At 33.8% G+C, this 68,214-nt stretch overlaps 1 protein-coding gene across 2 annotated transcripts; it reads left to right on the top strand.

The window, feature by feature from the left end:
* Positions 1-11,498: 11,498 nt before the first annotated feature.
* LOC107871034 lies at positions 11,499-16,904 on the top strand. 2 transcript variants are annotated; one of them, XM_016717826.2, is made up of 7 exons: positions 11,499-11,953; positions 13,400-13,485; positions 13,955-14,098; positions 14,198-14,306; positions 15,460-15,583; positions 15,770-16,091; positions 16,624-16,904. In XM_016717826.2, the coding sequence occupies exons 1-7, from the start codon at positions 11,827-11,829 to the stop codon at positions 16,726-16,728; spliced, it is 1,017 nt and encodes a 338-aa protein (XP_016573312.2). In that variant the 5' UTR covers positions 11,499-11,826; the 3' UTR covers positions 16,729-16,904. The 2 variants fall into 2 exon arrangements, with proteins under 2 accessions (XP_016573312.2, XP_016573313.1); XM_016717827.2 differs by lacking the exon at positions 16,624-16,904 and adding an exon at positions 16,350-16,432 and having other exon boundaries at positions 11,515-11,953.
* The last annotated feature ends 51,310 nt before the right edge of the window (positions 16,905-68,214 follow it).

Raw genomic sequence — 68,214 nt, forward strand, 5'->3', positions numbered from 1 at the left:
GGGGCAAGTTTTTTGTCTGATGATAGTTGAATTTTTCACAATGTAAAAGATTGTCCATCTGTTGTAAAATATATTCTATCTGTTCTGACAAATAATTTATCTATTGCAATAGGTTGGTCCTATGTTGCATTATGCTGATATAGTCTTAGCTATTGAAATAGTGGGAAGACATATTTGATAATTTCCAACTGATGACCTACATGTTGTAACATATGTCAAAATTTGTTTGATATTTTTCGACAATTACGCTTGAATATCCATGTGCTCAATGACACCAAACTAGTAGCAAATAAAAATACACTACCATGAAAATTTTAGCAATTAGGTTTGAATATCTATGTGCCCAATACCACCAAACCAGTAGCAATAACGCCAACAATGTAGTATCTTCTTGCTCATTTTGTTTCTCTTTAAAAGCCTTGACTTTTTTCAATAAACCCTAGATTACACAATTTTCTTGAGAAGGGTGTCGTTCTTCATACAAATCAAAGTAATCACATCCACCCAACTTCTACTAAAACAAGACCACAATTACAAAATAATTACAAGTCAATAAGTAATCAACTAATTAATTAAAAAAATATTACATTTGAAATCTTACAAGTAAAAAACCTACGATCTGGATTTTGTTGAGTCCAAGAAGTCTTCAATAGAGCTTCATGACCACACTTACAATATCAAAAATTTGTCACAAAAAATAGTGGAAGATAAGCTCGACATTGTCAAGTTCAGTTGGAAAAAATAAAAAAAATACCCAGAAAAAATACAAATAATCGAGATGAATTTGGATAGAGAAAAAAAGATGAAGAAGAAAAAGAAGATTTAGGAATTTAGGGTTAAATTTTAGGAAGAATAATAATATATAATACAATGGGAGAAAAATAACCGTTAGGGACCAAATCAGCAAAAATGGGGGTTCAACGAGCCTTGGCTGCATAAATTACACGCAAGTAGCCAACAGGGGAAAAAGTGACAAACTGACACATTTGATGCCTATTTTATTTTACGTGTTTAAAATGAACATTGTCTACTTGATGCCTATTTTATTTTAGGTGTTTAAACTGAACACTGTCGATGGGTTCTGCCTTTTTTATTTCAATAATCACTTTCACTTTTTTACATGTAGTGGAAATTTTTTATGTCTAATGAAAGTTGAATTTTTATAATGCGACAGATTGTCCATCTGTTGTAACAGATATTCTACCTGTTCTGACATATAGTTTATCTGTTGCAATAGGTTGGTCATCTGTTGCATTATGTCGATGTTTCTATCTAAGTCTATCTATTACAATAGTGGAAATACCTGTTTGATAATTTCTAACATATTACCTACCTGTTGTAATATATGTCTATATCCATTTGATATTTTCCAACAGATGTGTCATTTATTGCGAAAGATACATTATCTGTTGCAATATTTGAATTTAGTATTCCATTTCAATTAATAAGTTCAAATCTAAGGAAAAAATAAAATTCATAGAAAAAATAAAATAAATCGAAGCCTTCAGAAATTAGCTGAAATAAATCAACAAATAAATGAAAAGTAAAAAAATTATTATGGGTACAAATCTCAACAAATACATTAATAATTTAAGTATTGATGCCACGAATTCCTAAGGATGAGTGAGGTTATTACTTTGAAAGACTCAAGCTATAAAGATCTACTCAATATGGACAAGATGTTCTTCATCCGGTGCTATGGAATTTGGCTTTGGTCATCGTGGATCTTTATTGTCGCTTACTTACGGTTTTTGTGCTTTTTGTTCTCCGTATTTTCATAAAAGAAGTAGCATATTGTCAATGTTGTTCAGCAGTAGCTTCTACATACACCTGGAAATCCAAAATTGGTCAATGCTAATCACGGAAATACAACAAAATGGAAAAGGATAACTCATCTGTTCTAGCAAATCAAATAGGTCTTCCTCCTATTTTAAATTATCCCAAACAGATTATATTTCTGTTTCAATAGATGACTTAACTGTTGGGACAAATTTCTGCATGAGGAAGACCTATATGATAATTTTCAACGGATGAACCATCTATTGCAACATATGACTTATTTGTTGCAACAGATAGGTCATCTGTAGGGATAAATAAAAAAGGTACGAAGAGCTATTTGATTTTCTAAAGCAGATGAGACATATGTTGCAACAAATACTATCTTATGCAACAAGTTCAACAACTGTTGCAACAGATGTATATATCTATTTGATAATTTTCAGTAGATGTGTCATCTGTTGAAATAGATATGGGTCTATTTGTTAGTTGGAACAAACATATATATATATATATATTCACCTTCTTCAGCTCGTGCTTCTCTTCTTTGGCCATTGTACATTGTTCAGTGCAACACATGGAAAGAGAAGTTGCAGTTTCATTTTTTGGGATGCTTGATAGTTCCTTGGAAATTACTTTCCTTCTTCTCTTAGCCTTAATCTCTAATGGAGTGGATGGATATAAAATCATCTTTGATGGAATGACACCCCTCTTAGATGTTAATTCCTTTACAGAAGTAGTTAATGCATTAATAACATTAATCACTACATCATATTTTGCCTTGCAGTCTTGACATTTGCATGCAGAACATTCACTGGTGTAACGCCCTAAATCTGGTACCCGAAACTCTAAACGGTGCTCATGACCCCAAAGGACCACAAGCTAACCCATGACTGATATTTATACCTGTATACTGCATGATATACTGAATAAATGTGTAAACATGAACTAAAAGGCCATAAGGTTCAAAACTATAACATAATATCTGATAAAGGACAATATCTGGTGGGGTATAAAGTACCTAAAATAATTAAAATAATCTGTCTGAAACATGATGGTCTGAAAAGCCTACAACTGACTGAACTGTCTGAATAAGCAGTTGATGGGATAGGTCCCTAACTAACTCTAGCTAATAAATTAATTAATGAGATAATAAAGAAATAATCATGTCCTCAATGGAGAAATACTCATTGCTAACTGACTGCTTATATCTAGAATCTACTGATGCTCTGGAGCTCGTGCTTCAGAACCTATGGTATAAAATACCATAGCGCAAATGCTTCAGAACTTTAAATGTACTGGTATGCATGTGAGGTAGGCTAAATGCATGGGGTTTATATGCATGAACAATACTGGCTAACTGACTAATATAAACGTGAGAATACATGCATGAACACATAGTAACTATATCTGAGATCGTGCTAACATGAGTTTATATATAACTAACATGACTGATAACTGAGTTCTAATGACTGATATAACTGATAATATGAGTGACTGTATCTGACAGTCCTGAATTTGATGGAACTAGCTAAGTTCCATACTATTTTGACTTGGATATATATGATAGTCCTAAATTCTATAACTGAAATTGTGGGAAGTAGTTATCTAACTGACATGCCCCTAATATGCCATTATGGCTGAGTTGGGGTCCAAATTGTAATCTCAATTAGAAGGGTATCAATAGTGAGCCACTGGTAAGGACAATCGGTGAGTAACCCTCATATAACAGGTAACTCTAGTGAGAATGGTGGGAACCCCTATATAACAGGTTAAGTCATCTCATCTACCCTCATAAAGCAGGCTATGATGTCTCAACCTATGCTGGCTACGTAGTTTTGGAATACAAGGATTTCTTCTAAGAATCACACCCTCATATAACAGGTAAGTTCCCATCCTTGGGTTCACTCGGTGCTAACTCCTACTCCCATCTGAATAGACACTGAACATGAATTATTGAACTGAACTGGACTGAATTAACTGAATTCCACTGACTGACGGAATAGTACTGAGATTACTGAATTACTGATATTTCTTGAGTCACGTGACAAACTGAGTTCTATAGATCATGGCTTGACTGAGTATATCATGAAACATATCACTGACTCTAGGTACACAACTATATTTTTTGGGTACAAGTACCCCTAGGACTCGATGAAAGGAAACTGACAAGGCATGACATTATTGAATACATGACCAACATTAACAATTCTTAATACAATAGTTGGAGATATTTCATGGGCATTTAAGTATCATAGCTTGGTACATGAATAAGATAGCATGTATACATAGCATACTTTCATAAGGCTAACTCATGAGCAATCCCACAAGTAATTTCAATACATAAGAATAACATGGAAGTCATTTTGAACATAAGGTTAAAGCATACATTATCATTTGGGTCACAATTTAGCTATAGTGCATAATTTCTATCCCTTTAGGCATTTTATCAAACACCTTACATGCACAACTTAAGGCATAGGTGAAATTATCAAATTTCACAAATCATAAACCACCCAATTTCATGGATTTTAACTTATATGATAACGTAGTTTTCGTAATTTCACATAAGGATCCCAACATGGGAATCAAACAACGACCATTACATAACTTGAGCAACCCACAACATAATAATCATGATTCATAATTAAAAATAGGGTTCTTTAGCTTTATGGATGAAAGGAATCCATAAATCAACACAACGCATACCTTAGTTCTTGGTTTAGCAAAGATTGATGGAGAGACTTTCTTGAAATTGAATCCCCAATTGAAACCCTAACTTGTTCTTGAGAGAAAATTGAGAGAAACTAGTTTATTTTGGGTTCCAAATAGATGAATCTCATGTTAAAGGGCTTAAATAGGGGAGGGAAATTGACCCCATTAATCCTGGATGTGTCTTTTAATTTGGTGAAAATTTTCTGAACTGGACCCCTGGCGCGACGCGGTGTTATCGCGTCGTGTCACTGGAATTTGACAGTTGGGAAAAGGGGAATGGCACGACGTGGAGCCATCGTGTTGCCACTTCATTTGCGACCTAAAAGTTTGGCACGATGTGACACTATCTCGGACCCCTACTGGAATTTGACAAATGCCATTTTATCTTATGGCGCGGCGTGCCACTGACTAATATGGCGCTATTTTACGACGGGAACTTGAAATAGTCATAACTTCTTACCAGGTTATTGGATTTAGGTGAATCTTATATCGATGGAAAGCTTATTGAATTTTCGATATAAAAAAGGTAAAAATGTTAAAAATTCCCCATGGAATAAATATCATTCAATTTAGAAGATAATACTAGACATTCTTGGAACGAAATTAGTTAGAAAACTTTAGGGTATTATAATATCTCCCCCTTGGGAACATTCGTCCTCGAATGAGACTAACTGAGATGGGAGAAATGATAAGCTGAAGTACATACTGACCATGAACAACTGAAGCATGACTGACATGTCTGATATTTATACTGAGCATGCATATCTGATACATCATTTCATGACTTAACTGACTCATGAACGCATGACTGAGATTTTTGATAATTGAGTTTCTCACTAAGAGAATGCATGTCTAATGCATAAACACATGACTAATATGATGCCTGAACATGTGACTGGATATGCAATGGTACTTAGTACTAAGTTTTAAGATTGGAATCCTAAACATGAGTCTGATATCAAGTTGTAACTGAAATCTGGACATGAAAACTGAAAAGCTTAAGGAGAACTGTTACCCTGATCTTGATCTGAGTTAGTGGGGAAAAGGTGAGGATACTTGGTTCGTATATCTACTTCTGCTTCCCAAGTATCTCCCTCAATGGACTGATTCCGCCAAAGAACTTTGATTAGAGGGACTTCTTTGTTCCTTAGTCTACGAGTTTGATAGTCTAGAATTTTGACCAGAATCTCCTCATAAGAGAGGTTATTCTAAACATCTATGCTCTGAATAGGGACTACAACTGCTGGCTCACCTATGCATTTCTTGAGCAAAGAGACATGGAAGACTGGATGAACTGAGGCTAGATCTTAAGGCAATTCGAGCTCATAAGTTACCTTGCCGAAGCGACTGAGAATTTTGAAGGGACCAATATATCAGGACTGAGCTTTCCCTTCTTGCAGGACCTCTTCACTCCTTTCATGGGAGATATCTTTAGATAGACATAGTCACCAATCTCAAACTTGAGATCCTTTCTATACACATCTACATCATTCTTCTGTCGGCTCTGAGCAGCCCAGAGTCTTTCTCTGATCAACTGGACTTTTTCTAAAGTATCGAATACTAAGTCAGGCCCTATGAATGAGGCCTCACTAACTTCGAACCAACCAAATAGAGATCTTCATATCCTACCATAGAGAGCTTCAAACGGAGCCATCTTAATACTGGAATGATAGCTGTTGTTGTATGCAAACTCAATCAAACGCAAGTGGTCATCCCAACTACCCTTGAAATCAATTGCACACGCTCATAGCATATCTTCTAGAGTCTAAATGGTCCTTTTTGCTTGACCATCTGTCTGAGGATAAAAGGTTGTACTGAGATGAACTTGGGTACCAAGACCCTATTAGAACGCTTTCCAAAAATAAGAGGTGAACTGGGTACCTCTGTCTCAGACAATAGATAATGGAAAATCATGCAATCTGACCAACTTTCTGATGTAGAGTTTGACATAATTCTCGGCTGAATAAGAGGCATGGACTGGAAGGAAATGAGCTGATTTGGTCATCCTATATACAATGACCCAAACTGAATCATGCCGATGACGAGTTCAAGGCAAACCCATCACAAAGTCCATGTTCACTTCTTCCCACTTCCAAGTAGGAATACTAAACTCCTGCATGGACCCACTAGGCTACTGATGCTCTATCTTAACTTGCTGACATGTAGAGTACTTAGCCATAAACTCTACAACATTTCTCTTCATCCCACTCTACCAATAGATTGCCCGCAAGTCGTGGTATATCTTTGTGGCCCCTGGATGAATAGATTAGCGTGCACTATGCGCTTTTACAAGAATTCGCTGCCTCAAGTCATCTACACATGGAACACACAGGCAACCCTGACAACGCAATACATCATCTCCCCCTTGGGAGAAAACCTCTACTTTCTGATCCTTGACTGACTATTTCAACTTGACTAAACTGGGATCTCTATCTTGCTTTTATTTTACCTCGGAAACTAGAGATAATTCTGAACTACTTTGAACCCATATGTCACCCTCCTCTGTATTGACTAAGCGAATATCTAGTCTGACAAGCTGATGGACTTCATGAGCTAACTTTTGCTTACTGTCCTCAACATAAGCAATGCTACCCATAGAAAATCTACTAAGAGCATCACAACTATATTGGCCTTGCCCGGATGATAAAGAACACGTATGTCATAATCTTTCAAGAACTCTAACCACCTTCTCTGACGAAGATTGAGATCTTTCTGACAAAAGACATACTGAAGGCTCTTATGATCTGTGAACACATCTACATGAACACCATATAGATAATGCCTCTAAATATTCTAGGCAAAGACTACGACTGCTAACTCAAGATCATGAGTAGGATAATTCTTCTCATGGGGTTTAAGTTGTCTGGAGTCGTAGGCTATGACCTTACCATAATGTATGAGGACACAACCTAAACCTACTCTGGATGTATCACAATACACTACGAAACCGCCTGAACCATCTAGAAGAGCCAAAACTAGAGCTGAGGTGAGTCAAGTTTTCAAATTCTGAAAACTCTTCTCACAAGGATCTGACCACTTAAACTTAACTTTCTTCTGAGTCAATCTGGATATAGGGGATGAAATAGAAGAAAATCCCTCAACAAACCATCTATAATAGCTAGCCAAACCCAAGAAACTCCTGATATCTGATGCAGAGACGAGCCTGGGTCAGTTTTTTACTGTTTTGGTCTTTTGAGGATCTACTCTAATGCTATCACCGGAAATGATATGACCAAGGAATGATACTGACCTTAGCCAAAATTTACATTTACTAAATTTGGCGAACAACTAATGATCTCTGAGGGTCTGAAGTACGATTTTGAGATAATCTATATGATCATGCTCACAGCGAGAATAGGCCAAAATATCATCTATAAAGACTATAACAAACATGTCCAAGTAATGCTTGAACACACGGTTCATCAAGTTCATGAAAGCTATTGGGGCATTGGTAAGACGAAAGGACATGACATGGAATTCAAAATAACCATAACGAATACGGAAAGCTATTTTTGGAATGTCACATTCTCTGACTCTGAGCTGATGATAGCCTAATCTGAGGTCTATCTTAGAGAAATAGCTGACACCCTGAAGTTGGTCAAATAAATCATCAATTCTGGGAAGTAGATACTTGTTCTTGACCGTAACTTTATTGAGCTGAGGGTAATCAATGCACATTCTTAGAGAATCGTCTTTTTTGCACATGAATAAGACCGGTGCACCCCACGGGGACACACTAGGTCTGATGAACCCCTTATCTAAGAGATCCTTTAACTGTTCTTTCAATTCTTTGAGCTTTGTTGGTGCCATTCTGTATAGTAGAATAGATATAGGCTGAGTATCTGGAAGAAGATCAATGACCAAAGTCTATTTCCCTTTTGGGAGAAATTCCTGGAAGATCTTCAAAAAAGACATCTGAATATTCATTCACGACTGGGATTGAATCAAGGTTGGGAGTTTCAGAACTAGTGTCCTTAACTCGAACAAAATGATAGACACATCACTTAGATATTATTTTTCATGTCCGAAGGTAGGAAACAAGCTGACCTCTAAAGCGGATACACTACCCTTCCACTATAGGACGGGTTCATTTAGAAACTACAACTGGACTATTATATGTTTGCAGTCAACTGTGGCATAACAGGAATAAATCCAATCCATGTTGAGAATGACATCAAAATCAATCATCTCTAATTCGACTAAGTCTGCTGAGGTAACTTTCTGAAATATCATAATCGAGCAGTTCCTGTATACTCACCGAGCTATGATGGTTTTACCTACTGGGGTAGATACTGAAAAGGGCTCTGCTAGAATTTTAGGACTAACTCCAAAATCAACTGCTATATAGGGAGTAACAAAAGACAAGAAAGCTCCTGGATCTAGCAAAGCGTAAACATGCAAGTGAAAGATCTATAATGTACCAGTAACCATATCAGGAGAATTTTCCTAATCTTGCCGAGACTGGAGAGCATAAAGTCGATTTGGGCGTTATCTACTAGTAGCACTGGAAGTGGCACCCTGCTGATTTGGACAACCAAACTGAGCTGAGAAATAGTTCAGCTAACCCTGAGGACCTGGCTGAGAACAGTCTCTGACTTTGTGGCCTAACTTGTCATACCTAAAATAAATACCACTACCCACTCTGCAAATACCCTGATGGTGCTTTCCACAAGTCTGGCAAAGAAGATAGGTGCACACACTACTAACACTGCCCTGAGACTTAGAGCTTGGTGCTCTATCTTTATTACTATCCCTGAACTTAGGAGCTGGAGCACTAGGTAAAATTAAAAATTCTAAAAATACATGGTAAGAGAGAAATACATGAAAAATTAATATTAAATTTTTTTTCCTTAAATAGATAAAAAAGGAGTCTTTCCTTGTGTACATAAAAAAGGAGTTCTAAAATATATAATAAAAATAAAAATCATGATTTTAAAGAAAAATCTATACGCTTAAAGAAAGACCTTGCTCCTTGTTAGAATAGGTAGCTTTACTCCACCTGATTTGGTCATAAATATCATATAAAACTAAACTTTAAGAAATATGTATGGAAAGGTTAGATTGAAGTTGTACTATATCGATATAGCTTCGTTTTGGTATACCTAATTTCTATTCTATTTCTGTTTTTTTAATTTAATACAGATAGTAGATGAATGTTTGGTCGAGGTTTAAGGAATTTTTATATAAAAATTAGGTTTAACCATATTGTTCTGATAATTCAACTATTATATTATTTTGTTGTATCTTGTAATTAATTGATATTATAGCAGGATGCAACGTTTTATCACTAGGAGTGTTATTTAAGGAAAATTTTATTCCCTTTTTTGGCTAGCCATTCACAAAAGACTTTGTCAGTAATTATTGAAAGAAATCGCATGTAAACTTTTCAAAGAGAAAAGCCCAAATGTTTTTCCGTCGCTTGGACCAGACATTATTTTTAGTTGTAATTCTTCTGCTGAAAATCAGAAAGAAAATTGTGACAGAAAGACGTGGAATTAGATGGTGGTCATAGGCCGCTGAGAAGAGAATATGATGCCGGGTCGGATTGATTTTGCGGTGTGAAAAAGAACCTTTATTGGTTTTAAATGATTTTGTTTTTCTTTTATTTTAGTAAATATATGAATCTCAGGCATCGGTTGATCTTGTTGGTAATTTATTTTCTTTTTATCACTATTACTACTGCTTCAGTTAAGGATATGCTTCTAATGGACAGACGAATTTCATTGTTGTCCATCATCATACACTTTTGAGGAAAGAGTTAGATTTATTGTTTAGTGATGGACATGAATTTATTTATTGTCTTTATTCTTTTGGTTAACTTGCATCTTAATTGCTTTAAGTATTTAGTCTCATATATATTGAATATATGTGACAATCATGTAACAAATGCATCACTTTTTATAATTTAACGATTAATCAAAGATATATATACACAAGTCTTATTAATAATTGAGACATTAGTTTTGTATCAAGTATTTTGGGACATTTATTTTATATCAAGCATGAATCAACGCATTAATTATATATCAAGTATTTTGAAATAAACATGCAATGCATTTTCATGTTCATTATCATATAAAGTGTGAAGGATTATAAAAATATTGTTTGAACTTTTTGTCTTTGTGAAGGACCTTAGAAATATTATTTGAACCTTTTGTCTTTTACTAAAAGTCTTTGTTTTAAATAAAATTATTTTTTCACTATTTTATTAATATTTAACAATTAAAATTAATTAAATATTTATAGTAAAACCTTTTCTTATTAGAAGTCATATGAATTAATGACAATTAATATATTTTTTATTAGTTTAAGAATTAAATCTAGAAATAAATATGAAAACGTTAGAATAAGAAAAATATAAAAATATCAAATTTTTAAAAGTTTTAAATAAGTAATCAAAGATTTTCTAAAGATTTAACTTTAAAAATAAGGAAAGATTTTAAATATAGAAAAAATAAAAAAAATAACTGTAATACAAATATGATTTAAATCGATGCGTTTCTCTTAGTTTCTAGCAATAAATAAAAGAGGTACTGCTTGACAAACGCAAAAGTGATGATTTATTAACCACTTGAAACTTTTGGTGGTAAAATATATATATGCTTAGAATAAAATATATGTTATATTTACATTATTATATTAACGTATGAAGGATTTTTGAAAAGTGATTTGAATTTTTTGCACTTCACTAAAAACTTTTTGCAATAAATAAAATCATCTAATTTTAAATAATCAAAGGTTATACGGGCGAGGCTGGTGCATTTAACTAGTTATACTAAAAATAAATGTTCAACATTATTTGTGTAGTTTGAAAAATTAATGGATAATTTATTATTTTGCGTATGTTTATCTCTGTTGTTAAATACTATTCATTATTTTAATATAATTTTTAAAATACTAAATTTATTATATTCATAGTATGATAAAATAAAATTACTCCTTATTTATTTTGTGGGTAAATAAAGATTTTATTTACCAAGTAATCATTACAAATATAGTATTCTGGCATCATTTGGACAACCTCAAATGTGCCTATCCTTACCTAGTACATTCAGTATCATGGATAGAAATTTCAAAGAATCATTAATAATTTTAGTTTAGTAATATACTACCTATCTAATTAAATGGGAGTACAACTCAAATATGAAAATACATTCCTATAGAATTTTATTTATAATTTCTATTTGGACAAGGACTAACTACCAAATGCTAACTATCTGACTTCGTATGAACTTTCAATTACTACTATATTTTCCCCAACAAATATGAACACAATTTATCAAATTACAGTTTATTTTTATAATAATTGGAGATGAAAAAAGAAAAGAAAAAGAAATGGCTCATTATTTTGATTCTTCTTCTTCTTCTTTAGTTCCTCCTTTGATAGTTAAAGCCAGTAAAGTTGACCTTGAAGCTGGAAACGTTGACCAAATTCAGTGTCGAATTTGCCTTGAAAGTCATGGTGAGTTTTTTGATTATCATATTACTCAATCCGTTCCAATTTATGTGTGTTATTGTGGTTCTGTTTGTGATTTTTAAGTGTTAAGTAAGATGCTTTGGGGTGAAATGGATGTTTAAATATATTGTGAGTAAGTGTTTTTGTTGGTGAATTGTATGTCTTTCAAATATGGTTTCACTTCTTTTTTATAATGGTGATGTCTGGGCTAACTTGTACTCTGTTGGAGTTCCACATAGTTCACGGGATAGAAATTTTGTCTTTATATGGTTTTGATAATCTTCACCTCGAGCTAGCTTTTGGATATGAGTTAAGCTCAAGATTCATTTATTTTTTATGGTATTAGAGTCGTGCCCATCCCAATGTAAATTCATTGTTTTTTATGTTGGACCTCTATCTTATTGTCCAAGCCCCAAATATCCCTTCTTGAGTGTGAGAGGGGTGTTGGAGTCCCAAGGGATGGTTTTTTTTCCCCTATTCCTGTTTAAAGCCAAAATATTTTAGTCCTAAGTGAAGTTCTAAGTTGCGTAGACTCTTCACTTTCGATGCCACTCCAATGTTGGATTCTCCAAAATACATTACTTTTGGAGAATCCTACATGCACCTGCTGACATTTTTGAAGAGTCCGAACAACATAGGTGACATTTCTGCATTACGGAGGTGACTGAACTAAATGAAAATTTACATGTGGGACGCAGTGGTAAGAATCTGGATTTTCACTATGGGGATTCAAAATATAAAAAGGAAAACACAAGAAAAATCCAAGGGATTCAATAGCTACTGTAGGCACATAAAAAGTAATTTGACCTTGTATATACCATGTAATTTTTTGATGGCATTTGGGTGAACCTCCTGGCGTGCCCCTAGCTCTGCCTCCAGTTGGGAGAGAGTTGAAGTACTAGTGTTTGGTTTGTTGTGGTATTCTCAGTTTTAATTGCAGATGGTTGGTTGCATTGTCTAACATATCACATAGCTTTTATTCTAGTATTTGAAATCGTTTAGATCGATCTCCACATATATTCACATTATCAGACTTGATATCAAGTCTGGTTAAAGGAGGAAGGTTGAAGTAGGTCGAGGTTCATAAGAAGTTAGTCGAATTATGATAAAAGTAAACCGTACCTAATTTGGGTTATGTATATGGAAAGCAAGCATAACAGATTTACGATTGAGGAATAGTTAACTGATTGATTTGAATCATCGAACTCAAATAACAAGGAAGAAAGAACATTTTGACAAAGAGGAGTTGTTAACTTGTTACTATATTCTATTGAGTGCTTCTTGTTGAATTCTTCCTTGGTTATTTGTATTCATATAACGTCTTTTAGTGAATGATCATTTTCGAGCTTTTCCTTGTTTATTATGTTCAGAGCATATTAGTGTTATTTTGGTTAATGAACTTATTGATGCATGAGAACCATACTTACAGTTATTTTAACTTTTCTTTCTTAGGTAGGGACTTTATTGCACCTTGTAAATGCAGGGGTACATCAAAGTATGTTCACCGAGAATGCCTTGATCAGTGGCGTGCTGTTAAGGTATGTTTTCAGATCGTTTGTTCCGCAGAAGCTTTAGCCTTATTAGCTTTAAGCTTTGGTAACTTATTGACTTATGTTGCTCGGGCTCTTCAAAAATGCCATCGGTTATATTGTTGATCCTGTGAAAGTGCTGCATTATTTATGATCCGACACTGGCGCGGCAACCTTTCTTGTAGAGTACGAGGAACATCACCTGAGACTTATTAGACACGCATTGATGCTTTAAAAATATGATCAGGAACCAAATTGTGTGTATTTATACTTGTATTTTTTTAATAGCTTTCAGATTGGCGTGCTTACATGCTATCATTTGTTGTTTGTGCATACCGTGTCCAAAACTAAACCGAGCGTTCAATCAGTTATTGGTTTTTGCACCGCTATAGGCAAATGCTGCAGCTGTTGACGAATTATTTCTTACTGAATATCAAATTGAATATATACCTGATCCCTAAAGTTTGTCTTGTTACAGGAAGGATTTGCATTTTCCCATTGTACGACCTGCAAGGCTCCCTTTTACTTGAGAGTTAACGATCTTCAAAGAAAATGGCGAACTTTAAAGTTTCGGTTCTTTGTGACCAAAGACATTTTGTTCGTCTTTCTCTCAGTTCAGCTTGTACGTGGGTGACCCTGTTTATTTAATTCATTCTAGATATTACCTTAAGTAGTGCTGTGGGCAATATCTTTAATGTATCACTAACTTTCTGTTTTGCAGGTTATAGCTTCACTAGGATATTTAATATATGAGATTGATACACACCAGAAGTTTTGGCTTCGTTTGCATTGGGGGTTTGGTAGCGAAGTGGGCTTCTATTACATTTGCGGTAAAACATATTCAATTGCAGTAGTTAGCAACATTTCTTTATGTATGGATGTCAAACTGTCGTTTTGGCTCCTTAATATTCTTTTTTCCTAATGGATGACCAATCCAGATATATGCACAAAATGACCACATGTCAGATACAATTGTTACCTATCCGTGTTGAAATACAATTTCGGTGCCAATAGGCCCCTAATACCTGATTTTCACTGCTGGTTCTGGGATTCTATGTCTTATTTAGTTGCCTTGCTAAATGAGATTTGGTTGTGGAGTGGTGAACGAATATGAGATAGGCAATACTTAATAGTTATTCCTAAGTTTGCATGTCGTAAGAATGCAAAAAGTTTGTGTGACTCTTCTATTGGAACTTTGGACAAATTCTAGAGTAGGTGCTATTGTGTTGGCCAACTATCCAATACTTGGATTGGGATAAGGAGACATACCACCTTCTCTGATGGAAGAACCAACAGAAAGAAACCCCCTGCGTGTTGGTTTAGGGGTAAGGACGCAACACATAAAGTGTGGGTTTAGTGCACATGACGAGTTTAACCTCTGTCGCTAACTAAAGCCTGATATTTAACTGGTAGAATGGTAGAGGGGTGGACTCACGCACCGCCGAGTTTTGAACTTGTGGCCACTATTGGGGTTGGAAGAGCTGACTCAGAAATTTCTTTTTTGATAACCATATGTTGAGTCAGTTTGCCACACCTCTACTAATTCCAGCAGGTAACGCAGTCCATCAAAACTTGGCCCAATGAAAGAAATTATCAAGTGTTTTTGCCACCACTGGGATCTGAATCTGAAAACTCATGGTTCTCAACTTACTTCATTGACCATTAGGAAATTTCTCGGTTATCAAAATAGACTAACAGAGAAAAGTAAGAACTGTGATGAAAGAGGCGTGAGGTCCGAAGAAAGGTTAATTTGTTTCTCTCTTGCCTAATCTGAAGAAAACACATCCTTTCTTTATGCCCATCAGTGCATGAATGGGACATGCGTGACACACACATCTCTCAAGATGTAAATAGTGCATCATCCAAAATTCAGTCTACCATTTTCAGCATGTAGTGATACTATGAGTTACTGTAACCATTTTTTTTTTTAACAAAACTGATTCTATGAGTTAATCTTATTACTATTGGTTGGCTTTCGTGCAGGGGCACTGGTGTTTTTCGCTTTGGTGGGCATATCTGGTTGTTTCTTAACTTGCTTTGATGAAAGTGTGCGCGATGATTTGAGTCTTCCCTGTTGGAATGCGTTGTCTTGTTGCTCTTGCAATGGGTACAAATAATGTGCTTTATGTTCCTTTTTTACTTTCATTAGTTTCTTGATCTGTATCTACTGTATTATCGTCTTATACTGTAGTTCATTAGTCGAGGTGCACGTAAGCTGGTCTAGGCATCTACTGCAGTTTCTAGAGAATTGTTTTTTCTTTTTTCGTTCTCAACTTTTTTCATATCTTTGCAGAATGTGTGCAGACTGTCAGACGCGTACGCCTCATCCAGGTACAACTTATATCTGCATTGATTCCAACATATGCTCTGATTGTTCAAACTTGTCATGTGAGTGTTGCTCCGAGAATGAATCTTGCACGGACTGCGAATGTGGGAATTGCTTAGGAGGAGACAGTGATCAATCTGGGATAGAAGGATTATTAGTTGTTGCTGTAATTGTGCTAGCATTATTTGCCCTCCTTGGCATGGTTTACAGTGTTTTGGTTGCTACAATGGTTGGACAGAGAATTTGGCAACGACACTACCATATACTTGAGAAAACGATGCTCACAAAGGTAAAGCTGCGCCCTTGTTTTTGTTCCTCTCTTTATATTGTTTGCCATTGTCTAGGAGCGGATCTTGCTATCCGTCCATACAAGTAGTCGTAGGTCTGCTCCGGTAGTTTCTTCTCCTTCCGTTTTGTTACTATCCACTGTTTCTTATACTTTGACTATCATATGTTTTCTTGTAGTTACTGTTCAATATGTTTTGTGATGCTTTTGCTTCTGTTTTCTCTCTTTTTGCATTGCTTTGGACTGTTTTCTTGAGCCAAGGGTCTATCAAAAAACCACCTCTCTACCTCTGAGGCAGGGTAAGCTTTGCATACGTTCTACCCTCTTCAGACTCTACATCACACGTAACTGGTACGCAGAACCTAATAGCTGTGGTCCAAACTTCATATTTTTGTTGAGAAATCCACTTCATTTGTATAAATTATCCATCTTGAACCCAGTGATTGTCCAATCTTAGAATTCAGAACTCAAAAACTGAAAATCCTGGATCCGTCAATGTCATTGTCATGTATCTTATATGCTAATTCTTGTATAGGAATACGTTGTGGAGGACGTTGGTGAGGAACCTCGAAGTGATTGGTCACCGCCGCCACTGCCACAGCAACATGTTCGGAAGCTGGAATCACTTGGACTTCTATAAACTTGAAGGAGTTAACAAAGGAAACTACAGATGGATTAATACATATTGGCTCAAGTTAGGGGTGTACATAGGTCGGGTTGGTTCGGTTTTTCATTAAAATATAACCAAACCAATAATATCGGTTTTATAAATCTATAAACCAAATCAAATCAATATACAATCGGTTTTTCGGTTTTTTTCTCGGTTTTTTTTTACAATTATAATGTGATTGAAAAAAAATTAAATGTTTTCACTAAAAAAATTAAAAAAAAAAAAAAACAATGGTCATAGAGTAGTTCCAATTAAAATTAAGTTGACAAATTACTAAGACGTTTAAACTACTATCTCTCAAAGTAATATTATGTGAATACTCAGTGGTTCAATTTGTAAGTCACTAGTCACAATAGCTTGTCTAAAAGTTTCCTTCACATAAAATGTGAGCATAAAGAATGAAGAATTGGAGACAACTTATTAAAAATTTAACTACATAAAATAATTAATTATAACATAATTCCACAAGAAAAAAGAGAAAGAAGAGAAACAAACCTAAATCAAAACTTGACGAATGAGGAGAATGAGAAAAGTAAGATGAAAGTAAGATGAGGAAATAATGAGAACTCTCTGAAAACTTGGAAAGTAAAATATAAAGTGAAGCAATTGAAGAGTTATAGGTTTTTATATTAATATTGGGTTTTGTATTAATCTGTTATTAATGGATAAATATTAGGGAAAAGGACAGCAACAACACCTAAAAATAAAATAATATCATAAAAATAGCATTCAAAATTAAATACCCTATAAATAGCCACAAACTAATTTCACTAGCTAACCTTCATTGTTATATGCTTAAACATAATCGAAAATGTCGTTAAAGTAACTTTCTCTTTCTTTCTTTCCTTTTCATTCACAATTTCCTTTCCATTCAAACACCCAAACCTCCATTCTTTTACCTTTTTCGATACTTCAATTAATCTTTCTTATTCCATAAATTTTGTATAAAATCTTCAAAAATTTGCATTCAATTAGCTTCCTATAATTTTTTTCCATTGTAAATTTACTCAAAATTGATACAAAATAATGGTTTCAACTTCAGTTTTAGTTTCAATAATGATAAAATACGGAGGTCAGTGGATATCTGATGTTGAATTTAAATGTATCAATATGGTATAAAAGAGTATCAACTGAGTATAGGGATTGCATGTGCATGCAAAGAATTTCCTCTCCCTTTTTAAAAAAGAATATCAATGTAGTATAAAAGTGTATCAATGTGACATAAAAATGTATTAAATGGGCATAAAGACTGTATATGCATCCATAGGTTCCCCTTCTTTTTTTTTTTTTTAAAAAAAGTGTATCAATATGGTATAAAAGTGTATCAAACTGGTATAAAAGAGTATCAATTGAGTAGAGAGACTGTATGTGCATGCAAAGGTAACCCTTCTCTCTTTTAAAAAATGTGTATCAATCTGGTATAAAAGAATATCTATTGACATATTCTTTTTTTTTTTTTATCTTTAAATGCATCAAAATATCTCCGACTCACCGTGATTGAGTCAACCTCTAAGAAGAACATCTCCGACTCACCGTGATTGAATTAGCCTCTGAGAAGAACATGGACCAAGACATGACTTTTCTCTTACCTTGAGACCTCATTATTTTATTTTTTTCTTCTTCAAGTTTAAAGAACTATGACATTGCTTCAAGTACAAACCTGTATGTAATGATTCTGTAAAATAATCATCATTAACAACAAATCTGAGGTCAAAATTGACCGCTTTACCCGTTAATTTTAACTTTCCTTTATTTCCTATTTTTTGCTTCATGTCCATAGTTTTCAAAGCTCTAATGCAAGAAATAACAAATCAATTTTTGATATTGATCATAAAATACAGTAGATGGATCGATGCATAATAGAGGAGAAAAAAAAGAAGATTTGAGAAAGTATATTTAGAAAAGAAAAGTGATTTGAGAATAACAAATATAAAGAACATTTAATTTCCTTAATTGTGTAAGGAGAGTGGTTTTGGGCCAAGTGGCTAAAAAAAGGAAATAAATTTGGTTGACTGGCTCCAATTGTCCATATTTTCATAGTGTGGGCCATTTCTTTTTAAAATGGTTAGTTCATGTTTTTTTCCTAAATATTATAACTAAAGACCCAAGAATAGATATCTATTTTCTGAATATAAAAAAGTTATAAAAGTAATTAGAAAGTAGATTATAAGTAATATTTATTTACGTATAAAAAATTAAAATTATATATGTATTATGTCGGTTCGGTTTAGGTTCGGTTTGATTTTATTTTTGCTAATACCAAATCAAACCAAACCAAGAATGGTTGATTTTTTTTTTTGAACACCAAACCAATCAAACCAAACTATAAATCGATTTTTTTCCTCGGTTTAGTTTGATTCATCGGTTCGATTTGACTTAACGGTTCGATTTGTACACCCCTAGCTCAAGTCTATGCAGTTCTAAGGGACAATACTTTTTGTATACCAAAAGAAAATTTCTTTCAACTCTAGTTTTTCACATATGTGCATAACTAATGAATGATTACAACTCACATGAATGTAATTGTTAAGAAAATGATCATTTACAAAGTCAAATGAAGCAACAAGTAATTTTGTAAAAGAAAAAATTTAGAGTTGAGATGTTTGATAATTTTTTTTTTAAATAAATAATTTTAAGTAGCAGCAAAGAGTTATTGTTCAGAAACTGAATGAAATAGCTTTTCTCAAGCACCTTTGAAACGCTTGATCAATCATTCAGTTACTATTCTAGTATTGATGAAACTATTTTTAAAAATATGTCATGAAACTTTCAATAATGGCTTAATCATGCAGTTAAAAGCATATTTATGCTCTTGACGTTACATAATGTGCACATTCAAAAAATTGAATTAAAGTACCAGATAATCCTCGTTTAGTATAGTCAATCCTGTAGTAATATAAATTTTATTCAGATTAAATTTAAAATATGTTAGTCTAAATAAATGTGATAGATTAATATGATTGGATTAATTATTTAAATCTAAATAAATATAGATTTGATTAAAGTTCAATTTTTGTTGGGCTAATTCATTAATTTGGACTACAAATAATTAAGCCCACTTTAATAAGCCTAAGATTTCATCATATTATAGACCCAATTTGACACCACTTGTCAAATAATGTGGCATGCCAAGTCAAATGAAGGAACCAATAGATACATGCCACGTGCCAAAATGTTGTAACATGCGTAGTGAAAACAAAGGCCCAGCGAAATGTCGTCATGCCACTTAAATCTGATTGGCCAAAAGAAGTCTACCTTCACATGACTATTTCCTTCCTACAACTATAAATAGAAGTTTCATAATTCGAAAAAGGGACCAACAATTCTGATAAGAACCAAGAGAGAGCTTGTGGATCAAATGTTGCAAATTTCTCAACAAAATCAAACATTCAAGATCAAGACCACAAGATTCAAGTACAAGTTGAAATCAACTCCATCAAAATCACAAATCAAGACCACTCGAAGATCCTTGAATTCAAGTACAAGTTGAAATCAACTCCATCAAAATCACAAATCAAGATCCAATTCATCAATATTCAAGATCAATACCAGAAGATTCAAGAACAAGCTCAAAAGCCCTTGAATTCAAGTATAAATCTAGATCAAATCCATCAAATTCAAAAATCAAGTTCAAATTCAAGATCAAGCTCGAAGTCCTTGAATTTATATTTGAAAAGTCAAATCAGAGGATCCAGAGAGATTGTAACACTCACATATTGAAATTAATAAAACGATTGTAACAATACTTTTCTTGTTCCGATTATTATTTTCTCGATCTCGAATTTTATTGTTCAACAATTCTGACACGCCTAGTGGGACGATCTCAACCTCCCATCTCAACTTTTCCAACATCAAAATTCAAGAACAATGAAATGACTTTCAAGAAGATCAACTCTCAATCAACTTCCTCCAAAGTTGTTGATTTCAAATTCTCTGCTGAAGTAGAAAGCATTCCCGGAGTTACTTTCAAAATCTTTGGAGCCATCACAAGGAGCAAAGCAAGTATGTTAGGATAACAAATCCACTAAGTGTCGTCCGTACCAACCCTAATTTCTGGATCTTCAACCCCAAAACAAGCTAGATCCCATGCAGGTGCTTCAGAAGAAGAAAGCAATGTGACAGAGACAATTAAGAAGACTCTAGCTCTACTTGAGCATGTTAGTTCGAAAAACTCTATCATAAAGAATGATGGTAGTTCAACCAACGTATCATCTCCACTTACACTGTATAAGTTGAGTACTTCGAAGATCAACTTATGCGACAATCTCTGTTACTCTTTGACGTTTTCAATGATCATGCAAGTAATGGTAACTGATGCCTCGTCTAAAGAGAAACGCATTCTATTGGTATATAGACCTTGATCCTAATTCCATCAATAGTTGGGAGCAACTAGATCATGAGTTCCTAAATCATTTCTATAGCACAAGATGTACAATGAGCATGGTGGAGTTCATAAACACTCATCAAAGAAAGGATGAGACAATCATTGACTTCATCAATCGATGGAGAAATGCGAGCCTAAACTGCAAAGATAGGCTCATTAAAATTTCTGCAATAGAGATGTGCATCTAAGGGATGCATTGGGAGATTTTATATATCTTGCAAGACATTAAACTAAAATCCTTTGAAGAGTTAGCTACTCATGCTCAAAACATGGAGTTAAGCATGTCTTCTACCGAAAAGAGAGTAACGCCTATCCATAAACCTCGAAGGGGAAAGGATAAGCAGAAACCTAGAAAATGGAGCATGTTTGTCCCTAAAAAGGACAACAAAAATGTATGAATATCAATGTGTCTTATGTGACGTTCAGTACAAAGGTGATCAAGAAATAAAGCGTGAAGGCAACTTCTCAAGCACTCCCAAATCAGAAGTTGACTTTGAAGAAAATGTAAGAAAAAGAATATCTCTTCCTTGATTTTGATGTTGCTAAAATTATTAATGAACTTCTTGATAATAAGCTCATTGATATACTAGAGATGACGCGACCCAATGAGGCTGGAAGGACTAATGATCCAAACTGTAGCAAATATCATAGGCTTGTGGGTCACCCTCTAGAGAAATGTTTTGTCTTCAAGGACAAAGTCGTGTAACTAACAAATAAAAAGAAAATCTTCTTTGATGATAAAAAGGTCAGTTCTCATCAAATCCCTATCACTTTTGGCGCACTCGATCCCGTCCAAATATGCCTCGAAGAGCATAAGAAGGAACCATTAGAGCATGAAGACTCTTCAGTTGATAAATGTGCTGATAAAGGTTGGTCTCTGGTGACTAGGTACAGATACAAGAAGACGAGTCTACAAAAAGAGTCATCTAAGTAGCCAACTAAAATGAGAATGGTGAACAAATCGAGAAAATCAAGACTGGTTGAGTTTCTAAAGAGGACGAAGGTAGTGAAGCATCACCATAAAAAATTATGACGTCTTTTGACTTTGGAAGAATTCTTTCCAAGTTTGTTTCGTGTAAAGATGATCAAGTCAACCTTGAGGCATATTGCTTTAATACTGACAAAAAAGTGCAAAGGGTGATAATCTACCCACGGAAGTTCCTTCATCTTTTGAAATGTTTATTGAACCTCTTAGCCAAGAAACACATGTATGAGATATAAAAATCACATTTACAAATAATGATCTCCTGATTGGCAAAACCCTATACAACCGTCCTTTGTATATGGTGGGTTATGTTCTAGGAAAGAAGATAAATAAAATCTTGATAGATGAGGAATTCAGATTTAACATCCTGTTATTCGCATAATGAAGGAACTGGGTATCACTACTAATGAACTTCTTAAAAGTTGTTTGGTAATCCAAGGGTTCAACCAAGGGAGTCAGAGAGCCATTGGATCTATTAAGTTAGGGATTCATATGAACGATTTGGTCCAAATGCGTTGATGCATGTGATCAATGTCAATAATTCATATAACATATTGCTTGGTAGGCCTTGGGTACACGAGAACTAAATTATCTCATCTTATTATTATAAATACTTGAGGTATCTCGAAGGCAGAGTGGAAAAAAAGATTGTTGCTGATAATAAGTTATTCACTGAAATTGAGTCACACTTTGCTGATGCAAAATTCTACTTGAAGAATTATGTTGTGAACAAGAAAAGGGTTGATGATGTCACAATAATTAAGTGCGATAATCTTGCAACTAAGAAGGTCACGGTGACTGTCGAAAAAGTTCCCACTAAGAAGCCTCCTTCCACTTCAAATAAAGAAAATATCATATTTTTTGAAAAAGAAGCCAACTTTTGTGCTCCTCTACGTACCAAAAGTGAAGAAATAAAGATCATTCATTCGATACTTAAGCTAATGTACCAGGAGGGAAACTCTACCAATCAAGTGGATTAACACAATAAACCCATCCTCAAGGCTACTTGGAGAATTTATGTCTCAAAATTCACCACAAGATATGACACTCTCTACGAAACGTACAAAAGAAGGTTTTGATTCAAATGCTTACAAATTATTTGTAAGGGATGGAAACAATTCTAATAATCCATTAAGGTTGGGAAAACTTTTATTAAAAGGGTAGTTAATAACTACATCACCGTGGAATGAGAGTCCTCTACTTCAAATAAAAGGCCTTCTATCTTTGATTGACTTGGAGAATCAACTACAAAAACTTCTGTGTTTGATATGCCGGGAGCACTAAATAAGAAGAAAAGTAACAAACATTTAAGAAGTTGTCAAAATACGATAATACACTCTTTACCTTGAATCCAGAAAGATTTTCAAAATTTGATTCCTTCTAAAATAAGGAGACATGCAAAACTCATGATCTCATTCAAGAAGGTGTTAAAAACAATGACTCATACTATGGTTTATAACAATAAACGTGAGAATGATGAAGAAAGTATAGGTTCATATCAAATTACAATACAATGTGACAATGATGTCTTATCTCACATAAAGGTTGATAAAGAGTTAAAAAATATTTCATGGTGTTTCCATATATGTATCAATGATGATGATTCTCAAGAGGAGGAAGATGTTGGGGATGCTTCATTAGAACTTGAAGAAGGAGCGAAGACCACAATAGATACCCTAAAGAAAGTCAATCTTGGCACTGATGAAGACCCAATACCAACTTACCTAAGCGTTTTTCTAGAAATAAAAATAGAAATTGCTTATATAGACATACTAAAATAATATAGAGATGTCTTCGCTTGGAGTTATAAGGAGATGCCTAGCTTAGATCCAAAAGTAGCAGTCCATTAGTTGGTGGTCAAGAATGGTACTCGTCCTATTAAGCAATCCCAAGTGCGCTTTAGGACAAAATTGGTTTTATTGATTGAAAATGAGGTTAACAAACTAATCAAAGCCTACTTTATTCATAAAGTCAAATACCCCGGATTGATTTCAAGTATTATTTCTGTGAGGAAGAAGAATGACCAAATTTAAGTTTATGTCGACTTTAGGGATCTTACCAATGCTTGCTCTAAGGATAATATTTCAATTCCCATTCCAGAGTTGATTAGGGGTGTGCATTGGTCGGTTCTATTCGGTTTTATGTATTATCGGTTTTAAATATGTTAAACCAATAATCAAAATAATAAGATATTTTTTATTAGTTTAGTGGTATGGAATGCGTACACCTACCCTCCTAAGACCCCACTTGGTGAAAATATACTGGGTATGTTGTTGTTGTTGTTGTCGTTTTGATTCATCGATTTTTAGTCCTTAACCATTAGGGTTTCGGTTTAACCGATAAGAAAATATGCATAAAGTAGAAATAGTAGCAACTAACAAGAAAAGAAACGAAATCTTAGTTGCAGTAAAAATCCTACATGATGTGTTTTATTTTATAAGAATCTTCAAGCTTGAATAGGCTTTTGGAAAATTAAATAGGTTTATAGAAATGAAAGAGAAATATAGAGTAGGTTTACATATATATATATATATATATATATATATAATGTATGTATGTATGTATGTCTTCTTATTAGGTTATAAGTTAACCCTATAACCCAATAAGAAAAAATTAAACCGAACCAATAATCCAATAAAACTTTTTTATAAAACCATTAAAAATTGTTAACCCAATAATAATAGACTAATAAAATTTTTATCGTTTTTTTTATTGGTTGATTCGATTTTTGAACACCCCTAGAGTTGATGATTGATGCCACCACTCGTTATGAGGCGATGTCTTTCATGAATAATTCATCTGGAATGGAACCAAAGATTGAAGAGCTCGTTGCTTTTCATTTGCCCAAAGATATTTATTTCTACAAGGTGATGCCTTTCGAGTTGAAGAACGCTCGCGCCACTTATCAAAGGGTTATACAAAACATCTTTGATGGACTACTCTATAAAATGTTGAGTGATATGTGGATGACTTAGTGGTTAAGTCAAGAAAGAGAAAAGACTACTTGAAAGACCTAATAATGATATTTGAGTTCCTCCAAAGATATCAACTTACGATGAACCCATTGAAATATACCTTTGGAGTTACTTCTGAAAAGCTCGTTGGCTTCATTGTACGACACTAAGGAATTGAAATTGATCAAGTCAAAGTTGATGCGATTTTGAAAATTCTCGATCCTCAAAATATTTATGAGTTAAAAAGCCTTCAAAGAAGGCTAGAATATTTAAGGAGGTTTATCTCAAACCTGACAAAAATATGTCAATCATTTAGTCATCTTATGAAGAAGGGTACACCTTTCGAATGCGACCAAGCTTGTGGTAAGACTTTTAAAAGTATCAAATCATACTTAATGAAGCCTTCAGTTCTTGTAGCACATATACCTGGAAAAATATTAATACTCTACATTGTGGCACAAGAAAGGTAAAGAAAACTCTCTTTACTATCCGAGCAGAATGATGACACCAAATGATCTAAATTATTCTCTGATCAAAAAGTTGTGTTTGGAATTGGCCTTTAATCCAAAAGATGAAACATTACTTTCAAGATCATGTCATTCGTCTTGTGTCTAAGGCAAATCCCATCAAGTTTGTATTATCAAAATCAGTCTTTAGTGATTGGCTTGAAAAATAGTACCTTCAATTTCAATAATTTGAGATCGTGTACATTCTCCCAAATGTTGTAAAGGGACAAGCATTGGCAGGTTGGCAGACCACCCGATATCTGATAATTGAGAACTGACCAATGAACTTTTTGATTAAAAAGCAATGGTTATTAAAGTGAGACCTCCATGGAAGATGTAATTTGATGGTGTTGCACATCGAGGTGGAGCTGGTGCTAGTGTGGTACTTGTCACTCAACAAGGAGAGGCCATCTCATACTCTTTTACCTTGACAAACCGTTGCTCCAACAATGTTGCTGAATATCAAGTGTTAATACTCAAACTTGAGATTACTGTCTCCACGAAGCAACTACAATTATAGGTCTTTGGTGACTCCCAATTAGTGATCAAGTAGCTATTGGGAAGCTATGTAGTCAAAAAGCCTAAGCAAAACCCATATCATGACTATGCTCAGAAGTTGATGGGATGGATTGGAGAAGTAACCCTCCAGTATGTGCCAAGGAAAGAAAATCAGAAAGCTGATACTTTGGAAGCTTTAGCCTCAGCCTTAACTCTTCCAAATCAAACACGATTTTCTGTCCACCAAGAATGGGTAGTACCACCACTGAATGAGTATGAATATGTAGAAAGTAAGATTGAGCTCCTCTTCACTATATTTGAATCTATAAAGAAAGATTGGCAATAATTTATCATTGACTACTTGTGTTATGGGATACTTCCAAACGATCGGAGAAAAACTGACATCCGTTGTCGTGTACCTCACTTTTTTTATAACAAAGACACGCTATACAAAAGATCATTTGAAGGAGTACTCTTGCGATGTTTAGGAGAGGAAGATACAATTCAAGCTGTGCAAGAAACACACTCATAAATTTGTGGAACTCATCAGTCTAGACCAAAACTCCATTTTCACATTAAAAGGATGGGGTATTATTGGCCAATAATGGTGAAATATTGCTTGGACTATGCTAGAAGATGCAAAGCATGTCAATTTCATCCGAATTTCATACCTCAACCTCCTGAAGTATTGCACCCAACTATAGCATCTTGGTCATTCAATGCTTGGAGATTGGATGTTATTAGACCACTGCCAAGATCTTTTAGTGGACACTTATATATCTTGGCTACGACAAATTACTTCTCAACATGGGCCGAAGCTATTGCTCTCAAAGAAGTGAAGAAAGAGAATGTCACAAACTTCATCCTAGTGAATATCATTTACCATTTTAGAATCTCTCAGTACATAATAATCGACAACGGTAAGCCATTTGATAATAAGTTAATGAACAAAATTTGTGATCTCTTTGGTTTCAAGCAACAAAAATATTCTATGTACCATGCCACCGCCAATGGTCTAGCTGACGCATTCAATAAGACACTATACAACCTATTGAAGAAATTTATCTCTAAGTCCAAACGAAATTGGCATTAACAAATGGACCATATATTGTACAAAAAGCTATTCAAATAGTTCTTATAAGCTTGTCGAAGCAGATGACGCAAAAATTAGTCCTATCAATGTCAAGTTTTGAAGAAAAACTATCCTTGAAGGAAGATGAAGCTTCTTAAGGCACAAGCATAAACTGCATGTTAACTCCTGGACTGCAAGAGTATAAACTATGTACGACTCAAAAAGAAAAGTCCTTTAGGTTGATAACCTTGAAATAGGTGACCTAGGAAAACGTTAGGACACAAAAATATATATTAAAAAAATACCCACCCAGAACTATGTTGTGACTTGATCCTCTTCACTAAGGTATGTAGGCGCTTGAAATTTTATTCTAAATTCAGTTACATGAGTGTAAGAAAATATATGTCCTCGCTCACATAAAAGTCATTCTTCAAGAGACTTTTTATTTCATCAATCCTCAGACTTACACCAAGTATGGGTGGATCGATGGGGTCAAACCCCTTTGAAATATGAGCTTATTTGACATAAGTTGATGTCTTCAAATTCACTAAGTCTTCAAGTTGGAGTTTTTAAATTTGTTGACTCGAAGCCTCCAGGTCTGATAGTGAAGTCTTCAGATGATCTATGTCTATAGTTGAAGTCTTTAAATTCACTAAGTCCTTATGTTGGAGCTTTAAAATTCACCATATTAAAGCCTGCAAGTTCACATAATATGTAAGTTAAAGTCTTCAGATGCTCTATGTCTATAATTTGAAGTCTTTAAATTCACTAAGTCTTCAAGTTAAAGTTTTCAAATATGCCATATCCAAGCCTTCAAAGTCTGATAGCTGAAGTCTTCTGATGATCTATTTCTATAAGCTGAAGTTTTCAAATTGACTAAGTCTTCTTATCGGAGCTTTCAAATTTACCATATTGAAGGTTGCAAGTTCACAGGGTTTGTAGGTTGAAGTCTTCAGATACTTTATGTCTATAATTTAAAGTCTTCAAATTCACTAAGTCTTCAAGTTGAAGTTTTCAAATCTGACATATTAAAGACTTCAAAGTCTGAAAGTTGAATTTGTCAGATGCTCTGTGTCTATAAGTTGAAGTTTTTAAATCATTCAAACTTTCTTGAGTTTATCTTTCTTAGGGCAGGGACGAGTATCTATCCTTATGCATCGTAAGATTACCATTAGAATTATCTTTTTTAGGGTGGGGTCGAGTAGCCATCCTTGTACGTCATAAGATTACCAGTAAAATTACCTTTCTTAGGGCGGAGACGAGTAGCTATCTCTATGCACAGTAAGATTACTATTAAAATTATCTTTCTTGGTACCGAGACGATGTCACGACCCAAAAATCAAGGGTCATAATGACACTTGTTATGGAAAGCATTGACAATTAAGTCTATTACACAAACTGATACAAGAAGAGAAAATAACAACAATAACCCAAAGTAATGCTAGAATAAAGCTAAACCACACAATATAATAAAAGAGAAAGAACATAACCAAAGATATAATATCATAATCGCAAAATCTGGTATCCTAGTGTAAGAACTAACTAGTACAACTTGAGATCAGAATACATAAGATATTCAAAATAGGAACAACTCTGTCTTTGAATGCAAAGTAAGATACAGTCTAAATAAAGAAAGGTAGCAGTCAACTCCTGAAGCAAGAATCCAACCGCTACCTCGAATAAATCCTAATGTCACTTGAATCAACCACCACGAGGCACACTCAAACCTAGATCTACACTGAAAGAACGTAGCAGGAGTGATACGGTTCACTTGTAGGCAGTAGGTATCATAGGCCGACTGAGTAAACAGAAAATAAAGTAACAAAATACAAACTAAGGGAACGTCACCTACAATTCGAAAATGTCCCACAACGATAACCCATACCGTCTCTACTAACAGTTCTATAATATTTAGGACAAAATAGCAAATACGAGAAAGAAAGACAAGTAGGCAGGATCACATATACGAATACGAAGGAAGAAACACATAGATAGGTACCACATCAAGGAAAATATTACATCACAGATATGTACAAAGTAAATATAAATATAATGGAGATGATAATGATGATGATGACCGAGGTTGTCGCATAACCTCCGTATACATCTATGGAGCTAAAGCTTCTTGACGTAGGACCCATGGGGGGGGGGGTCGTCAACCCATATACAACTAATATCAAATACCAATAGCCATAACTCCTCTTCGGCACATACTTTGGTAGAGATTTTTTAAAGATGTCACACTTTTGTCAGAAAAAACCAGTATTTCCAGTATTTTCACAGTGGTACCAATGTCTTATGAATGTATATGATATGAGGATGTAATTCTCACAACCAACCATAATGAGTATTTTCATATCCAAGCAATATACCAACCAGTGAGCCAATAATCCACTCAATATTTCTAACCATTCATGAATGCCAACATAAACCATATGCCAAGAGAGTAACATACAATTAAACACACTATTGATACCATATAGGCTTTTCATTATACAATACACAGTTAATTTCACGTATTCATAGTCAATAATATCATATTGGACCCCACATGATCACACACAATAATTAATATCCCAAAACCACTAAATACAACAATATATAGACCCCACATGGGAACAACACCACAATTATAATCATTTTCATGATTAGTTCTCACACTTTGAACATGCTTTTGCATCAACATTAACTACCCAGCCTAGTCTGAAGAAAGTTAAGCCATAACCTACCTCAAACATTGAAAACCGATTCGCAAGCCTTGAATCTGAAGCCTTTACTCCTCACTAACAGACTTGAAATCAACTAAAATATGAAAATATAGAATATTTGGTCAAAAGAAAGCTAACGATACCCATATTGCCTATTTTCAAGTTGGTGTCAAAATGAATTCCCGAAATAAATTTTCAAAAAAGAAGAAAAAATTCATAATTTTGTTTTAAAAACATGTTTTTCATATTTTTAGAAGTCTACATCTGAAAACCCAAGTAAAAATGAGGTTCAAATAGGGATTTAGATCAAAGAAATTCAATTTTTAGGCCTTCCGAGCCAAAATTCTCAAATTCTACTTTTTAATCCGCGTTTAAAACAAGAATTAAAGGATGATATTAAAGAAAAGTAGTTGAAATAGGTGTTATGGAGCTTACCCAAGCTTAGAAATAGAAGAAATTGCTCAAATACGCGAAACCCTAAGCTCCAAGTCTCAAAAATGATAAAAAATAACGAAAACAAGGTATATATATATAGTCCAGGCATCGCGTACGTGACCAGGTGTTGCGTATGCGGTACCTAACCTGAAGGAAGGTATCACGATTGCGACCTAATCCTCACGTACGTGGGACTCGCTGATCGCGACAAGGATGTCGCGTACACGACACTTGCGCTGACCGGCTAAGTCTCTTAAGCGACTGGTCTCTCGCGAATGCTAGTGCACCAGCTGAGACTTGAAATTTTTTAAGTCTTCGCGGACCCTTCAGAATTCATCCAAAATTCTGTGAACACAAACAGAATATGCTACCTTATCAAATTCAATGTACTGGACTCAATGACGATATCAGATTTTTAAAAAAATATCATTTTTATAAAATTGACCCCCAAACTCAATTTCATAATTTTTCAAACCGAGGATTGAAATGAGATCTAAAAGTCATAAATCACACCAACCATGTTACCACCCCAAAATCGATGTTTTGGATCTGTTGGTCCTGTTCGTTTGATGCACAAATCAAAAGATGTTGATAGAAGACAATTATAAGGCTCTTGAAGCACAAATCAAAAGATGTTGATAGAAGACAATTATAAGGCTCTTGAAGCCACCAAAAATCATATTTTCACATAATTCACACCCAAATACACTGAAAATCGTTCTAACCATCCCTACACCCCAGAAATACTACAATGCAATTACGAGGAGGGGTAAAATAATCAAAACACATAAAAATACCTATTTAACATAATTTATCAAAATTCAAGTCGTTACAGATGAGTAGCCATTCCTGTGCGTCGTAAGATAACCATTAAAATTATCTTTCTTAGGGCGAGGATGAATATCCATCCCTATGCGCCGTAAGATTAACATTAGAATTATATTTTCTTAGGCGGAGATGAACATTCATTCCTTTATGTCGTAAGATTACCATCTTCATGGACCATCTTTTGAAGCCTACCTGCAAGAAGAAAAAGGAAAAGACAACACAAAAAATCCAAATACAAAAAAATTTGTTACATGTCAGGACATTTCGAACTCAAAAGTCATACATTATCAACTTGGATGGACTTGAGACGAAATCTTTTGGTGAGGAAGAAACCCTCAAAGTCTGATTTTCAACAATCAAAACACTTTTTGATGGCGACATTTCACATCAAGATATAAATTATTTGGTGAGGCGACACAAATCTGAAATTCTCTGACGGACAAAATCTAAAGTCAACTTTAAAAATTTATCTGGAATGATTCAGGAGGTGTTAATTCTAAATCTTGGACATGTTACATATGCATGTTTCTGGTATCTATGAAATCAAGCGGATCATGATTTCGATTCTTCCACATTAAGATACAATTTTTTTTGGTGTCAATGTGCAAATCTGAAACTGTTGACGCATCAAAATTCAATGTTAATTTTGAGATAACATCTTAAAAGATCTCAAAGGTATTAAATTATAAATTTCGAATATGTTGTAGATCTTTGTGTCTAGTTCCATAAGAATCAAGCGGCTTATGAAAGTTTTAGCAAAGACGCACAAGTCTAAAATTTTCAGCATAATAAAATTTAGGGCTAACTTTAAAAAATTGTCTAGAATTATATTGAATGATTTTAAGTTTGAATTTTGGATATGCTATAGATCTCAAAGTTTAGTTTCTGAAATATCAAATCGTTCATGAATTTGATATTTCTACAATATGAATTTCCTACTACTAACATAATCAGTTGAAAAAAAAGTGACAAAAAATTAAAAAAAAAATAGAAGAGAAAGAAATTAACTCGGCATTATTCATGGCTCAAAAACCCCAAGACTGATATTGAAAGATATTGAAAAAGTGGAGAACCTACATCCTTTTACAGAGTTATAGGGTGGCTATTTTCATTTCCGATATAAATTAAATTGAAAAGGTTACATTCTTAATTGGAAAGGGCGATGGAATGTTTTTCAAAATCTATTTGAAATTGATCAAAATCAAGATATTCTAGTAAAAGTGGATATCATTAATCAATTCATTATTGTAGCTGGATATCATGCCTCAACAATGAATCATACGTGCCGAAATTCACGACAATTTTTTTATTTTAAAAAATCGTGATTAAAAGAAATATTTTTGAGAGGCAATATCAATATGTAAATTGCATGGTCCAACTTTAAATTTTCACAATTAATAAAAAAGGGTGTTCATATGTATCAAAATTTTTGAAGCATGAAGTAGACATGTATAAATAAATCATATTTCAAATCTAGTCTTTAAAGTATACACTCGACCAATATTGAATCAAGGGGCATTTGAAGTCATACAAATTTTATTCAAATTAAATTTGAAATATATTAGTCCAAATAAATGTGTGGATTAATATGATTGAATTAATTATTTAATACAAATAAATATGAATTTGTTTAAAGTTCAATTTCTCTTTGGCTAATTCATTAATTTGGGCTACAAATGATTAAACCCACTTTAATAAGACCAAGATGTCATCATATTATAGAGACCCAATTAGACGTCATGTATCAAATAGCGTGACATGTCAAGTCAAGTGAAGAAACCAATATAAATACTAAAAATTACACAAATACACAACTTATATTTTCAATATTAAAAAAAATCTCAACTCCGTAAATATATTACAAAAATTTCAACATATACACATAATGCCATGTATATGTCAGCTATGTTATGTTTATTAATAGGGAGAGAGAGTAAAGTAATTAAAAAAGTGAAAGAGAGTGTAATTAATTTCAAAATGATTGATATTTATGTTATTTATACATATAAATATGCCACATTATAAAATGATGCAACATACTTGGTGAAAGTAAAGACCCAATCAACTGTTGCCATGTCACTTAAATCTTGTTGGTCAAAAGAAGTCTATCTTGATATGACTCTTTTCTTCCTATAACTATAAATAAGAGTTTCATAATTTAGAAAAGAGAAGAACAATTCTGATTCGTGGATCAAATGCCTCAGATTTTTCTTCAAAATCAAGCATCCAACATCAGTCGAAATCAAGTCCATCAAATCTACAAATCACGATCCAATTCATCAAGATCAAACCACAATATTCAAGAACAAGCTCAAAAATGCTTGAATTCAAGTATAAATCGAGATCAAATTCATCAAATACAAAAAACAAGTTCAAATTCAAGATTAAGCTCAAAATCTTTGAATTTATATTTAAAAAGATGAATCAGAAGATGAATAGAGATTGTAACACTCGCATATTAAAATTAATAAAACAATTATCGGATCTATTCTTCATCACACTGTTGGAACAAAACAAAAATACCGAATGCAACAATATTGAAATATTTGATACATGAAGCCACAATCTGATAGATATACATTGAAATCTACAATCTACTTAATATAATATAGATATAGTTTCTAGATAGAAATATATATATAATATAGATAAAATTAATCTTTAATATGGAATCAAAGAAATATAATAATGGCTCTTATGGTGTGACTTTAAAGAAAGGTTTATTGCAAGGACGGTGATAGTGATGGTGGGGTGGGGGGTGAGCGGAAGCAGCAGGAGAAACAGAGAGTTTTTAGGTATATTGAATTGATGGTCATCAATGGAATGACTAGAGAGAGCACCGGATGGTTTTAAAGCAGGGAAAAGGATGATTTTTATTAGTGTGAAATTCCTACTCTACCCTTGATCGTTCCTCACTTCATCTTTTTATATAGTAAAAATTTTCTCTCTTTAAAATTTTATTGCCCAACGAATACACATATCCTTTCAGCTAAGCTTTTGCATACAATGGATCAAGATGAAAGAATTTGGTTTAACTATTATTGATTGACACAGATTGAGCTATTTCGGTTCGACGTATTTAAAATTTTTCCCTTAATTAAATTTTTTTTTTTTTTAAGACTTGGTCAAACCGGCTCTGTTCACCAATTAAGGCGGTTGGCAGATTAACAATATAAAATTCCTTTTACACTGATCTTGTTTGAATATTTACTAATTCTAAATTCTTCATATTATTATATTCTCCAAACGAAAACAAAAATAAAAGCAAATTGAAAAAAAAAGAAGAGAATATTCGTCAACTTGTTGGATTTCCATATCTGAAAGTTTCAAATTGAAACCACAAAATAATGACACGTTTACAATATTGCCTCATCCAACAAGACCACATATGATAAAATAATATCTAAGTCCTCAGACTCTGTATTTTGTCTCACTGAACTTCTATCCTTATCCATAATTCATTGCACAACTTTGTAATAAGGGTGTGTTTGGAATGAATAGAGATAAGTTCTTATTTATTTTTTGTAAAAATGATATATAAGCAAAAGAATATAGTATTTTTTTAATCTTTATTTGACACAATTTATATTTCAAATTAGATCTTCATGTACTTAAACATGAAAATTTTAAATTTTATGGATAACATTTATATAATTTAAAAATTATGTAAAAGATCCTAAAATTATAATAATTGACAATTTAATATAGTTAAAAGATATATAAAAAAAATCTGATAGAAAAAAATTTGCTTGAAACTAAAAATTTGAAAGATGCCATAAAAATTAGGATAAACAAAATATTCTAAGAACATTATATTCCTAGATAAAAATTATAAAATGTTGATGAGAGGATAGGGGTGATGAGTGGAAGGAATAGAGGCTAGAAGATCGCCGAGGTGCATTAGATGATGAGAAAATATAATCAAGATAAAGCATCACTTGCGAAACTTATTTTTCATGTTTTTACTGAAAATGTCAATTTTCCTCATTCATAATAAATATTTTTTAATTTCTTTATTAATTTAACATGAGGAAATCAAAAAATATTTTTTGTTTTTCCCGTACCAAACGCACCCTAAATGCACTTTTTAAAATTGGCTTCCCTGTACATAAACCCGACCAAAAAGAGTTGCTTACTCACCAAAAAAACAAAAAGCTCATCTTAAAATCTCCTAGTTACACCAAAAAAAAGAAGTTAACTTTTAATTTTGAATACCAAAAGTTTATTATTATGGCTGATATTGCTATGTTGGTAGCAGAAGAATATGAAAGGAGAATCAAGAATTCAAGAAAATTTGGAGCTAATAATGTTGATGGAGAACAAATTGAATTATTTTCTACTTTCTCTATTTTGGCTCAAGAGATTAAAGGGTTTTCTAGTCGAATAAAAATGGCATTTAAAGAAAATGAGAAGAAGGAAAATGTACCTCAGACTGATGTTGCTCTTGCTGCAATTAATGGTTTGTTTTCTGCTTGAAGAGAATAAATCAGCAACTCTGGATTATTATTATTATTATTATTATTATTTATGTTGTTTTATTTTCATTTTGTTGAGTAGTTTGTCTATTTTTGCCTTTTTTTTGTTTGGAGGAATTTGTATGTAGTAAAATTGTAACGGAATGTAAAAGGTTACATTCAACTTTTTTGCATGTATTATTTGTTTTGGCATAATATTGTAGAGATTTGTTCGGTTAATCGTCAAGTTCAAAAGCAAATCTTTGTTACATTATGATTAAGTTCAAATTATGTGAACTTGTTTTGAACTTCTTTTTTAATTTTTATGTGTAGTTTGTCCAAATGTAATGTGCACTCTTTTAGGTTGTTTCGATTGGACCAAATAATCCAATGTAGTATACATGAATTTGTTAGAAAAACTTTTTATAAAAGGTCGGTGCATGAATTTTATTGAATACAATTTTATTTTATATTTCTGAAATTTCACGATTTCGAGCCATATATCAACTTTTTTCTATAACTATTCAAAAATGTTGTTGATTCGAAATTCAGTCCTAAACTTTGGATGTCAAATAGCATAAAAAGAAGGTTTAATTTAAGTTTAAAGCTTGAGAAGGAACATTATTCCCAATTGTTCCATGTGTGATGTGTGTTGTATTTTTTTAAAGGGGAAGCACAGCCTTTGCTAACACCCTGTTTTAATGTCAAAGCGCGTTAGCTTCCGAGAGACTCCGTTAAAATTAACGCTCCCTGTTAAAATCGCTTTACTTATTTAGTAGTTGAGTATATGAAAATAGTGGTCATTTAACTTTATATTTTTTATTTAAAAGTTATTATTTTTTATTTGTTACACAAAAATTATTTAATGTTGCCTCATCTTTTATAAAAGTCATTTTGATAAAATTTGATTAAAATATTATTTAAAATTTGAGATAAAATAAAAATTAATTTCTTATGTTTGAGGGTAGGTTTAAAATGACTCTTCTAAGCAGTTTTGATCTATTGTATTAATAATAAAAATGAGCCTTTTTATTTTCATGTGTTTGACAAACTCCATCAACTAAATTAATGATATTGGACAAAAGTAAACTTAAAACAAAAATCTTAAAATCTATTTATCACAAATGTGAAATAATTACATTTTTATTTACTTACTCTTTTATGAATATACTATTTTGTTTGATTGATTTGTAGACATCTTTTTTTGCTTTTGCAACATATTATTTTGTTCATATCATCAGTACACCTATTAAATAAATAGATAAGATTTTTCAATTATTTTATAATAGTTTCTATGGATATTATTTTCAATACACTGACAATGCGAAGTAATCCATAATAATTTTTTAGTAAATAGAGTTAGTAAAAGAAATAAAAAATAAAATAATATTATTTATTATGAAATTAAAAAAATAATTTTTTTGGATAATAGATATTTTGGAGGGACTGGGGTCGGAGTCAAAAGATTTGTTGAAAATTGATAATGGTGGCACAATGAAAATTTTAAAAATTTATAAACGTATTCTACTTCTTGATATTTTAGTTATTTCATAAAAATAATTAATTTCAAGTTTACAGTTTTGTATAGTGATAAATACTTTAAAAGAATTGTTACAAAAAAATCAAAACAATCAAAGTAAGTGTGGTGTTATATGTAACTTGAGAGATCAACGTTCTAAACTTAACTTGTGAAGGGGTCTATGAAATTATTCTACAAATAAATAAATAAATCCAGCAAGCTACACCAAATTCTGCAATAAATTTTTTTTTTTTTTTTACAAATAATAAACCTCTAAATGTGACTCAATACTAAATTCTTTGTTTTAGAGTTTTGTAAAATTTAACAATTAGAGTTTGTTAAATATTTTATAAAGGTCAAATGTACGCACATTATAGCAAGCTTAAAATACCAAACTTGTCAAACATATATTTGAGGGGTCATTTTGAAACTACCGTCAAACATAAGAGATCTTTTTTAATTTCATCTCACAATTTAAATAGGATTTTTTTTTTTTGCTTAAGTGACTTTTGTGAAAGATGAGGTAAAGTTTAATAACTTTGTGTAACAAAGTAAAGAATAATAATTTTTGGATAATGAACATAAAACTGGATGATCACCCATGAAATTTACTCTTTAGTATCATATGAGACATTTTGTTATGAACCAAGTTGAGTTCGTAAGGGCCTATAGGCGAGAAATGGTTAATGAAATTGATTCAACTAAGATAAGTGAGTCAACCAAAATATTAAAGAGTTTTATACGAGATTCAAGTCTCATTAGAAATTGGTTTAAAAGGACCACTGATTAAAAATAATAGTTTTATGTGATACGTGCTTAGACAAAGCTTGTATTTTTGTCTCCTATTTTAATACCTGCTTCTCGTTTCCTTCTAGTTATCCTTTTACGGTTTCCTAATTTCTCAGTTACTTGATTTTCTTTATTTTGTTAGCACATATATCTTGTTAAGTGATTATTGTAGAAGCAATTGATGCAAATGGTGTGTAAATATAATTTATCTAACCTAGTGTAACTAGTGAGCTATGTGTAATTAGTTATTACTGATTAGTTAGTTAGATTAGGTGAAAGATTTGTTAGAATGTAGACGGTTAGTGATCTATATATAGATCTTGTAGCTTACAGAGTAAGTATACCGTTTCATTAGCTCAAATGTGAGAATAGATATTTCTCAGCTTCTTTTTCATTCTCTCTAAGTTTCAACCTCTTAATATTTTCATAACAGAGTTCTTCAACATTATATATCCGAGCAGCCAAGTTTATGCCTCAATACACTTAGCTTGTGGAAGTAAATTGTTCTCAGTAGAAGAAAAAGATGTTCAGGTTAAAGCAATTTTGGTTTCAGTCAGTACCACAAACGTAAAATCCTCCAAATTGATTACAACTTCTGCATTTTTTAGAAGGAATTGATCGTGCTTCTCTACATCAAAAGATTTTTTAGTTCAATTGAGCCATTGCATATGAAGAAATCCAGTAGGTTTTTACCAAACATAATCAACGGCACACAACGATGATTGTACATTGGAGCTACTAGTCAATATCAACCTCAGAATACTCAGAATTCACAGTCAAGCACAAAAATTCATCACAATCATCCCCTCTGCATTCATCCTTCAGATACTCAAGGTTTGATACTCATCTCTGTACAACTTTAAGGCTTTGAAAATTACTCATCGTGTAGTAAATCCTTAAAGATAGTTCTACTTGGAAAAAATGAATAAGGATTTGTGTTAGGAACTTGCCGTAAGGAACATTTTGATCCTAATTTGCATAAATTATGGGATAAATGTAATGCTATTGTATTATTTTAGATTATGAACACCATGTCTAAGGATTTGGTAAGCACTGTTATCTACATAACGAATGCTCATAGTGTACGGGAGGATCTTAGAGAAAGGTTTGATTAAGTGGATACATCTAGGGCATTTTTTATGGACAAGGAAATAACAACTCTAACATAGGATGTTTCTTTTATGTCTGTCTATTTCTCGAGATTGATAGAGTTGTGGGATAAACTTGGAGCCTTAATTCCACCTCCTTCATGTCCTTGCCTTGAATCCAAGCAGTATAGAGAACATTTTCAGCTACATGGATTGTCGTAATTTCTCATGGTCTTAAATGAATCTTTCGACAATGCGAGAAGTTAGATTCTAAATATAGTATCTCTACTAGCATTAATCAGGCATATGATATGATTATTAATGTTGAAATTCAGAGGAAAAATGTGATGATTGAGAAAGTAGTGACTCAAATGATCTTATGACTAAAAATCCTTATAATCATGGAAGTAGTAGTAGCTCATTCAGTTCAAGTACTGGTTATAGTGGTGGATCCAGTGTTTCTAGTCACAATGGCCACAGTAGTGGTTTTAGTAATCAGAACATTAGTTCAAACCATAATGGTGGCTTCAGACCTAGGAGTAACTATGGAAAATCTGATATGCTTTATGAGTATTATAAGTTCAAAGGCCATACCAAGGATGCATGTTATAAACTGCATGGATATCCAGCAGATTACTAGTTTAAAAAGAAAGGAGAAAATTCTACTGGTTGTGTCAATAATGTCATCTATTCAGGATGAATCTTTTTAGATGATGCAGGACACTTGTCATATCCTACTCATCAGATGCCTTCTCAATATAGTTTCACTACCTCTGAAGATGCTCTAGCTTTCACACATGAACAACATGCTCAGTTGATTCGATTGTTAGAGAAGAGAAAATGAAAAGAATGTAATGTGGTATCCAATGTCGCTAAGATTAATTCCTCAGGAATATCAGGTACTACATGTACTATTTCTGCCCTTATGTCTTATCTAGTTGCAAATAACTGGATTATTTACACTGATGCATCAAATCATATGGTGCATAATGTGAATCTTCTTGACAAATTAGAGAAACTAACAAGCTTGAAGAAAAACACTATCCAATTACCTATAGGAGATCAAGTAGCTACTAGTCATAAGAGAGAGGCTTTAATTTTACAAGGGAGGAAAATACAAAATGTTCTCTATCTTCCTTGATTTAAGTACAATCTACTTTCAGTATCCAAAATTGCCAAGGAACTAGATTGCATGGTTGGTTTCTTTCCTAATTTTTTTTTGTTTTAGGAACTCTCAAGTGGAAAAGTGATAGGGATTGGTAAAGAGGAGAAAAGACCTTACACTTAAAGACTGATTGTAAAAATAAAAGGAGATCATCTCAGTTCTGTCCCAGAGTAAATCTGCATTGATCAAACAACTAGTACTTCCCCAACAATATTTCAAGTCCAACAATGTACATATAATTCCTAGTATAATCAATAATCCTATGTGTAATAATAGCCTCCTATGGCATAGAAGGTTAGGTCATATTCCTCTTTGAGAGTTCTAAAAAATATTGCAGGCTTACAAAATATGCATCTAACTGATCATGTGTTTATTGTTTGTCCCATTGCTAAACAAACTAGACTTTCATTTCCTACTAGCCGCACTGTCTCATCTTGTGCATTTGATCTAATTTATACTGATGTACGGGGACTATGTAGAGTGCCTACTAATAATGGTAAAAGATACTTTCTGACATTGGTGAATCATTTTTCTAGATTAATCTGGCTTTTCTTACCTAATAATAAATCAGATGTGGTTGTGGTGTTGAGAAATTTTGTGCAAACTGTACAAATCAATTTCATGCTAATGTTTGTGTTTTAGATATGACAATAGGACTGAGTTTCACAATACTCAACTCAGGACTTTGTTTAGAGACAAAGGAGTTGAGAATCTAAGGTCTTGTACTTATACTCCCTAACAGAATAGGGTGGTTGAAAGAAAACATAAGTCCATCTTGGATATGGCTAGAGCAATGAGATTTCAGGATGGTATACCTGTACAATTTTGGGGTGAATATGTATTTACAACTGTGTACCTACTAAACAAACTACCCACATCTTTATTGCATGGTCTTTCTCCTTTTGAAAAATTGCACTCCAGGGTACCGTTTCTGCAACATATCAAAGTTTTTGGTAGTTTATATTTTGCAACCGTCCCTACAAAGTTTAAAAAATTTGGTCATAGAGCCATTCCTTTATTACATCTTGTTTATTCTTCTACTCATAATGGTTATATAATCTATGATATATGTTTTAAGATGTTCTTTATCAGTAGAGATACTATTTTTCAGGAAAATATTTTTCCCTTTAAACAATTATCTTCAATTTCTTCTCCTCTCTTTCCTATTTTGCACTTGTGTACTGATGATTATACTTTCTCTTCTTCACCTGCATCTATTTCTACCCTTTTTGAGTCTACTCTACCCACTCACATTTTTTATTCTATAGAGGTATCATCTATTTCTCTACCTGTTTTTGTTTCGGCACCTAGGAAATCTTTTAAAATTTCTAAACCACATGTCTGGATGTCTGATTATGTTGTTACCTCTAAATCTTCTAATTGTGTCTATCCTCTTAGCAACTATGTTTCTTATAGCCATCTTCAGCCTTCTTATCAGACTTTATTTGCTGTTTTTCTTTGTATTCTTGAACCTAAATCCTATCCGAAGCCTGTAAGAATCCTCTTAAGGTTGAAGCTATGAAATCTAAATTTTCAGCTCCTGTGGCTAATAAGACTTGGTCTATTGTTCACTTTCCACTTGGAATGGTTCCTATTAGATGCAAGTGGGTGTTCAAAACTAAGTATCACACTTCAAGTGAGGTAGAAAGGAATAAATCTAGGTTTGTTGCCAAAGGCTATTCTTAACAAGAAGGTCTTGATTTTACTGAGACTTTCTCTCTAGTTGCAAAAATGGTTACTGTAAGAGCAATTATTACCTTAGTTTCTTTAGCAAATTTGTTTATATTTTAATGGATGTTCACAAAGCAGTTCTTCAACGTAATTTTCTTGAATATGTGTATATGCAGGTTCCTGAAGGATTTTTAAGCCAAGGGGAGTATTCAGGTGTTGGTGTTGGAGTGTGTAAACTTCACAAGTCCTTGTATAGCTTGAAACAAGCCCCTAGATAGTGGAACCTGAAGTTTACTAAGAAACTTATTGTTGTGTGCTTCACTCAGTCCCACTATGATTATTCTCTGTTACTCAGGTTATGAACGAAACTTTGATTATAGTCCTAGTGTACGTTGATGATCTCCTAGTAATAGGAAGCAGCTTAAGTTACATTCAAAAGATGAGAAATGATCTACAGTCCAAGTTTAAAACGAAAGACTTAGGTGAACATAAGTACTTTCTTGGCATTGAATTTTCTAGAAGTGAGAAAGGAATTCATATGTGTCAAATATAGTATGCCTTGGAGCTAGTTTAGAGATGGGATTAGCAGGAAGTAAACCTGCAGGCACTCCACTTGAGTTCAATCAAAAGTTAACATCAGTTGAGTATGACAAAGCAGTTAACCCTAAAAATTTGTCTTGTGATAAACTACTTAAAGATAAAAGCATGTATCAAGAACAGTTGGGAGGCTTATATAATTTGACTATGACAAGACTAGATTTGTATTTTGTGGTTCAAGCCTTAAGTTAGCATCTTCATGATCCCAAACAAAGTCATATGGATGCAACTATTAGAGTAATCAGGTTCATCAAAGGAACTTTAAGTCTTGGACTTCTTATGCTTGCTAATGGTAACGTGAAGCTTACAACTTGTTGTGATTTAGACTGGGGTTCTTGTGTTGAATAACTAGCTATGTGATCAAGCTAAGAGAAGCAATTATATAATGAAAGTCTAAGAAATAACAGACAGTTTTCAAAAGTTCTGCAGAGTCTGAGTTTAGAAGCATGGCAACTACTGTAGCTGAGATAATTTGGTTAACTGGTTTATTGAAAGAACTAGAGCTGTCAAATGGGCTGGCCCAACCCAATCCAACCCTACCGGGTTAGAGAATTAAATAGGTTAGGACGGGCTAGCCCTTTTAACTAAAGGGTTTTTAAAATAATGACCCAACCCAGGCCTAAGTGGGCCGCGGGTTGGGATGGGTTTGACCTTTAGATAAAATAAAAGCAACCCAAAATATGATAAATAAAAATATTGTAAGTACTAGACAATTACTAACTTTTATGGTTTCACTTTAATATGTCTCCTACTAGTTTTAGCATGTTATAGGCATCTTACTAATAAATTTAGGGGTCGTTTGGTTGGAAAAGAGTTATCCCAAAATAATTAATCTTGAAATTAGTTATTCCACCATGTATATGGGATAATTTATCTCATCATTATGATATAAATAGTGCGATAAATAAGGTTGGTACTAGCTAATACCTCACACCAAACATGAGATAAAATAGTCCTTAATTTTATAACGGACTATTTATCCCTTATACCTCATACCAAACGATCCCTCAGTTGTAATTAGCTCATGGCATTTACTATAATAAGTAAAGAAATGATGATTAGCTAAAAATTTCATAGGAAAATTCTAATGTGGTTAAGATAATAAATACAGATATAAATAAAGTATCTACCAAAAAGCAGCAAGACTATAATAGAAGAGAGTCTAAATTTAAATAACAGAATGTTGCATTAAGCAAAGTCAACAACTACTAAACCATCACGAGTAAAAGCAACTTCTTGAAGTTCACAACTAAAAGCAGCTTACTAGCCATTTCAAACATACACTAAGAAATTTTAAAAAATTAGTATTAACCTAAGGATGGATAAAAAAAATCAGCTAGTTAGAAAAGATTGACAAAATCCTAATTCCTAATAAATAATGACCAACTTAAAAATATTTACTAATTATTTTTAATGTCCCAGCCTACAGGTTGGCCTCTGAGGTTGATGGGCCAAGTGAGGCTAGGCTTATAATCCTCGTTTCTAAATGGGATGAAAAAAATTAGCCAACTCCACTTAATTAAAGGGTTGGGCCAGCCTTACGAGCCAAACCAATTTTGATAGCTCTAGAAAGAACTAACAATTGATATTGAAAAGCTTGTGATTTTATTTTGTAACAATAAGGCTGCTACATAGATTGCAATCTATCCTATTGTCTATGAGAGAACTGAACATTTTGGCATTGATTGCCATTTTGTCAGAGAGAATATTCAAGACAAACTCATTACAATTCAACATATTGGTATAAGAGAGCAGATGACAGATCTTCTAACTAAAAGTTTATGCAAGCCTTAACATGATTATTTGGTTAATAAGATAGGAAGGAAAACTTGTTTTCATCCATTAGCTTGAGGGGGAGTGTAGAAACATAAGAGGAAAATGGTGAGTAAATATAATTTATCTAACCTGTTGTAATTAGTGAGCTATGTGTAATTAGTTATAATTGATTAGTCAGCTAGATTAGGTGAAAGACATGTCAGAGTGTAGATAGTTAGTGGTCTATATACAGACCTGATAGCTTACAGAGTAATCATACTATTTGATTATCTGTAAGACCCCATAAAATCCTAGTCGTTTCAGTCCTTTATAGCATGCCAAAAGAGGTCTCAGATTTAGAAAAAAAATTTAGCCAAGTGTTAAGGCTTAGAAGCATTTTTTTAGCCTTCAAAATTGGATGATCTTGTTTTTAATCCTTCCAACTTTAGAATGTCAATTTTCAAGTTGATTCATGACCAGGGATGTCAAAAGGTCATATTGGGTGAGTGTTGGAATTTTTGAATTTCATTTGGGTCATGTTTGGATGGGCAAAATAGCAAGCTAATGTGATCTTGACGCGTCGCATTGGCTACAACATTGCACCCATCGATGCGATGCGTTGCAAATTCCATCACTGGGCAGTTTTTGCGCATTAAATTTCAAATTTCCAAGGGCATTTAAGTCCTTTTTCCCTTACCCGATTCAGCTAAAACACGAGATTTAATATCCTAAAGGGATAAATACACTAATTATTCTCAAAATCCTCTCAAGAAAAAGCCCTAGTTTCATTAAGCTCAAGAATCAAGTCTCAAGAACTCACCCCAATATTCACAAAATTAACAATCAAGGTATGTTAGATGTTCATCTTTGGATTTCCTTCTACCCTTGGAGTTCAAGAACCCTTTTTAAAACTACAAGTTTAATGATTTATGATTTATATGTACAATTTGGGTTGTATTCATGTTTGTGTTTTTGTATGGGTTTCAATTCAAGATTTAATTACAAGTTTCATGAACATAAGATAGAATGTATATTGATTGATGTTATGTGCTAACAAACCCTCCTTGTAAGAAATGTGGCAGAAACCATCAGGGTATCTGCAGGGCTGGCAACGATGTATGGTTTGGATGTGGCAAGCCATGCCATAGGATTAGAGAGTATCCTCAAGTGTGTTTGCAGAGTCAGCATAGTCGTCCTCTAGCTCAATCCGGTCGCCCGTCTCAGTAGGGTGCTGCCTCCAGTGCCACCAGTTGGCAACACCCAAACAGGCTCTATGGACTTCAGTCTCGATAGGATTAGAAAATTTCTCCTAATGTGGTCACTTGTATGTTACAAGTTTACTATTTACATGTTTATGCTTTGCTAGATCTAGGAGCTTCTTTGTTCTATGTAACTCCTTATATAGCTGTTGACTTCGGAGTCAGTCCTGAAATCCTAGCAGAGCCCTTCTCAGTCTCCACCCTAGTGGGTAAGTCTATCATAGCCCGATGGGTATACAGGAACTGCCCGATTATGGTATCTCTGAAAGTTACTTTAGCAGACTTAGTAAAGTTAGAGATGACAGATTTTGGCATCATTCTCGGCATGGATTGTCTCCATTCATGCTATGCCTCAGTTTATTGTAGAAATAAAGTTGTTCATTTTCAATTCCTGAATGAATCTGTCCTAGAATGGAGGGGTAGTACTTCAACACTTAGGGGTCAGCTTATTTCATACTTTAGAGCGAGAAAGATGATATCCAAGGGGTGTGTCTATAATATCATTAGAGTTAAATATTCTAGTTTCAAGAATCCTAACCTTGAGCCAATTCCAGTAGCAAGTGAGTTTTAGATGTGTTTTTTGAGGATCTTCTCGGAGTTTCTCCTGAAAGAGAAATTGACTTCTGAATAGACCATCTTCCAGATACTCACCCTATCTCTATTCTGCCATACAAAATGGTTCCAGTTGAACTTAAAGAATTAAAATAGCAGTTGAAGAGTCTCCTAGATAAGGGATTCATTAGATCTAGTGTCTTTCGTGCGGTGCACCAGTTCTATTTATACGTAACAAAGATGGTTCTCTCAGAATGTGTATTGACGACCATCAGTTGAACAAAGTCACAGTCAAGAACAAGTACCCACTTCCTAGAATCAATGACTTATTTGACTAACTTCAGGGTGCCAGTTACTTTTCTAAGATAGACTTTAGATTAGGCTATCATCAGCTCAGAGTCAGAGAATGTGATATTCCAAAAATAGCTTTTAGAATTTGGTATGGTCATTTTAAATTCCTAGTTATGTCATTTGGTCTTACCAATGCTCCAACAGCTTTTATGAACTTGATGAACCATGTGTTCAAGCAATACCTGGTCATGTTCATCATGTTCTTCATAGACCACATTTTTGTCTACTTCCATAGTGAAAATAATCACACAGACCATCTCAGAATAGTATTACAGACCCTCAGAGCCCATAAATTATTCTCCAAATTTAGTAAATACGAATTTTGGCTAAGGTCAATAGCTTTCCTTGGTCATATTATTTTCGGTGATGGCATTAGAGTTGGTCCTTAAAAGACCAAAGCAGTGAGAAAATGGCCCAGACCTATCTCTCCATTAGATATCAGGAGTTTCTTGGGTTTGGCTGGCTATTACCGGCGGTTTTTTAAAGAATTTTTGTTTATTACATCCCCCATGTCCATATTAACTCAGAATAAAGTCAAATTCTAGTGATTAAATTCTTGTGAGAAGAATTTTCAGGAGTTGAAGACTCGACTCACTACAACCCCAATTTTGACATTGCCCGACAGTTCAGATGGGTTTGTTGCGTATTGTGATTCTTCCAGAGTTGGTTTGGGGTGTTTTTTAATGCAGAAGGGTAAGGTTGTGGCCTATGCCTCTAGACAACTTAAGTTCTATGAAAAGAATTATCCCACCCATGATCTTGAGTTAGCAGCTGTTGTGTTTACCTTAAAGATTTGGAGGCACTATTTGTATGGGGTGTATGTAGATGTGTTCACCGACCACAAAATCCTTCAGTATGTATTTTATCAGAAAGACTTGAACCTGCATCAGAGGAGGTGGTTAGAGTTATTGAAATATTATGACATGAGTATCCTGTATCACCTGGGAATGGCCAATGTAGTGGAAGATGCTTTCAGTAGGGTGTCCATAGCTAGTGTTTCTCACGTTGAGGATGGTAAGAAGAAGTTAGTTTAGGAAGTTCATCAGCTTGCCAGTTTAGGTGTCCATTTGGTTGATTCGGCCGAGGGTAGTGTTTGGTGCAGAATAGTTTAGAATTATCTTTGGTTTCCGAAGTAAAAGAAAAACAGGATAGAGATTCTAGTTTAGTTAAGCTGAAAGAGTCGGTCAGAGACCAGAAAGTAGAGGTTTTCTCCCAAGAGGTAGATGGTGTATTGCATAGCCAGGGTAGATTATGTGTGTCATGTGTGGATGACGTAAGATAGCGAATTATTGCAGAAGCATATTGTGTGCGTTATTTGATTCATCCAGGCACCACTAAGATGTACCACGACTTGCAGGAATTCTATTGGTGAAGTGGGATGAAGAGAGACATTGCAGAGTTTGTGGCTAAGTTCTCTACATGTCAACATGTGAAGATTGAGCACCAAAAGCCTAGTGGGTCTATGTAGGAGTTTCGTATTCCCACTTGAAAGTGGGAGAAAATGAACATAGACTTTTTGATGGGTTTTCCTCGTACTCATCGTTAGCATGATTCGATTTGGGTTATTGTGGACAGGATAACTAAATCAGCCCATTTTTTGCCAGTTCATACCTCTTAATCAGCCGGGGATTATGCCAGGCTCTATATCAGAGAGTTGGTCAGGTTGCATGGTGTTCCATTGCCCATCATTTTAGTCAGAGGTACACAGTTTACTTTTAATTTTTGGAAAGCCTTCAAAAAGGGTCTTGGTACCCAAGTTCACTTAGTACAACCTTTCACCCTCAGACAAATGGTCAAGGAGAAAAGACCATTCAGACTTTAAAAGATATTTTGAGAGCATGTGTTGTTGACTTGAAGGGTAGTTGGGATGGCCACTTACCCTTGATTGAGTTCGTGTATAATAATAACTATCATTCCAGTATTTAGATAGCTTTATTTGAGGCTTTTTATGAGAGGAGATGTAGATCTCTCATTGGTTGGTTTGAAGTAGGTGAGGTCATAGTAGCAGGGCCTGACTTGGTGTTTGATGCCTTAGAAAAAGTGCAGTTAATCAGAGAGAGGCTTAAGACAGCTCAGAGCCAATAGAAATCGTATGCTGATTTGAGAAGAAAAGATCTTAAGTTTGAGAATGGAAACTTTGTGTATTTGAAAATTTCTACCTTGAAGGAAGTAAAGAGATTTGGCAAGAAGAAGAAGCTTAGTCCTTGATATATTGGTCTTTATAGGATTCTCAGTAATTTCGATAAGGTAGCTTATGAGCTTGAGTTACCTGCAGACTTAGCATCAGTGCATCCAGTGTTTCATGTCTCCTTGCTAAAGAAGTGCATTGGTGACCCAACAGTTGTAGTCCCTATAGAGAGTGTAGATATTCAGAGCAGTCTCTCTTATGAGGAAATCCCATCCGAAATCCTTGATTGTCAGATTTGTAGACTAAGGAACTAGGAAGTTTCTTTGGACAAAGTTCTTTGACAGAATTAGTCCATTGAGGGAGCTACTTGGGAAGAAGAAGCAGACATACGAACCAAGTATCCTTACCTCTTCTCCGCAAACTCAAACTCAGCCTAAGGTAACAGTCTTCCTTAGATTTACTCTATTCCATGTTCAGTTATAGCTGCATAATATTCTCATATCATTTATGTATTCATGAAATAGTTCAGTCATGTGTCATATCTTTTGAATTCAGTTATGCTTCAATTATGTATGTCAGTGTAAGTATAGTTCCTCAGTACCCCTTAGTTCAGTCAGTCTCATTCGAGGAAAAATGTTTCCAAGGGGAAGATATTGTAAGACCCCACAAAATTCTAGTCGTTTTATTCCTTTATGGCATGCCAAAAGAGGTCCCAGACTTAGAAAAAAAATTCAGCCAAGTGTTAAGGCTTAGAAGCATTTTTTTAGCCTTCAAAATTGGATGATCTTATTTTTGATCCTTCTGACCTTAGAATGTTGATTTTCAAGTTGATTCATGATTAGGGATGTCAATAGATAATATTAGGTGAGTTTCAGAATTTTTGGATTTTATTTGGGTCATGTTTGGATGGGCAAATCAACAAGCCAACACGATCTTGACGCAGCGCGTTGGCTACTGCATTGTACCCATCAACATGATGCATTAAGGATCGATGCAGTGCATCTCAAATCACATCACTGGGAAGTTTTGTGCGTTAAATTTTGAGTTTTCAAGGGCATTTAAGTCCTTTTCCCCTTACCCAATTTAGCTAAAACACGAGATTTAATATCCTAAAGGGCTAAATACACTCATTATTCTCAAAATCCTCTCACGAACAAGACCTAGTTTCATTAAGCTCAAGAATCAAGTCTTAAGAACTCACCCCAATCTTCATGAAATTAACAATCAAGGTATGTTAGGTGTTCATCCTTGGGTTTCCTTCCACCCTTGGAGCTCAAGAACCCTTTTTAAAACTACAAGTTTAATAATTTATAATTTACATGTGTAATTTGAGTTGTATTCAGTTTGTATTGTTGTATGGGTTTCAATTCAAGATTTAATTACAAGTTTCATGAACATAAGATAACATGTATGTTGATTGATGTAATTCCCATGTTACAACCCTTTGAATTTGCAAGTTGTATGTTGTAGTATGATGCCCTATATGTTATTCTTCATATACCATAATTATGCTCCCTAAGTGTTTGATAGAATGTCCATGTGAATTGAATAGTGTATTCATGACATGTTATCCTGTGTTTTCATTCATGTACAAGTTCATGACTTCCAAGTATTTGATAAATTTGCCTTTTGGATGAATTGTGAGCAATTGACTATTGCTATGCTGACAAGATTTATCATGATTAATTACCATGCTATCGAATCCTGGGGGTATTTATCTAACTGTTTACTTAGTTTCAGTAGTTATAGAATAGTCCCAATAAAGGTTAAGAATAGTAGTACTCAGTCAGTAATAGAATTCAGGGAACTCAACCGAGTTCAGTCAGTCAATACGATCAATGTCAGTTCAGTCAAGCTTAGTACAATCTAGTGATCAGTGTCTATTCAGTTGGGAGTAGCATTCAACACCAAGCAAAACCAAGAATGGGGGCATCCCTGCCAGCAGAGGTTTTGAACCTTAGTAGCAGTCCCTACATTATAGAACTACGTAGCTAGCATAGGGTAAGATGCCCTCCTTCCAGACTAGGGTTGACGCAATCATATATATATATATATTTCATATGTCTTCCTGATAGATTAGGGTTGACACAACATTGTTAGTATCCCTTGGCAAAGTGCTAACACCCTTCTAACTGGGTTCACAGGTTGGAACCCAACCCATTTTATAACTGGGGTATGTAGGTTAGATGAACACTTGCACAGTTACAGTTTCAGTCTAAGTATTTAGTAAAGAAATCAGATAGTTCTACTGAACTATGACTATCAATTATCAGTTACTTAGCCATTAGAAATTAGTACTTCAGTATCAGTCTAAACTTTCAGTTATCAGTATTCAGTTATCAAAACTCAGTACTTCAGTTTCAGTCTAATTCAGATATACGTTATGTGCACAGTAGTTATAATTTTACATGTACTCTTATTTAGTTATTTCATGATGTTCATTCAGTCAGTTATCATCTCATGCATATGAACCCATGTATATCAGCCTACCTCAGTTAGCATACTAGTACATTTGACGTACTAACGTATACTCTTTCTTTGTGCTATGATGTTGCATATTATAGGTTCGGACGCTCAGGGTCCTGATCATACTTAGTAGTTTAGGCTATCAGCAGTAGATACAGTGGTGAGTCCTCATATTTCAAGGACATAGTTTATTTATATCAATATTTCAGTTAGCTCAGTAGTTATTTTAGTCAGAGTCAGTTGGGGGTTTGTCCCATCAACTCCATATTCAGACAGTTAGAGGCTTTCGGACTAGCGCATTCAGTTTTTGTTTTTTTCAGATGTTATTATTAGTACATTCAGTATTTATTTCAATATTTTGAGAACCTTATGGCATATTCAGTTATACTTCCACATATATTTTCAGTATTATTATTCAGTCCTCACAGCAGGTACCAGTCATGGGTTAGCTTGTGATCCTTCTGGGTTGTAAGCACCGTGTGACGTCCAGAGTGCAGACTCAAGGCATTATATTAGCTCAAATGTGAGAGTAGATATTTCTCAGCTTCTTCTGCATTCTCTATGAGTTTCAATCTCTTAGTGTTTCCATAACTAAGTTCTTTAACAATTATAATATACATCAATATTTGTGTTTAGATAGGTTTATTTCACATTTGAATAGAATTGTACTCCTGTTTTGATTAATCACATACATCGTGTTCAAGAAATCACCTTGAGTCGAACTAAATTAGAAATCACCTTAAAAACTGTTCGTAATAGGCATACTATTAATGTTTGTATTTTATCTTTTGTTCAAGTATCTTTGTTGTCCCTTGTCAATTATTTTTCTTTATGTATCATTAAAGAAGTACTAATGGCGTATCTTACTAATGTATCCCTCGCATAGCTACGTATAGCAATATAAGTAAAGGCATAAATAACACTCATATAGCCAATTTTTAAAGAAGCCTTGGAGTTGTTGGAGTTTCATATCAGTGGCTTAAAGGGTCATTGGTCTCCTTAAATGGTATTGGAAAATCCTCCCCTCATGAGCTAGATTTTGGGGTAAGTTAGGCCCAAGGTCCATTTCTTTATCATAGTATTAGAGTTAGGTTCACTCAATTCATGGTTTTCGATGTTGGTCCCCCATCTTATATTGTCCGCATTTCAAATGTCTAGTTCTGGACATGCGAGGGGTTGCTGGAGTCCTACATCGGTGGGTTAAAAGGTCCTTGGTCTCCTTATATGGTCTTGGGCAAGTTAGGCCCAAGGTCCTTTTCTATATTAGGATTAACCGGTAAAGTTGTTGTCATATGATTAGAACGTCATGGGGTCAAGCCAAGGAAATGGCCCATCACAGAAATCTAAGGTGAGGTTGCATACCATAGTTCGCCAATAACAAATGCTTTAGTACATCGGGCCGTCCTTAGATAGCCAATTTAAAGGCACCATAACTTATTTAAATTTAAATGCTATGTAGAATTTAATCTAGTTTTGTAAACTTTAGATCAGTCTTTGACATCTTCTTCATTCGGGCTTGAAGTTTTGTATTATCATATCAAAATCCAAAAACCTAAATTTAAAAAGTAATTTCAGTTTTTGAAGGGTAAAAGCTAACTTGAAACTTCATACACAAGGTCCAAAATTTAGCTTTTGGGATAGTCATTTAAAAATAACCATTTTTCAATATATTTTAGTGTGGTTAAATTTTAAATATCAGTCTTAAAAATAGCTAGCCCACCCAATTTTCACCTCTTTAATGGGCTCGTCGTTAACAAGTGCCTAAACAAATGCAAATCCAAATTTTCTGAGCCTATTTCGCTCATTAATTAAGTGGAATGATTATTTAGGGAAAAAAACAAGTGAAAATTATCTTGTATAAAATTAGGAAAAATTACTTATAACTACAACCTAAGTTTTTATTGTTACATAAAATCCCAACTACCAAAAGTAATTACAAAAATCCCTTTTTGATACACTCTTTATCCATATCTCACCTACTCTTTTTTACGCTTAATGCTCCTAAAAAAATTCCTAAAATCAAGGAATCTCAATCAAGCGATTTTCAAATTTTGAATTTACAAACGTGTTCTTCTCAAATTGCTTAATATCAACTTTTCAACAAAAAAGAACCACAACTTCCGCAACGGCACCCATCACATTGCCGACCAGTATCCACCCATTAACGATAATCAATGAAGGCTTTACCAGTCACCGCTGCTCCACCATCACCAGAGCACTAACTCAGCCCATCAACCTTTCACCCTTCAATACCATGCCACTGACCCGTGCTCCGTCCAAGGCTGATCCTAACGACTGCAAAAATATGGAGAAGTGTATATACTACAATTAGGTAAAGCATCAAGTTGCTGGAGAGAGGTCCACGACGTCCACTAGTCAGCTTCTTCAGCTTTCCTCTATTTAATAATAACTACAACAGCAACATACCCAGTGTATTCTCACATAGTGGGGTTTGGGAGGGTAATGTTTACGCAGTCCATACCACAACCTCAAATAAAGTAGAGAGACTGATTTTGATAGATCCTCGACTCAGGATAGATAACAGTATAACAAACATGATCCTTGATAGGAAGGTACAGAGGATTCATATTAGGGTAGAGGCCTCCTTCTCCAATTTAACTCAAATTTTCCATAAATAATTTACACACACACTACAATCTACCATCTTATTAGCTTGCTAACTGATCATACATCTACTTATACGCATAACCATTAAAATTAAATTATCATCTAGTAAATTCATGTACCTCAAAAATGAAAAGAACAAACAAGTACCCTTTCACTCACTATAGACAACAACAACAACATACCCGATATAATCTCATTAGTGAATCTACGTAGGATAGAGTGTACGCAAACTTTACCACCTTGCCAGTATGTACATTTAAGTACAAAACATATTAACACATTTTATAGAGCAATAATTTAATATTCAAACTCATTAAATGTCAAATTCATTTACACAAGCAATTTTCTTAGCAAAAAATAAAATGGAACCCCACCTTCCCTCTTGATACCAAACGATATCTAAATGAGGACAAAACTGTTCACAATCTTCACAAAATAGTCCACACGACAAGACACCAAACAGAAACAACAAACACAATCTTAAACGAAAAAGAAGATAGGTAACTTGACACAAAGAGAACACATAATGTAGAAACTAAAGAGTATATTAAACTCTAAAACCTCTACAAAATACGTTAACAAGCACCAAGTTCTTATGGTGACTGCCAAGGGAATCAACTCACCTCAAGATCCACCGTTTCCAAGCAAAGAACAATATTGACTTTTTCAAGACCTAAGTAACAATGGCTAGTCTAAGCCCTAACTAAGAACTACACTAAGGTGGTCTACTCTCAAGAGAGAGGATTTTCAATGTCTCATATTTTTATCATTCAAAAACTAAAGAGAAAAGACCTAATAAGAGACTATATATAACTAGCTTATTACATAGTATAATGGACCAAAATATCCTTAATGAAAGGAGAGGTCATGGGTTGTTTCTTTAACATGTGAAATCTCCAAAATACCCTTAATGAAGGGTTCTTCTTTAATTCTCCAAAGCCATGGGGTCACACTTCAAAACTTGTAGTCTCAAATTGGCATCAAATGTAAGCCTCCACGCAATCTTCCACACATGGATTTGTTTAGTGGCATGCTCAAAACGGGTCTTCCATGCATGTTTTCGTATTCTCAAGGTGACCAAGTCTTGAGCCTCTATGTGTTGGCCTCTATAGATGTCATCAAAAGATAAGATGGCTATTTGTCCCATATCATCCTCCCCTTCTTGAAAAGGATTCGACCTCGAATTCAATCCTTGCAAAACCAAAGAGAGGATAAACAAATACAAACTCCTCATGGAATGAGGGTTAGGGTTAGCATAATAAATCATCTCAACATGCCAAGGTTGTACATATTTGCAATATAACCAAGGATACTTTGAATGAAATATTAAAAACTCAATGAAATATGTATGAAGGATTTGGTTATGGGATTCACCAAGAGTGACACTTTGCTTCTCATGTAGATCAAGAAATAAGTTGGGTGCACCAACATTAAAATTTCCATATTTGGCAACGGGGTCAAACGGGAAGAGTGACCATAGACACGAGTCTAGATAACACTTCTCTTTCCCATGGTCTCTACCCAAACTAAATGACATACTCTCTACAATAGCATACATATCTCAAAAGTAAATAGAGAGTAGAGAAAAGTATTACTCAAGTCGACTTCTACTAAGGTGCTCTCATGTGTGTACTCACTACTAATTTCTCAATCATCACTATGAGTACTCTCAACAATAAAGTCACAAACAGTAGAAGAAGGAGTAACTTCCAAGACTACACATTCCTTACCCTTAAGAGTACTCTCATCTTTCAAGAAGAGATTTCCATCTTTAGGAGGAATATTGTCACACCATAGTGGGTTAACATATAGGCTATAGCCTCCAAGGTAAGCTATACTATCTTTTTCACCACTAGGATCATTAGGTGTGTTTATATTATTTTCAAACAAGACATTATACCTAAAGAGTACATGATATAACCCATGGGAAGATTTAGAACAAACAAGTTCCCCACTCTCTTAGAGATCAATATCAAGTTTCAAAGCGATTTCAAGCACAAGATTGTCCCAAGAATAGCTCTAGGATTCACTCCCCTTTTATTAACCAACTTTTTCAAATACTTCACTCACTTGAGTTTGATTAATCACATCACACACATACTTAAGTAGTGGACAATTTTCACAAATAGGTTGATCAACACCAATTACACAAGACGATGTACTACCGTTCAACATATAGGCTTTAACACTAGGCGGACATAAATTGATCTTACAAGAAGAGTCAATTTTTCCATCAATAGGATCAACTAGTGTATCCACACTCACAACATATACATCATTAACAAAAGGCAAAGAATCATTAGACTCACAAGTAAGTAAACTACTACTCACCCTCAATGGGATACTAGCCACACAATTATCATTCACATGCACAAAAGTGTAAGAGTTAGCTATTTTACCTTGGAGTTCTTGAGTCGACTCTCTTTTTTCATATTGTGAAGGTCCTCTACAAGCTTGGGTAGAAAATTCACTTCGGCATTGCTCTCCTTCACACTACAATATTTTTGGCCTACGACCACTCTTGTAAAGCGTGGCCTAAAATAGCAGAAAGTGTGGCCTTTGATCAAAGGCTACACTTTTGGACTTTAGGCAACACTTTTTGGGGGGTGGCCTAAAGAGGCGTAACCTTTGATCAAAGACCACACTTTTCAAGTGTTGCCATATCAGCTACACTTAAAAAGCGTGGCCATTAAGGTATAAAGGCCACACTTTGTAGCTTGTCATTGGCAACACTTTTATTTGATAAAGCTATACTTACAAGTGTTGCCTTTGTTTTGGTATTGGGCACACTTCACAAGTGTATCCTTTTGTAGCACCTCTACAACAACACTTAAAAAATGTTGCCTTTGTTTTACTATTGGGCACGTTTTAGAAGCGTAGCCTTTTTTAGCATCTCTATAACAACACTTAAAAAGCGTGATCTTTACTTTCTTAAGGCTACACTTTTGAAATGTAGCCATTAATACCTTCTTTAAAGCAACATTTACAAAGTGTTCCCTTTACTAATTTGCATATACACATCTAAATAAGTCGCACAATATATATCCCTGCTCCCAATGACCACACGTTTAAAACATAGAATTCTTTTCTATTTTATACGATTAATATTTACTACAAATTTTGATCGAAAAATACAATTATATTCTCATAAATCCACTAGTCATATTATACATCATTATTCTATTTAGATTGTCTCAAAACACTATGTTAGATAAAAATAACTCAAAAATTATAGTACACACAAATTTTCATCATGTACCCTTCGAGAAATAGACTGACTCCATGCTTAATCTAGGCTTTCCAATGTCCTCGATCACAATATACATTATTATTCATATCCTGAGTTGAACTATGATATTCTCTAGTTGAATAACATACTGTGTTGTTGTATATAACATAAACAGATCCACCTAATGTTTCCTTTAAAAACCACCTTTACCTGCATTTCATAAAAAATAACTATAATTAAGAAAAGAATGGAAAAATGAACCAGAAAAGAAAAATTACTATATTTGAATAGAAAATGTGACCTGAAAAAAATACCAAGTGCACTCCCATAAACTAGGGTCTGGAGAGGTCAGAGTGAACGTAGAACTTACCCCAACCCTCAAAGGTAGTGAGGTTATTTTTGATAGACCTAAAATAAACTGATCCATATTCCCAAGCTATTGTTTTATTTTTGTTATGAATGTAACTTTAACATACTGCCACAAATAGAATTACTGCATTTAGAAGTCTCATCTCACCAATGTCTAACATGTGAGAACTCTAATATAAAAATATGCTAACCTTTAATGCCTAGTATAGAAATGGAGTAAATCAAGTCCACTGACCTTTATATTGATGTCTCTTATCTACACCAGCATTTTGCTTTGCTTGGAGTCTTGACTGTAAGAAAGAAAAACACTATTATGTAGAAAAAATGAACTGTTGGATTGGGGTCCAAACGCCGCATGATCAGAACTTAATTGGACCCAGTTGCAGGCCACATATATTTAGTTTGAAGAGTTTATTTAAGAGTTTAAGTTGAGAGCAGGTGTTTATTTTCAAAATGAGAGCAGGTGTTTTCGAGAGTTTATTTAAGTCTATGTCAGTTCCTAGCACAACAAGTTGTCTACATTTTCTAGTAGCATATACCGATGATATGTGTCTAGAATACTTAGAATTTTGCACTAGAAAGTCATGCAACAATAAACTTAAAAAGTTCTTCTGTGAGCAGAATTTACTTGCTTCCGAAGAGCCTGTTGAACATAAAAGAAGCAGTTAATGACACTTCCACAACTAGAATAAGCCTTAATCTAAAAAAGAGTGCAGTTTACCTTAACTAGAACAATTTTATGTTCATTAACAGCTATTTTTCGTGTCTCCTGGACAACGGTGAAAACAACAAGAGCATTATTACCATCCACACGAATACTACGAATTCTATAACCTGTCCTTTGGTAACAACACCATCACCTAAGTAATAACCATAAATAGATGTCATTGTCAGTAGCCAACTACATAATTATAAGGTTGTTTCCTAATATAAGGTTTTAAGGTTAATCGGTGGCCGTTAAGGTTATAAGATTGTTTATTAAACAATGTCCGCTAATTTTTATGTATAGATTAGGCTTTCAAACCTAAAACAAATATATATCCTTGTAAGTTGACCAGTTACAACTTTCAATACCTATTTGTTGTTCTTTAATAGGCATCCAAGTGGTTACTTAAAGATACAGAAAAACCAAATTAGCTTTCACTTGACCAGCTACTACTTACATCCAAACCAAGATAAACGGAGCTATAAAATCTGTCAAGCTATCTATGTCATTTACATATAGTACATTTTATTTTCCACTTTAAATTTAATCAGGAAAATAAAAAAAGTAATTACAGTTCATCAAAAGAAATGACAAAGTACCCAACGGAGTTTCCTCCAACTCATCTAAGCTACTAAGTACTAATAAGTTTTTAAAAGTTGATGACTGGCCCAGCTAAGTGTGCCTTTACTATTTTAGCCTTCAAGGTATACATTCATCCACTAAGGAGCAAGAAGTCTATGCAGGTCTTACTCCTCCAGCGTGGAGGTAGAGTGCTTATTTTCCATATACCCCCAACTCAAGTAAATAAAACCTTCCAATAGTGAGGTGACCATTTTTCCAGTAACAGATTATGCTCAACTAATGTAACCATTTTGTCATTGAACTTTCTAGAAAAAAATCATCCCTTGACACATTCTTTCTCTACTTTAGCCTATTTTTATAGCTTTCCCTTGACCTTGATTATTTTTAGCTCAGTGAAAGGACCCACTGGAAATGGTAGGAGTGCTAATATTATAGAAAGGATGGAACTTGAATTTGTGAACCTGTAGAGACCATTGGAAACTTGAGAATACACAAAGTTTAAAACACATCTTTGTCAAACAATAATATGTGTTTGCATGGAGTGTGTGCGTGGGTCTATCCATATATTTTAAAAGTAAATACTTCTAATGATTATAGTGTGAGCTATATGGTCACAAACTCTGAAAAGTTAACCAAATCAAGAGTGAGAACATGTCAAACTCGACCAAATGAACAAATATTATTACCAAAACAAGTAACAAGGAAAAATATAACACATTAATTATAAGACAAACTTGCGCACACACAACAACTGCATTTTAGAATTCACTAAATATATGCAGTTGTTAAGCTTCCACCAAAGTCTGAAAAAATTATATTTTGACAAAAAATGTTGATGTTATCCAAATGGCATATCATTGTTAGACATAGCTAGGTTGTTTAACTAGTATTCAATTAGGTACAGTCCTCAATCAGCGTTTAATCCCATTAATCACGTCAATTAGATAAAAAAAACTCAGAATAACTGCATATAATGGAGGAAAAGAAAAATCATAAATGTTGTCAAGATAATTCCAATCATAACAGGAATGAGAGTCAGTAGGAAGTGACAGACCTGCTTTTTAAGTCTCTCTCTTTCGAATGCCAATTGTATAATTAGATCAGTTATCAATTTACTTCAGAAGTTAATATCTCAGGCAGTAACCTTCTTCGTTTCTTCAGCTTTGCGTAATGATGCCTCCAAACATGCTAACCTACTCCTTGCAAAAGTTAATTCTTCATTGAGATCTGCATTAGATTCTGACAAGATAATTCACTTATCTTCAGCACTATCCATCAAACTTTCTTCTTTTAAAACTTTTGATTTTAGATCTTCAATCAAGTATTCCATGTCTTTGGTTGTAGAATTCAACATGATCTACTTCTCTTGACTAGCTTCGGCAGATGCAACTGTATGATGAAGTCGATGCTCAGAGTCCCTTATACTTATCTTCGTAGATGCAATATAATTGGACAGCTAGAACTAAGAGTCCCCCAACAGTTTTTTCAAGAGATTTAACCTTATCCACAAGGTCATTAGAAGTGCTTTCAGATTTCCCTACTAAGTTGTCTTTTTCTTTTAAATGTTCCTTTAGTTCTTGATGTTTAGATTATAAGTGGCTCTCTCTCTATGAACAGTACCATTCGGATTAAATGTGCCATCTGGAGTCGACCCCCAGTAGTTCTTTTGAAATTATTGAGAAGACTTCATTAGCATTCTTTTCCTCAAACAACCTTTGCCAAGAATCTTCAATTTCTTCCTCCATGCGGAGAGCTTCTTGCTGTAACTAGATTTATAATTCTTCTTCAACTTGTCAAGATTCATTAAGCTTCTTCTCAAGATCTAACTCTCTTGCCAAAGACTTCTCCAGCATTCGCAGAATGTGTCTCTGCTGCTCAACAATCTGTATTTTTATCTGTCTTTAGAGTTAAAACTGCAGCACCATTAAATTAGTCTGCTGCCTCGCCATCTTACGAATTATAATCAGTACAAATTATGTAATTCAAATCTATAGTCTAAAATTTGTTACTAAACATATTAGACTTATGAATATATCAAAACTCCCCCACAAAGTGGCATCTAGGAAGGGTAGAGTGTACAAAGACCTTACACCTACCAAAGTACAGAGTTTTTTTCCATAGACCCTCATTTCAAGGAAAGATCATCCAATGTAGAAGAAATAACAAATGCACAAGAAAAATTAGTTTGATAAATTAAGGAACTTAGTGAAAACTAAACAACACCAACAATATGTCCAATCATGATACTTTAAAAAGACATTATGTTCAATAGTTGTAGAACCAAATGAGGACTTACCAGATGTCTACAATCAGCAGCGATAGCAAAAATTGTGTCATCTCTTTGTGCTTTTGATTCTTAATTTCTTTGATCTCTGTCATAGAGGTTGTCAAACAGAACATGAAAAGTAATACTTGAGCTCCATTCTTCTAAGTTTCTAGGACTCTCCAAAAATGTTGCCGCACCCGTGTCGGATCCTTAAAAAATACACTATTTTTGAAGGATCCGACAAGCACCCATAGACATGGAAGAGTCCGAGTAACTTAGCCTTTCTTTCAAACACAATGGTGTTTGGATAGAAACTGGTTAATTTGAGATGACATGGGAGTAAAAAGGCAGTTAACATACAAAGCTTGGGAATAAAAGAGATATGACACAACAATATCAGAACTAAATCTTTCTTATAGCATTGACTAAATTTACCAAGAATAGAAAACATTCAACTCATACCAAAAAACCACCAATTTGATTTATACAACATAATAACTTTCTATAGAAGGACCAAGTGAAATGGTAGTCAAATGACCTACTTTTTAGTGCTCTTCTTCTTGGAATCGGAGTTAGCAGACACTGGTTTGGGATGCTTTTAAGTCAAACTTGGGTCCATGAGAGGATTGTGATTAAGGATAGGCTAGTTGGCTATAATGACAAGAGCCGTAAAGACAACACCACCAGCATACCTTAACAGCATAGTTTGTATTGAGCCAAACACATAGACTATGAGGAATGCTACCACAACAAAGCTCACAAGACGTATCTGCATCAATTTCTCCGCTAGCTTTTGTCCTTACCAATCCATCTAAAATAGATGACAAAAAAACAAATGAAAAAGCTGTACATTATCACAAAATAGGTAGAATAAAAGTAAGTTATATTTATACTAAATCCACCGATCGAATTAGCTATCTATTAGTCCAAACCGACAAGCTAATTGGGATCGGTCATTAGTTTAAGAACCATCTCTTTTAGAAAAATAATTCAAAAATAACAATGCATAGTCACTGTACAGTTTGTGTTAATGTTCTGGTTCCTATATCAGAAATAAATTTGAGACAATAAACCAATGAATGAACTATTCATCACAACACAAATGTCTATTGAGGAAGGCAATTCAAAATGTTACTATGAAGCTCTATCATGATCAGCGATCCAAGGTTTTGGCCTTGATAGAATCACTATGTTCCAGGGAAGATTCACACTCAACTATGTAAGGCTGATAGCCTGCTGCAGTTGATAGATTTAAACTCCTTATACTATCTGCTAGGTCACTTTTTAGTTAAACTTCTTATATGTTCAAATTGGTTTACATAGATTTCAACAACGTAAGAAAGTAAACTACGTCTACGGTACTACAATTCTTTAAAGTAGATGTCCCCACAAAATGTGATGCAGAACACCATTATAGGTTAACAATCAGGGATCAATACAGAATATTAAATATTACAAAGTATTGCTGTGAAGAGGGGACAATTGTGGTGGTAACAGATTCAAAAAACATTCAACTCATATAAAAAAACCACCAACTAATTGAGAGGATTGTGATTTAACACAGGCTAGTTGGGTATGGTGACAAGGGCCATAAAGACAACACCACCAGTGTACGTTTACAACATAGTTTAGAATGAGCCTAACATATAGCCTATGAGGAATACTGACACAGCAAAGCTCATAAGAAGTATCTGCATCAATTGCTGCATTAGCTTTTATCCTTGTAAATCCATCTATAATAGACGACAAAAAGACAACAAAAAAAATTGCACATTATCACAAAATAGATAGAATAGAAGTAATTCATATTTATACTGAATCAACCAATCCAATTAACTATTATGTAGTCCAAACTTTAGCGCCACTGGTCGGATTCTCAAAAATGACCCCGGAGTCTGTGAGATCTTCCAAAAATTACACATTTTTGAAGATCAGAGCAACATAGCTCCAGCAGAACAAGAATTATTAAAACTCAAATCTATCTTCCATTAAAAAGCACTTATAATTAACCCACTAAAACTCCTACCTTCACTATATTATTGGTTGATATGCTAATAGAGTTGAGCTGAAGTTAGACGAAATTTGACGATTTTGGAAATAAATCTTCCATGGATTCGATGGATTTGAGGAGAAATTTGGGCAAAGAGCTGAGGGTTTTATGAGCTCTAAGATCTGTGAGATATTTGGAAAAGGAGATCAATATATTTTATTAAATATTTTCTTTACTCATTTATTTTTGGATAATAATTAATTGGAGGGAGAGTAAAATATTTTGGAGGGAGAGTGAAAAATTTGTAATGAAAATTTAGGCTACATTTTTAAAATGTTGTCTTTTGAATTATAATAATTCCACACTTAAAAGTGTAGTCATATGAGTAAATAAGAGTTGCCAATTCTATCAAGATTTGACAATGCTTATAAAGTGCGGCCTATACCATTAAAGACCACGCTTTCTAAGCGTTGTAAAAATTAATGTGGCCAAAAGCTAAAAGTTTAGACTATGCTTTAAAAGCATGATCTTAAATAGTATAGGCCACACTTTACAAGTGTTTTCTAGATTTAGTGTGGCCAAAAGACAAAAATGTTGTAGTGTCACTTGCCATGGTCACTTGCGATGTCGGTACCTACACAAATGTCCTTAGAAATAGAAGGACAAATAATGTTAGCTCGGTTTGGTGACAATCCCCTCACTTCGCCCCACACAACCTCTCCTTTTTCCACTCTCATATTACCACCTTGCACACCCTTACTCCTTTTAATATTTTGTCTCTCATAAGCATTTAGATTGGTGTAAGTATTCATTTCTCTTTGTGGCTCGGGCAGGATTTATGTCATGAGGTGATTTCTCGATCGGTCTCTTACAATATGAGGCCAATTTTGCATACTTGGAACTCTATGTTGTGCAAACCAATCGGCACCTAAGCATACATAATCGTATGTTAATAGAAGAATATTACACCACACCTCCTCATGGTATTCAAATTAGGAGAAGACAACTTTGATCCTCTTGGTGACCTTAAACCCGTCCAAAAAGTATGGAACAAGTAAAGGCTCATGAAACAATCCTAAGTAGTCAACCATGGATGGAAGAATGTAGTTTCTATAGTACCTATCATTTAACACAATGAGGAAGCCTGGTATCCCATAAATGGTCACCTTTTTAGAGTGTACACTCCTTGTTGGATCAACATTGTAAGTCACACAAGCACTTCTCAGTTTTAAAGATGCATACCCTCTTCTTCTCGTTGGTCAGCCTCCACTAGAGCTAGTATAACCATTCACACTATATCAAACTTGATAAGAAGTACTACATGGTAGAGAATATGAATCTTCATACTCCTCACATATACTCTCATCATATCTCTCATAAGCTTTGCGAATGAAAGGGTTATACCTAACACCAAATCTAGGTTCGGAGTGAGAAGTGTAAGACTCCTCACATGCCCCAACATCATCATAAGATCCATCATGAGGTCCTAAATCATCTCCAAGTTCACTATAAGCACTAGGCACTTCATTCACCTCATTTTCTCCCTCAAAACCGTAACTCTTAAATCAGCCAAAGTTTTGATCATGGCTATTTTCATAGCCTCCATAATCTCCGTTAACTTCATAGCCATAAAACCCCTTACTACAATCATAGTCTCCCATATTATAGTCATAATAATTCTCGACAATCGAAGACATGTTTCCCTTATATCACCTTTGTACCCACACAATGAACAAATGATATTAGTAGTAAAAGCTCCTCACCAACACTTGTATACACCCACCTTTGTGATTCTTACAATTGGAGCGACGAATATTGAAAGTTGCTTATACTCCGGTAGTCAATAGGATGTCAATTCTACTTGGCTTCCGGAATGGATTCTTGTTTGATCGACTCAAGACACAAAAATAAAATTTACTTACGAACTTAAAACAAAGAAGCTACTATGAGTTAAAAAAACACACAAATAACGAAGACACGAAAGAAACTAATTCAACAATTAATCTACAACTAAGTAGGTGATTACTTGTTGTTAATTAATTCTAGAATCAAGACATGAAACTAATGAAAAAATAAAATGAAACTAAGAATCTAAAATTTTTAAGCTTAAGCACTTTTGGTGATGACGTGGCAGCCTCTCATTGGTTATTGAAAGTTTTTGAAAGTTTTGAGAAATTTTTTTCTTGTTTGTCAATTTGTATTGATCAATGTTTAATTGGAAAAGTGTATTTTTGGTTTTGGGAGGGAAAAAACAACACTTAGAGGCTTTTCAATGTTCAAAAAAAGGATTGAATTTTCTTTCACCCTTTTGGCAAAACACCTTTTGAAGCCTTTGTCCGCCTTTCCTCTTTTGTAGGTTTTGGGAAGACCCCTTTCTCTCTTTTGGTAATAAGACCTTTAGAAAGTCTTTTGACCCTATTTCTTCTTTTATAATAGTATTGGAATGTGTTTCAAGACTAACAAGACCACACCTTCTTTCTTCTTTGATTTTAGATCAAATAAACCACTTTCTTTTCAACAAGATATCAAGATGTTGAAGTAACCAAGAACACAACTTTGAATCTTGGAGTTCTAAGGTTCACGTTGGACCTCTCAAACATCAATAACATATATTCAATCTCCAATAGTCAACAATAACATCAGCAAAATATTTTTCCAGCCACCAATCTTCAACAACAACATCAATAAAACGTTTTTCCAGCCACCAATCTTCAATAACAATATCAACAACCTTCCAATATTCAAGAACCTCTCAGATTTACCTTAAAATTTAGATGTAGACTCTATTATTGTTAGTGAAGAAGGGACTAACACTGGAAAAATCAAAAAAAAAAAATACAATAAAACCAAGCCTCAAATCTCGGCCCAAACACAAAAATGGGACAGATTACTTTTTTTTTTTTTGTATTTTTTAGTTTTTTCAACACTATTTTTGTGATTTTTCAAGATAGCAAACCCAAGATTGATCTCATGAAAATGAAATAAATGATGGATATAATACCAAATGATACCTAACACTATCTAAATGAGCACAAAACAGTCCACAATCTTTGCAAAATATCCCACACGACAAGACATCAAACAAAAACAAAAAACACAAACTTAAACGAAAAAGAAGATAGGTAACTTGACACAAAGAGAACACATAATGTAGCAACTAAAGGGTATATTAAACTCTAAAACCTTTACAAAATACTTTAACAAGCACCAAGTTCTTACTGTGACCACTAAGAGAATCAACTCACCTCAAGATTCACCGTTTCCAAGCAAAGAATAATATTTGATTTTCCAAGCCCTAACGTACAATGGATAGTCCAATCCCTAACTAAGAACTATACTAAGGTGGTCTACTCTCAAGATAGAGGATTTTCAATGTCTCATATTTTCATCATTCCAAAACTAAAGAGAAAAGACCTAATAAGAGACTATATATAACCTAGCTTATTACATAGTATAATAAACCAAAATAACCTTAATGAGAGGGGAGGTCGTGGGTTGTTTATTTAACATGTGAAATTTCCAAAATACCCTTAATGAAGGGTGCTTCTTCAATGCTCCAAAACCATGGGGTCACACTTCAAAACTTGTAGTCTCTAATCGGCATCAAGTGTAAGTCCCCACGAAATCTTTTACACACGGGTTTGTTTAGTGGCATGCTCAAAATGGATACTCCATGCATGTTCTCGTATCCCCGAGGTGACTAAGTCTTAAGACTCTAAGTGTTGGCCTCTAAAGATGTCATCAAAAGATAAGATGGCCATTTGTCTCGTATCACCTCTTTCACTCAATCAAAAATCTAGTAAAACCTTAAAAGTTTCTCTCATACGACGAGCTTCGAAAATACTTCAATGATTTGAGCATTGACAGAATTCCAACACCGAGTCAACGAAAAGGGTAGTTCCAACGCCGAGTCAAATACTTTAAAATTAAATATCATAATAAGTTGTTATTTTAATCCATATCCATAACTATATCATATATATCAGTGGTTATAACTATGAAGGAATTGTGTTAGTTATAATCTGGTACATAGCACATGCATATATATATATGACATTCAATATTGCTGTGAGTTCTTATTTCACACATATACATAACTATGTTATGTTTATGTTTGACATAAAAATTGCTGGGTTGTTTATTTCAAAATCATATGCATAACAAAGTTATGTATATGTATTCCATACAGACTGCTGAATTATTTTACCTCAAACCATATACACAACTTTATTATGTATATGTTTGATGTAGACATTGTTGGACTCTTTTATTCCAAATCCATATGCATTATTTTAACCTATATAGATAACTATGTTATGTATATGAAATACATAAGCAAATGTACATCTGTATTGACATATCACATATATATCATAGTTATGTATAGGACTCTGTTAGACCTGCTGAATTATGTTATTTCAACCAATACACATAGCACACTTATGTATATGGAAGAATGTTAGCCATTGCTCATCTGTACTATCAGTAATGAAAACTTTTGTTTAAGTTCTGTTGCATAGTAAACTAATATTGATTTGTAATTTATTACAGGGGATGAAATACACCAGAATGCCTCAACATTATTAGAATTTTCATCTTATTGAGATTTTTTTTGAAGAAACAGATCTTGAGAATATAACAAGATTTTGATAAAAAATATAAAAGCTGATGTTGTTTAATCGACTACCTTGATTTGGTGTTTCAAAATTTTGAAATTCAAAGCTGTTACTGATTTAAGGGATTCATTAGTCACACATTAATAGATATGACATTAATTGCGTTCTACATTAAAGGAAGATGCGTTATTTCCTTAAATATCATTAAGGAAGTTAGTTCTGATGCATAAGATACTTATGTATATTAAAGTTCAATTATGTATATGAATAGTAAAAATAGGAAGAGAGAAAATTTATTAAAAAAATTGGGAGAGAGGGTAATTAAGGATCAAATTAGTGGGATTTATGTTATTTATCCATATAATTATTATATTGTTTATTGCAAGTTATAACAATACTTTTATATAGTTATTAAATTAAACTTTTAATTTCAAGTTGTAGAATTTTATAAAAGAATAATTTTAATTTTTTTCTTATAAAAATCATTTACTACATATTCATTAGTCAGATTATCTAATATTTTTAGTCATTTATATTCCAACTCTCTTTATTAATTATTCTGATAATTATGATAGGAATAAATTCTGGTCATAATAATTTATCTTAGTTTATTCATTTTTTTTACCTTTATCAGAAAAGTTACAAGTGTTGTTCATAATAGGAGTTAAATATGGTAAAAATATTTTCCTTATTAATCCACGTTTATTGAATTTTTAGTAAATTATACATTTAGAGGTCGTTTGGTTTGAAAATAAGTTATACCGGGATTAGTTATGTTGGGATAAGTTATGCTGGGATTAGTTGTACTGGGATAAGTTATGCTGGTATTAGTTTTTAGTGGTTGTTTGGTTTGTGGTACTAAAAATAATATATAGTGCATTGTTTGTAAAAATATATTGTTTGTTT

The sequence above is a fragment of the Capsicum annuum genome, chromosome 5 (genome assembly GCF_002878395.1).
Source record: "Capsicum annuum cultivar UCD-10X-F1 chromosome 5, UCD10Xv1.1, whole genome shotgun sequence".
Taxonomy (NCBI): Eukaryota; Viridiplantae; Streptophyta; class Magnoliopsida; order Solanales; family Solanaceae; genus Capsicum; species Capsicum annuum.

Excerpts from the sequence above, each read along its gene's own strand:
- LOC107871034 (XM_016717826.2), top strand. The coding sequence starts at position 11,827 with ATGGCTCATTATTTTGATTCTTCTTCTTCTTCTTTAGTTCCTCCTTTG. Across the intron at positions 14,099-14,197 it reads TCTTTCTCTCAGTTCAGCTT|GTTATAGCTTCACTAGGATA; the intron begins GTACGTGGGTGA and ends TCTGTTTTGCAG. Across the intron at positions 16,092-16,623 it reads AGAAAACGATGCTCACAAAG|GAATACGTTGTGGAGGACGT; the intron begins GTAAAGCTGCGC and ends ATTCTTGTATAG.